Source organism: Chelonoidis abingdonii, chromosome 15, assembly GCF_003597395.2.
Source record: "Chelonoidis abingdonii isolate Lonesome George chromosome 15, CheloAbing_2.0, whole genome shotgun sequence".
NCBI lineage: Eukaryota > Metazoa > Chordata > Testudines > Testudinidae > Chelonoidis > Chelonoidis abingdonii.
Window position 1 is genome coordinate 46,634,084 of NC_133783.1, and position 72,089 is coordinate 46,706,172.

At 40.6% G+C, this 72,089-nt stretch overlaps 2 protein-coding genes across 4 annotated transcripts; one reads left to right on the forward strand and one right to left on the reverse strand.

The window, feature by feature from the left end:
- Nucleotides 1-8,018: 8,018 nt before the first annotated feature.
- Nucleotides 8,019-42,561, reverse strand: ACADSB (acyl-CoA dehydrogenase short/branched chain). Its single transcript, XM_032796494.2, has 11 exons — nt 42,400-42,561; nt 39,063-39,219; nt 36,514-36,614; nt 35,792-35,998; nt 33,358-33,528; nt 25,749-25,874; nt 25,241-25,333; nt 15,098-15,187; nt 13,192-13,329; nt 12,106-12,205; nt 8,019-11,370 (listed from the first exon to the last, which is right to left on the reverse strand). Exons 1-11 carry the CDS (start codon nt 42,433-42,435, stop codon nt 11,300-11,302), a joined length of 1,290 nt encoding a protein of 429 aa, XP_032652385.1. The 5' UTR covers nt 42,436-42,561; the 3' UTR covers nt 8,019-11,299.
- Nucleotides 42,562-42,633: 72 nt separating this feature from the next.
- On the forward strand, nt 42,634-57,707 carry IKZF5 (IKAROS family zinc finger 5). 3 transcript variants are annotated; one of them, XM_032796501.2, is made up of 6 exons: nt 42,642-42,957; nt 44,453-44,518; nt 47,717-47,812; nt 49,233-49,396; nt 49,690-49,872; nt 52,264-57,707. In XM_032796501.2, the coding sequence occupies exons 4-6, from the start codon at nt 49,264-49,266 to the stop codon at nt 53,205-53,207; spliced, it is 1,260 nt and encodes a 419-aa protein (XP_032652392.1). In that variant the 5' UTR covers nt 42,642-42,957; nt 44,453-44,518; nt 47,717-47,812; nt 49,233-49,263; the 3' UTR covers nt 53,208-57,707. The 3 variants fall into 3 exon arrangements, with proteins under 3 accessions (XP_074928590.1, XP_074928591.1, XP_032652392.1); XM_075072489.1 differs by lacking the exon at nt 44,453-44,518 and having other exon boundaries at nt 42,634-42,957; XM_075072490.1 differs by lacking the exon at nt 44,453-44,518 and having other exon boundaries at nt 42,640-42,705.
- The last annotated feature ends 14,382 nt before the right edge of the window (nt 57,708-72,089 follow it).

The window sequence follows — 72,089 nt, forward strand, 5'->3', positions numbered from 1 at the left end:
CAGAATATTGAGGATTGAACATGAGCAGCAAATTATTAAAGGTTTCAAAGGAGAAGGAGGAGAGAAGTATCACAAAAGTCATCTAAATTCACCTGCAAATAAATTTAAGGAAATTGTGAAATTGCCATGGATATTCTATGAAAAGAAAGGATAAATTCATCCAATAAATTGTTCATTGCAAATCATTCGCTCAACTCTGACAACTAACAGAGATTCATTTAGGAAAAGCTTATGATTTTTAAGTCAAAGATTGTGAATTGTTTTCTCAGGATGCATGAGTTATATTTCCATCCCATATGTTTTTCTGGGAAGAATGTCATCTATATGCATGTGACTGTATAGTCCGATGGCACCTCAGTTACTGGGCTGAACCTCTTTAAATCCAAGAGCTCAGCCTTAATTTCTGGATGAGGACAGAGAACATCTAAAGCTAGCCTGCAGTATGGGTATTACAGCACTTTGGTCTTCAACTATGAAAGAAAGAGCAGTCTTCAACCCATGTACAATGTACACTGTAATAATAATCTGATCTATGAGTGATGAAAGCAAGATCAATAGCAACAAGATCTGTATCTAGAAAGGAAGATTACTCTCCTTGACAAACAAAGATGGAAAAGAAAAGCTACTCCAGGATACTACCACTACATGGACATTGAGAATCAACCATAGTGCAACAGCAACCTTGACTAAACCTTCATAACAAAAGCTGGTAACTTCCCCTGAACTGAAGGTGTAGATATCAACTTCACTCTTTCCAATAATTTCCCCAATCCACCATCAACCTCTGTTTTATATGGACAGTGCTTTAGCTGGCTAGTTTTCCTCCAAGACCCAAACTCTGCCAGAAAGTTACAAATCTGAGCAACCACACTAATCTGTTGTGAAGTAATAGAGGAGCAGTGTAATACATATGCGAAACATGGATTAGGCATACTGCAACCAGATGGCATCAATATCTTCTTTAAGCTTTGACTACATGAGAAAAATTAGTACCCATTTTTCGCCACTAATGCAGTTGCACTGTTGCTGTCAAAAACAGAAGAAATTTCTTATTATGGCAGCCCCCTTTGTGGCCTCACACATACACTGTACGAGAAGAGCTGCAATACTCTTTTACTCGGGGCAAAGGAACAGTCACCCACTCTAAACCTCTGGGTCATCTCAGAGAGCACAGAATGGAGCCAATCAAGAGAAATTCCTGCCCAAGTCTGTCCATGTTCACATCTCTCCATCTCACATCTCTCTCAAAAGCAGTTGACACTTGTTTGGGCAGGTTTTATTTTGACTGATTTTATAAAAGAGAATGTTCCCTCCACTCCATTAATAAATAGGAATGGAAGGGCCTACGGTTCTGATTTGCATGAGTTAACAAAAACAAAAAAACTGATCTAAGATGCCACATTGACTTGGCATCAGTGGCCAGTATGACATTCCAAAGCAATTAATGTTAAAAGACTCTCAATTTTGTAGGGTAGAGAAGCATGGCATTCACTTTTCTACCCATAAATACTGATTTCCTGGGCAGATGGCCCTGCTCATTTGCCAACATGGATAAGGATTTTTATTGTCATATTGCAGGTTTTCCTGTTGATAAGTTTTATCTTTTTCTTGTCTCCTAGCACTAGGGAAAACCAATAATTGTTCTTTCTTCAGTGTGATCCATCAAGCCCCTTTTAGATGTTCTTGGCCTGATTGTTCAAGTGCTCAGCACATAGCAACTCCCCCTCTTTCAATAGGAAAGTGAACCTTCGTGGTTCTCACTGGGAGCTGCTGGTTCTAAGAACTTGATAATCGAATCCCCATTTAGTTACTGTACTGTACAGTGGCTTTTCCTAAAGGCTGAAGAGTCTAGGGCTAGCCAACATTGATTATAAAAAAGCCACATCTTGGTGAAATCAGGTGGTTCCACTCTAAGAACAACAGGAAGCTGCAGTGAAAAGGGCAGGGCTGTGTTGGGTTGGGTGAGGAGAAGTGAAGTGTAGTGCTGAAACCATCAGAGGCAGAAGGCCTGGCAGTAGGCTGTGGAAAAGTTACCCTGAGGACAGAGCTCAGGACCACCATAGTAATTGCTGCTGTTTTCACTTTTGGCTTGCTGTGCTTGGAAAATGAAAAAGGAATAAAAGCCTGTCCAGAAGAGCTTGTGAGACTGTTAGTTTGGTGTGAATGTAGTAAGGGAGCCCTGAGGAGGGGAGGAATTGTTAGCAGAGAACTGGAGAGGCAACCCTGGCCATGAAGGGACGCAGATGATCCCACAGGGGGTACTTAAAACTTTTTGAAAAAAAAAGTGTCATTGGCTATTTATTGATTTATTTTGCACACCTAGCTCAATATTTTCTGAAGTCACTTTGAGATTAGATACGTGTTTAGCTAGTAGAGCACTCACATGAGGGCCAGTTTCAGAGAGACCCAACAAGTCTCCTACTAATCCATGTAAAGATTTTAAATTCAAAACCTTTATGACTTTATATTTATTTTTTTATAAAAGCTTCATTTAATAATGGAAAGTTGACTGATTTCTATTAATATTTTTTAATAAAAAAGTTGAGTCATTATACTGGGTGCACATTCATACATTTTTTATAATATCTGCTATATATTAAGCAGAGCAGATCAAGTAACATGACAGGTTTCCCTACCCCTTAACCTTTTTTTTCTGAATACTGCCACTGGGTTGCACTGACCGAGTGGCAATTTGGCTGGTATTCATGACATACTTGTTACTACAGAGTTAATATACGTGGTCAGAATAGTGTTTAGCTTACAGAAATGCTGCTTCTCATGGCTAAGACTAATATAATGGCAAGATTTTAGAGCAGCCTAATATTACATCTATTATCAAATAGCGAAGTCCCAAGTCAGACATTCAGCCACATTAAGCATTTTTATACTGTATAATTTTAAAATTGGCACATTTCTATTGAAATAGATATTCCGATTCCTTTTTCCTATCTACGTTAGAATGAAACTTCATGTTAGCTTGGCACTGAGCTTCAAAATCTTGCGTGCAGTGTTGTTTAGCCATGTTGGTCCATGGATATTCGTGAGACAGGGCGGGTGAGGTGATGTCTTTTATTGGGCCAACTTCCATTGGGTAAGGAGACAAGCTTTTGAGCTACACAGAGGTCTGCTTCAGGTCTGGGAAAGGTACTCAGGGTTTGTCTAATGCCGCTGCGACGCTGTAGTGCTTAGGGCATGTCTACACATACAGCAGAGCAGCCAGGGTCAGCCTGAGGGAAAATGCTGCCCTAGGTGAACTTGTATTTTGGCGCCCATGGCCCCTGGTCCATACAGGCTCCCCACCCCTACTTTGCCCCAACCCCTGCACTCCCCCCTTTCACCCGTAATCCCTGAGTCATGTGGGGAAACTGACCTGGATGCATGGAGCAGCTGCTCACTCCACCCCACCTCCCCAGAATGCTGCTCCTCCACACACCGCTAGAGGGCTGTGAGAGGGGGAGTGAGAAGCAATGCCAGGGCTTCCTGCAATCAGGTCACTTTCCCCACTTGGTCTGCATAAGGGGAGGGTAGGAGAGCAGTAGCTCTTGATGTTCGCCTGACCGCACATACATAGCACGACATAGCATTGTGCACACAAGCACTTACGTTGGTGTAACTTATGTTCCTTGAGGGGGGAAGGGAGTGGTTTGTTCACACCCCTGAGTGACATAAATTATGCCAACATCAGCTGGAGTGTAGACATAATGAACACACTACCTGTGCTGACGGGAGGACTTCTCCCATCGGCGTAGGTATTCCACCTCCCCGAGAGGACATTGCCAATGGGAGACAGTGCTGTTTACATTGGAGAGTAGGTCAGTATAACTTCATATGGATTTTCCACATCCCTGAGCAACTTAGCTAAACTGACATAAGTTCTGTAAACCAGTCTCACAACTACATGCAAGAAGCAACAGATTGTTTAGCATAAATAGTTAATACATATTCTAAGAGGCCATTCCAGGTAAAGTGGCCAATTAGCACCTCTGTAGTCATAGGACAAAAAACAGAGGCTAATGGGTTACAGATTGTTGTAATAAGCCATAAATCCAGTGTCTCTATTCAGTCCATGGTTTTTAGTGTCAAGCAAAGTTATGAATTTAAGCTCCCAGGCTTGTTTTTTGAACTCAGTGTGCAGGCTTCCTTTCAGGATGAGGACTGAAAGGTCAGATATGGAGTGATAATTTTGTAAAAATGGTTCACCCAGGGGTGATATGGTGTTTGTGTCTTTTATTTCCATGTGAATTCATCTGTGTGTGTACTGACTGTCTGGTTTTCCTCCCATAGTTGTTACTGGAGCATTTAGTGCAGTGGATGAGGAATGACACATTGGGTGCAGTGTGTAGGACCCTTGGATCTTGAAAGGTGTGTTGGGGGGTAATGATTATCATAGCAGTGAACATATGTCTGCAGCTTTTGCATCTGCTGCTGTGGCAGGGTCTGGCGCTGCTTTGAGTTGGTGTCCTGGTCTGTGGGGAACTTGCTTCTGATAAACTTGGTGAGATTGGGGTGTTGTTTGAAGGGCAGAAGAGAGGATTTGGGAAAGTTTTCTTTCAGCATGTGGTCCCCATCAGGTATGGGTTGTAATTGTTTAGTTATATCCCATTTGAGTTCTAGTCACCTACCACCCCACACAACTAGGTGAGTGTGGTCAGAAAGGTGTGGTATTTCTCAGCGTATTTGGGTGGCCCTTTTCATGATGTGGTCTACTTCTGTGGCGGAGTGTCTGTGTTTGATGAAGGGGGTTTTAAGTATGTTATGCTGTGTATCCCTGACACTGTCTTCAGTGCATATTCTATGGTATCTGAGGGCCTGGCTGCAGATGGTGTCTTTGGAGTGGTTACTGGATCAGGGAAGGGTGGTGATCGGGGGGGGGCGGGTAGGAGTGTTCTTGTATATAGTTGTCTATAGGGTTTTCATTGTTGAAGCTGATCATGATATGCCAGGAAGCTGATGGTGGTGTGAGAGTGTTCTAGAGAAAGTTTAATGGACGGGTGGTGGTTTTTGAAGTTTTGGTGGAAATCTGAGGGAGTTTAGATAGTCTGTCCAAAGGATGAAAATATCATTGATGTATCTCAGGTACATTGGGGTGGGAGTGGAGGTGTTGTGATGCATTTGTCCAGGAATTCTTCCTCAAGGTAGCCCATCAAGAGGCTGGCATATTGGGGAGACATCCTGAGGGATGCTGGTGTATAGGGAGGAGAAATCCATTGTGGCAAAGGTGGTGTTCCGAGGGAGGCTGTTAATGCTGTAGAGTTTCTGGAGGAAGTCAACTTTGCCCTGGAAGAAGCTGGCCCCTTGTGTGGTGAACGGTTTTAGGATGATTTCTGTGTTTAGATATTCCTTCAGTAAGAATGCCATGGCCAGATATATGTCTGACTGGATTCCCTTGTTTGTGTATCTTGGGAAGCATGCAAAAGGTCCCTGGGGTGGGTTCATGGGGGATAAGGTTGTAGAGTTTCTCTTGAAATTGTTTAGGGAAGGATTTGGTATTCTTAAATTCCCGAATGTATTATGGTGTGGGGTCATCTTTGTGTTCTTTATAATAGTTGGTGTCAGAAAGTTGTCAGTTGGCCTCGTTGACATAGTCATCATGGTTGAGAACTATGATGGCACTCCCTTTGTTCGCTGTTTTGATCACTATCTGGTGGTTGGATTCCAGGGACTATATAGCTGTCCTCTCAGCAGTGGAGAGGTTGTGGTGGATGTGATGTTTGCTTTGCTTTTTTTTCCTAAAGCAATCATGTAATGATCAAGTGTGTGGTTTCATCCACTGTGCGGTGCCCATTCAGATGATGCTTTTTTCTTGACTGTTGATAGTGAGATGATAATTGTGGGTGGTGTCAATGACAGAATTCTTCTAGTTTTCCACAATATATCAGGTTCTGTAACTGGGCAGCAATTCAATTCCATGGAGGCACATGGGGACTACACATGAATATACCAACATGTGGTGTACATCACCTAGCGGAATAAATGCCCCAATAACCACCACATAGGTGAAACCAGACAATCGCTACATACTCAAACTCATACAGAAAAATAAGACAAAAACACCATATTATCCCTGAGTGAACACTTTTCACAAAACAATCACTCTATATATGACCTCTGAGGCCTCATCCTCAAAGGAAATCTTCACAACACGTTCAAAAAATGAACCTGAGAGCTTAAATTCATACCTTTGCTAAAAATCATGGTCTTAATAAAGCCACCATTGTAATAAGTTATAAATCTAATCTGTGACTCACCACTTCACCTTGACTGGTTAGTTGCTCTCTGCAATAAAAGTAAACAGGACTTAGTTATTTAAATAGGATTAAGAAGTAAGTACCCTGGTGGGCCAGGCCAGTTTGTTTACCTGCTGAGTCCACAGGTTTGGCCGATCGCGGCTCCCACTGGCCATGGTTCGCCACTCCAGGCCAATGGGAGTTGCAGGAAGTGGCACGGGCAGAGAGATGTGCTGGCCACGGTTCCCCCTCCCATTGGCCTGGAGTGGCGAACTGTGGCCAGTGGGAGCTGTGATCGGCCAAACTTGTGGATGCGGCAGGTAAACAAACTGGCTCGGCCCGTCAAGGGGCTTACCTTGGCGAGCTGTGTGCCAGAGACTGCCAATCCCTGGATTAAGACATAAACTTGTGAAAAACTAAACAGTAAATATTCATAAATTTGTATATAATGTTTGAATCAACTATTAGAGTTAGCACTACGTTTGTCTCAAGATAATCTGGAGAGTTCATGAATAGGCTTTACAATACTGGAAACAAGGTCTGTGGTTAGTCATTTACCTTTTGTAAATCTTCCACCCCAGCATGCACACACTTGCAAACTAGGCACACAATATTAATATTTCATGACATCTTAGACTAACTCAATATAGTCATGGACCTCTGCCATGCCACATCACCTTACTAAATCCAATATAAGGAATTAATCCTACAAGAGAACTACACAACTCCATCTCTGTAAAATGCTCTGCAGCTACTGTACTTAACCTGATAGATGGGGGAAATGTTACATAATACTTAAGTTATAGAACACTTGAGACTTCTCATAAGCATCTTAAAAAATACACACTTGTCCCCTTCAATTCTTACTTTTACTGACACGATGTATGTCTATGTCAGATACGAATAACTGAAGTAGACATACGATTGAAGAAACGGGATCAAAGCTGAAAACTTTTGGGTATTTGTGCTGGTTATTAAATTCAACCTTTTTTTCATGAAAAGAATACCAGATTAATATAGCAAATATGCCCTGGATTTGAGTAAATACATACAAACTGAAGAAATATTTTAACAGATAAAGTCAAAAAGCCATAGTTAGCTGCTGTAAAACCAGATATTCCATATCTGGAACATTATCATGAGGTGACAGGTTTAATAGCTATGATGTCAGTTGAAGTAGGACTTTAACCAAAGGACTGCAATATGAATATTTTATATGTGTTTTACACTGTAACTAGAAAAACTATAACAGTCAATATCCTACCACTGAACAATGAGCTCTTCCGTACGAGCAATTTTCTAGAAAATACATACATCAGAAAAATAAAAGTTAAGCTTTGCACTTCTACTGTATCTTCCAACTGAGGATATCAAAGCCACATTTTCTCAATACACAACTGATTACTACAGTACATTCTCAAGCCCCTTATTCATTTAAATTTAATATTGTTCAAATAATGGGGCTTCTACTTTAACTAGGTTATTCCACAATCTAATAGAATTTACTGGTGTAATTTTTCATCATATCAAACCAATTTTTCCTTAATTTCATTTCAATACTCTCTTACGGCACCTCTCGGACAGAATTAAGTACTATCTAGGTATTTTAAACACATCCAAATCAGGTAGCTGAATGACAGTTCTTTCTATTTGGTGATCAGACTCTACACATACTTGAAAATTGTTCAGTAATTATTTGGTCATGTTAAAGACACCATCTATATTCAAGAGCAAGTTTCTTTTAAAAATTAATTACTTCGTATTTCACACCAGATTCCTTTAAGACAGTGGTTCCATTTGAAACAAATAATTTATTTTTGTTCCTTTTTGTGAAGTTCAAAAAGTCATTTTGCAGAAGCAGTACAGAGTCTTGACATTTGAAGAAAAATATGATTGAAAACAAGAGCACAGAACACATCATATAAAATAAGTATTTGAATATTTTTCCATGTAGATACCATACCCTAAACCTGATATCTGCCTCAGAACTTTAACAAGAATGAGTAATTAGTACACAAAAATCTGACAATTTTTTCTACTTAGCCTCAATAACAAAATAATTACAGGTTTAGTAATTCTGATACCTTATTAAAAACGAGTTTGTTAGAGACTCTACAACAGATACAAAATATAGGTGATATATTTAAAGAAATACAGGCACTTTTAAAAAGACAACCTCTATATTTGTTTTTAATCTACGAAAGCACCGATGCAACATTTCTGTTACTGAAGATGTGATTTCAGTCCAGTTGTTGAGCTGGGTTGACTGAAGACACAAGGGGAGGAATTCATAGGAGCACTGAAGCCATTTTACAACAGCATAACAAAGCTAAAATGCAGCTGTAAGTTGGATCCTCAGGATAGCAGACTTCCCTGACAGGTACAAAGACAACTCTGCAACGTATCAAAAGAGCCCCCATTCAGGAGACATGAGGGCCAATCCTATGCCCAGGTTATTTTGCAGTGCTAATAGCAAAGCTAATGCAGAGGCACAACTTGGGGAAGTCCTGAGGAGTTGCCCTAACCTGGACTGGGGGCCAACTCAGTTCCCCGAAGACCCAGGCAAGAAGGCACAACCACTCAGTTGCTACACCAGAGTCTGCACTGGTGCAGCAATGGAATCTAAGTGAAGGAGATTAAATAATTTGGCCCAACACCACACAGTCTGTTTCTTGGGAGACTAGTGTTTAGGATGGTGATAACGTAATTTTTTACAGCAGCAAAGGCTGTAATGGCATCTTGCCAGAAACTCAATAGCTACAATTAATTTGCACACAAATTTGTTTAGGTCTTTATAGATAAACACTAAATAAATGTGTATTTCTCTTGAAAAGTGCTCTGTATTTACTTGTATAACTGCACACAGCACTTTACACAAACATATTTTGTGTCTCAGTGTTAATGGAAAGACTGGCACCAATTCTCTGAAATCAACTATCCGATGGCTAGCTGTATTTTCAAGATGACCGCACGGATTACAGAAGGCAGATTTGAGGCTGTTAGGCACAACGCAATATTCTGATTTTTCCAAATCACTGTAAGCAGATCTTTACCAATATGACATACTTCCAGAGAGGCCATACAAGAGTAGCCCTCTTACACAACCCTTGATATCTGTCCCGAAGCAAGCCTTAATAGAAATTCATTATTTTTCCTCACAAAATTTGGATCTAGACACTGAGGGGCTTGCCTTCACCACACTGGTAGCTTCAGGTACTCCTGTCAACATACAAATCTCTAGCTCAAATTTAGTGGTGCTTTAAACTTCAACTCGCTGGCCCATCAGGGAGTGTAGGCTGAAGCTCGAACACTGCTGATGCTCAAGCTAGTAATACAGTGGGGATGCAGCTATAGGCTACAGCTCACCACGTTAGCACAACTCATCAGTTGCTAAGCCAATCAATCTGTATAGCTCAATGTTTCACAGTGTGGATACTCTCACTCAAGCTAGACTAACTGGAGTGGGGTAACTTGAGCTAACTGTTGCAGTTAAAATAAGCCCTAAAATAATCACCCTCAGCTTCTTTTAGTTTAGCTGGAAGTATGTCTGCAAACAACTTGAAATTTGTTTCTCTTGAAAGTCACCAAGCCACTGATCAAATGAATCTCAAAACTTCTTATTCCTTTCAGCAAAGGGACAACTGTCACCCTAATTTAAGCATTTGTTGGAAAAGTCACTCCACTAAAGCAGTCACATTAAAGCTGAAGCTGCAACCACCATAAAGGGAGGAATGGTGCAGGGTTGAAGCACAAGTCTTGTGATGATGACACCCCAAATTCTAATCCCTACTGTGATTCCCTTGGTGGCCTTGGGCAAGTCACAACAGTGACCTACAAATAACTTTTGTAAAAATGGCACTCTGCTTTTTGCTTCTTTATGATGTAAAACAAGTAGACTTCTGCATGATCATAAATATCAAGAATGTTAAGTCTAGTCTTCTGTAGTACTGGTGAAGTATCTCTTAGGACTCTCAGACTATGTATATCATGAACTCTAATATTTTCATGGAAGAAGCAATGGTTCTGAATCTTTAACAAAAACATTCTTTTTTCAATATATTTTGTAGTTGGTGGAATTAAATGGGTAAAAAACCCAAAGAATTAAAAGCAGTGATTAAACATTCCTCCCCTTTTAGTTGCTAAGCTTTCAGTCACTTGGGTCTTGTGCTTAGTTTTACTGATTCTCCAGTCGCTAATGAGTCTTTTAGTGCAAGCAAGATCTGTGTCTAATGTAAAAAGCAGCAGACCAAAAAAAAAAAAAAATAATAATTATACAGGCTGAAAAAGCCTGAATTTATAAAAAAGAAAAAAGATACAAACTTTTCTCTTTTGCAGAATACCTTTAATTTCCATTGAGTTTCCCCATCTAAGAGCCATACCCCCTCACAGGGAGGTTGTGAGGATTAATGTTTGTAAAATGCTTTGAACAGGGAAACTACTATAAGTGATAAGAAAACTATAATGCTTAACAATTGGCTTATGTCATTGTCCTTTTGCAGAACTACCAAGTTTCTCTTAATCTGACATATATATGGGGTGGAAGATAGCTATTAGCCACCTTTCAAGATCCCCAATCCAGGGACTGCCTGATATAATTTAGAATAGGCTAAGACTGCTCTAAGTTACCTCCACTGTAGCGGCCCCATAGGAATCGCTCACCAGACAAAGGTAGCAAGGACGGCTGAACTTTCCAAGTCTACCCATTCTCACCACACCAAATGGCATATAGCTGGCTTTACACCAGCCAATGATACCTCTGCCCTGGGGGAATCAGTTGCCTCTTCAGGTGGCTTTGTGCCCTTTTGTGCCAGTAGAGCAGGTTGAGGATTTATCTCCTGTTTGTTTGTTTACTTTTGTCAATCTGTACAGTCTGAAACAACCCAACACGTAAATCATTGCACTGTTTTAGAAGTGTTTTAGCGATAAAATTCCATGATTAGGTTTTTTTTTTCCCTCCTTCAAAAAAAACAAAGACACACACAATTTGGAATAAATATGTAACGCTTGATTTCACCAATGAGGCGTGCTGATTCTAAATTTCAGTGTGAACAGTCACAACGTCCTTGTGGTTTTCAGTATTCTTGACCTATGCATTTTGCAATCGTACTCAGCTGGATGTTTGAAGTTCCTTCATATATTGCACCTGAAACAAACCAAAGGAAATAAAACTGAACTGAGCATATTAACAATTTAAATCCTTGTTCTAAAGATCCAATTAGAGCTCTAAGACAATATAACAAAAATTCATATTAACAACTAGAAGCAGAGCTGATATTCACATAATATTACAATTTTTTACTGTTGACATTCTTGTTGGTATATACTATCAATAGCTGACTTATTTTAGGGGATAAGAAATTTCCCTGAACAGCAATTCCCACATTTCAAGTCAAATTTTAAAGTATTTACAGTTGACATCAGCCATTAAACCAGAAGTCAGTCTAAAACTGTCAAAACTATCAAAGTGACTTAGTATGGGACTTAGAACTGTAAGTGGTGAAGTACCTTTTGAAAGTGAGACTTGTATGCCTAAGTCACTTTGACACTTCTTAACCCAATCTCTCTCCTCCCACTTGTGGTTTCAATTTTATTTTTAAGTACCTTTGATTCATTTGCACTGAAATTTGGATTCAACAGTAATATTCACACTAAAGCAGTACACACACACTTTTTTTTTTTTTTTTAAAAACACAGAATTAAATGATAGACTGCCTCATATACCTAGATATTTCTGACCCTTATCAGTGTCATATCTCAGTATTTATTTGCTGAAAGGAAAATCTCTCTGACAAATTGGTATCCAGATAATTGAAACACAACCTTGAAACAATACCAAACCCAAGTCTATATTAGATATTCGTAAAAAATTGCTGCTTACCAATTTTGCAGTCTCTGTAGTATTTTTCAATTGGATAATCTTTTGTGAATCCAACTCCACCCATCCATTCAATACATTTACTAGTTGTCAGTGCTGCAACCTAAGGAAAATTAGATTCACAATTACCATCTCAGGACACACCTTTGCCAAGAAGTCAGTCAATGTCATTTGTTCCATCTAATATCAGAAAAGCAAAGCAATAATTAAAGCAGCAATTGGAGGGAAAAGGAAAGAATGGAGATTTTAGCCACCTATCTTGTGCAAACTTTGTATGAGTGTTGTTTGTGCATCAATATAAGGTTCATTCCCACTTCACCAACCTGATGACATGAAGAAGTCAGAACAGTTATTTGCAATAATCCCTTCCCCACCAAGAAAGAGACTTTGGCCTAGTCTACGCTGTAGCTGAAGTCAACGTATCTTATTTCGACTTACCTCCCATTCTCACGGTGCAGGATCGATGGCCACGGCTCCCCCTGTTGACTCCGCTGCCACCGCTTGCCTGGTGGAGTTCCGGAGTCAACGGGAGCACGTTCAGGGATCGATATATCACGTTTACACGAGACACAATATATCGATCCCCGATAAATCGATTGCTACCCGCCGATCCGGCGGGTAGTCTGGACGTACCCCTAAATTGCTATCTTGGCAAGTGAAAAGGAAGGTGATTCTATGCCCATAGACATTTTTGGATCTTATATGCTGGACTATCATTATGACTGGGAGAGGCATTCTTGACCAGAGATTAATTCCCCCCTACCTTACCACAGCAGTAAATCCTGAGCATCTCCTTGTGGGTGATTGCTAGTATTTGAAATTTTATTGAGTGCATAAATAATACTACACTTCCATTCTTTAATTCTGCCGTTTGAGATTTTTTTTGTATTTTATTTAAGGGGGTTATACTGTTTATCCCTGAGTTGTCCTACTTTCATCCCATCTGAAAACTGCATGTTGGAAACAAGAGAAAACTATGCTCAATTTACAACAAAACCCAAGTTATTGAAAAGCATATTTAGCAAAAATATGGCTTTAAAACTAACAGCAAGTGAACTAAGCATACCAAATAAAGCACATTTTGGTTACCTCTGCAGCATAATACTTGGCCATGCTTGCCTCTTTTCTGAATGGCCTTCCTGCTTCTACGAGTCGGGCTGCATTATAGGTCAGCAACCTTGCAGCTTCCAGCTGGGTGGCCACTTGAGCTATCTGATGTTGCATTCCCTGTAATAAGCAGGCCTGACATTAGACAGAGTTTACAACACATCTAATATTCTTAAAAGTATTATCCAGCTGCCTAACTTCAATATGCAGCAAAATGTGTATTGCTTTTCAAAGATTTAAACCTACATTCTGAAATAAAATATGATTACACATGGATTAGTAAAATGTCGTCCCCTCCCACCTCTTTTTGGCATTTTCAGAAGTGGTGAGACTTTATCTGGGCCAGCAGGAGAAAGAAAAATCTGGGCCCCTTGAAAAATTGCACCTGCTTTCTTTTCCCCTTCCTCCTGGATGCTCAGCTTCATGTGGCTGAGGAGGAGAGCTCCTTGGCTGATTGGCTGGATAGAAGGTTGCACTATAAGGCTATTGGCTCCTGGGTACTCAAGAGTGGACTGATAAGCTTTTTTCCCTGCCCAGACCCCATTCTGCATCCTGATCAAAACTTCCCTTCCCTCACAATTGGAGAAGAACTGGATTTTGGGGTCTTGCTGTGGGCATCACACTAACAGACTTTTTGGGGCTGGAAATCAATACTTCTCTCACTGCCTGATTGATCTGAGCATTCGCTCCCTCCCCTCCGCTCCCTCCCCTTCCCCCCCAGCCAACCTCCCTCACAGCAACACAGGGACCCAATGGGCACATTAGGTTGTAAAATTTTTTACAACTTGGTAAGCTAAAGTCTAAATATTAAGTTGAAGTGAACTCGAGTGCCTAGTATTAAATAAGGATATTGATACAATAAGCATCACAGAAACTTGGTGGACCAATGATAATCAATGGGACACAGTAATATCAGGATACAAACTGAAGAGGAAGAAGAGCAGGTCGTGCTGGTGGGAGAGTGGCACTATATATACAAGAAAGAATAAAGTCAAATATAAGCAAACCGTACTATAGAATCTCTATAGATAGAAATTCCATGCTTGAATAATAAAGAGTATAGCAGTAGGAATATACTACAGACCACCTGATCCAGCTAATGACGGTGATTGTGAAATGCTCAGGGAGATTACACAGACTACAAAAATAGAAAACCCAATAACAATGGGAGATTTCAACTACTGCCCTATTGATTGGGTACATATTGCCTTAGGACAGGATGCAAAGATAAAATTTCTAGGCACCATTAATGACTACTTGTTGGAGAAGCTAGTCTTGATTTAGTTCTAAGTAGAGCAAAGGATCTAGTCCAAGAGGTGAATACGGCTGAACCATTCATGCATCCAACGAAGTAGGTATTCACCCACGAAAGCTCATGCTCCAAAACGTCTGTTAGTCTATAAGGTGCCACAGGACTCTCTGCTGCTTTTACAGATCCAGACTAACATGGCTACCCGTCTGATACTTGACATTCGGTAATAGTGACTCTAGTTCCATTCTCCACCTTAAGGGGATGACTTCTTCTAATGTACTTCCAATTCTGGAATAGCAGTGAATCATGCCTCTGCTGAATGAGTACTTGCACTAGACACTTAAGAACATAAGAATGACCACACTGGGTCCATTTAGTCCAGTATCCTGTCAGGTTTTAACTAACATATAAAATAGATGCACAAACAGATACACCATTAGATCTGCAGATCGTGTATGCCAAATTAAGGCTTATCTGAATCTCTTTTCAATTTGCCATTCACAGACACTGAGTAGGGGAGACATTAAATAACACAAGGGCACTATAGTTATTCAATCAAATGACTCATTCTTGACATTTTCTATTATGATTACTACTCTTAAGTAGACAGCTTTTAATATATACACTGATGAATACCTGAAAATCAAATATGTTTTTCCCGAACTGGACTCTCTCCTTTACATATGGAATAGTGTGGTCAAAACATCCCTGTGCCAATCCCAACATCTGTGAATGAACAGAGAAACAAAGATTACACTGAGTAAACAATTTGTACATTTAATGTACCCAACGGAGGTAATAATTACAGTAATTCTTTTTCTGGGCAGATGGTGTGCCTTTTTAATTTTTCGGCATTCAAGAAGATGAGCTTAGTTTTTCTCTGGAAAAAGAAATATGCTGTGTGTAGTATCAGGAATAATTAAACCAAAGATGACGTAAATACAAAATATAATAAAACAATTCTAACCATAACCTTAATCGAGGTTTTACTACTGTTAGAATTCAGGTGAGTCATGATAAAGAGTTTGCATGAAGAATAAACCTATTCCATAAACATCTGGAAGTACAATGAAGCCCTGTAAATCAAGGCAAGACATTAGCGAAAATAATGTAGTAAGCTTTTTCTGTGAAATTCAGAGAAGTCAAAGGATGGCCCAAGTAATCTTTTCTAATCTCAGTATATGATTCTGTGAAAAGCCCTAATTGCTTTAGACAGGAAAATCACTGTATACCAAACAGTGAATAAATATAAATATATATACTACCTACAGAAACTCAATTCCAATCAAATTATTTTGCTGTTAGGAAGGTGCCAGACTGACAGCATAAAAAAATTAGAGTACTTCATCTAGAGAACTGGTACAGAGGAGGTGGCAGTAGCACAAGCTTCCTTACAATGTTCTGGAGAGACCACCTTTAGAGGACAGTTTTAGGAGACCTGATGCCTATTCAACCTTTAGCAGCTCTACTGAAGCTACCAAAAGGGCAGCCAATTGTGATGTGGATGCGGGTTACTAGCAACTGGAGTAATAGTAACAATTAACTTCACATAGGCTGCCCAAGAGCCATCAGACAGCAAAACTTTGAATCATCAACAATCTAGCTAGGCTGGATGAAAATTAGTGACCTAGAAATTGGAAGTATTGCAGTACAAATCCCCTGAGCCTTTGATTCCCTGAACATGCTGTCTCAAATATCTAACATGTTAGATGAACCCATTTAAATACTTACTCCTACCTAATGACTCAAAACTGAATGTCATAGGATACAGGTACAAGTTTTTCTTTAACACCAGCTTGGACCACAAATTGAATATGAGTCAAGAATGCGATGAAGTTGCAAAAAAAGGCAAAAAAAAAAAAAAAAAGAAGCTATTTTTATGGGGTGTACTGACAGGTGTGATATACATAAGATGTGGAAGGTAATTTTTCTGCTCTACTTGGCACTGGTGAGGCTTCAGCTGGATTATTGTATCCAGTTTGGGCACCACATTTCAAGAAGGATAGGGATAAAGTCCAAAGGAGAGAAATAAAAATTATAAAAGATTTAGAAAACCTGATCTATGAGCAAAGGTTAAAAAATGGCCATTAGTCTTGAGGGGGAAAAAAAAAAAAAAAAAACAACTGAGGGGGAACCTGAGAAGTCTTCGAATATGTCAACGGCTTTTATAAACATGACGGTGATCAGTTATTCTCCATGTCCACTGAAAGCTTAATCTGTAGCAAGGGATATATGTTAGACATTAGGAAAAAAGATAGTTAAGTACTGGAATAGGTTACCAAGAGAGGTTGTGGAACCAGTCATTGGAGATTTTTAAGAACTGGTTAGACAAACACCTATCAAGGATGGTCTAGGTATACTTCTGTCATGCCTCAGCATGGAGGGAATGGACCTCTTTAGGTTCCTTCCAGCCCTACATTTCTGTGATTCCATTGCCTTCTACTAATGCTAACAGGAGTTAAACAAGCATCAAAAACAGAATATTGTAATTGGCGAAGGTGATATATATATCTAAGGCCAGCTGTGTCTGAGCATACCACACAGCTACCACATATCATGATCCCCATTTACTATTTGAGGGGGAAACTGAAATCTCCTATAAAAACACACACTTTTTAAAACAGCATTTATGCCTGTCCCAGCTTCTGACAGACTGGTCTGAGCACGGAGGATCAAGCAAAGAATTTCAGGTCTGGATAGAAGATTAATACTCATGAAGAATATTTTATTGCAAAGAAGATCATGAATAAAAGATCCCACAAGTCCTCATAGCTCTTCTTACAAAAGAGGGAATATCCAATATCCATTATCCATTAACAACAGTGAGATAACATGGGTGAAATAATATCTTTCACCGGACCAACTTCTGTTGGTGGGAGAAACAAGCTTTTGAGCTACACAGAGCTCTGCTTCTGGTATGGGAAAGGTACTCAGAGCATCACAGTTAAATAAAAGGTCGAACAGTTAGTTTAGCATAAGTAGTTAGCACATATTCTAAGGGGACATTCAAGGTGAAGTGGCCTGTTAACATCTCTGTAGTCACAGGACAAAAAGGGGAGTTAGTGAGTTATAGATTGTTGAAGTAAGCCATAAATTCAGTGTCTTTATTAAGGTCATGATTTTTAATGTCTAGCGAAGTTATTAATTTACTAATAAGAGTCAGATGCACAATTAAACCAATTAGAATCTTAGCTGGTTTAATTCTGTATCCAGCTACAAATATAGAAGTCTCCTTTCTGCTGCTCCTAATAAGAGCAAAGAAAAAGACAAAAAATGAAACAAACAAGCAGGGCTTTGGAGTGGAGCCCAGAGCTGGAGTGAGGAGCAGTTTCGGAGCAATGGAGCTGCAGGTTTTTGCCTGGAGCTGGAGAGGAACTGGAGCACAGCTCCAAAGCCCTGCAAACAAGAGGCACATACAACAAAAAATAGAGACTGAAAAGGAGACAGACAAGAGACATGAATAGATGGTAAGAAAGCAGAATTAACAGTGATGATCCTGAAACTGGAATCTCACAAAAATACAACCCCCACACAAAAAAGACAACCAAACAAAAACACTACCTTTTCCACAGAGAATTATCTGGGCTACTAGAGTATAAAGGTGGGCTACCAGAATTTGGTAGCCAACTATTTGATCAGTTTAACTATGTTACTTTACTTTTATATGGTGCCCAAAAGTGTGTTATTATACAGATCCTTAGGAAGACAGGTCCTTGACTGAAAGCCAAGTGCCTTTCCAGTAATAAAATGGGTGGGGGGAAGAGTATTTTTAGAATATGAATACAAGGGGGCGGGGAAAGACTATATACATAGGCCAGAGCTATATAGGACAGATTACAAGGGTTATGTTATTCCAGATTCCATAGATGCTTCCTCCAGAGCTACTGGAACTCAAACAACCATTTATCCTCTACTCCAGGGGTCTGCAGCCTTTCAGAAGCAGTGTGCCGAGTCTTCATTTATTCACTCTAATTTAAGGTTTCACGTGCTGGTAATACATTTTAATGTTTTTTAGAAGGTCTCTCTCTATAAGTCTATATATTATATAACTAAACTAGTGTTGTATTGTAAATCACAGGGTTTTCAAAATGTTAAGAAGCTTCATTTAAAATGAAATAAAATGTTGATCTTACGCTGCCGGCCCGCTCAGCCCGCTGCTGGTCTGGGTTCTGTTCACCTAGGCTGGCAGCGGGCTGAGCGGGCCTGCCGGCCGGGACCCAGCTGGCAAGGTCCGTCAGCCAGAACCCCAGACCAGCAATAGGCTGTGCGGGGCTGGCGCCAGGATCCAGAGGCTGGGGCAGAGGGCTGGAGTCAGGGCTGGGCTGGGTATGTGAGGGGGTGTAGTGTCAGGGCAGAGGGTGCTGTATGGGTGGGGGTGCCAGAGTCAGGGCTGGGGTTGCGGGTGGGGGGGGAAATGAAGGAGTCAAGTAGAGGGCTGGGTATGTATGGGGAGGTACAGGGCTCAGGGCAGAGGGCGTGGTGTATGTGTGGGGGGGAGGTCGGGGCTCAGGGGAGAGTGCTGGGTGACTGTCCCCTAAAAACTCTCAACCCGCTGCTCCTTGTCTCCTGACTACCCCTCCTGGGACCCCACCCCCTATCTAAGCCTACCTGTTCCTTGTCCCCAGACTGGACTCTACCTCCTACCTGTCCCAGACTGCCCAACCCTCATCCACACCCCATCCCCAGCCAGACCCCTGGGACTCCCATGCCTATCAACCACTCTCTGTCTCTGACAGGATCCCCAGAACTCCTGACCCATCCAATCCCCCCTACTCCCTGCCTGCCCACCCCTTTCCACACTCTGCCTCTTGACAGGAGCCCCGAACTCTCAACTCATCCAACCCCCCCAGCTCCTTGTCCCCTGACCACCCCCTCGAGAGACCCCCCCACCCTAACTTCCCCCCCAGGACCCTCCTTGCTCCCGGTCCCCTGACTGCCCTGACCCCTATTCACCCCCTGCCCCCTCACAAACCCCGGGACTCCCATGCCCTAACCACCACCCCAGGATCCCACTCCCCCATCCAACCCACCCTGCTCCCTGTCCCCTAACTGCCTCCAACCCTTATCCAACCCCTTCCCAGCCCTAGGCCCCTTACCATGAGGCTCCACACAGTGCTAGATACGCTGCTCCATGGAAGCACACAGCCCCACCCCTCCGGTTGAGCGGGGAGCATGTCTGCCTCCCCGCGGGAGCGCGCAGCCCCAACCCCCAGAGCGCTGCGCGTGGCGGCAGGGGTCCAGGGTAGGGGATAAGGTGGAGGAAGGGCCAGCAGCTTGCTGCACTTGGCCCCGCGTTCCAGCCCGGGAGCATGGACCCCACGGCTTGCCATGCCGGGAGAGTGGGGCCATTTGCCCACCCCGTGCGCACGACTATGCTTCTGCTCCCTGCCCCCGCTGGGGAAGTGGAGGGCAGAGGAGAGCGCACCGGGCTGGGCAGGATTTTTAGTGGCATGCTGGAGTCCCAGTAGGCTCCAGCATGCCATTAAAAATTGGCTCGCATGCCATCTTTGGCACGCGTGCCATAGGTTGCCAACCCCTGTTCTACTCACTCTTAAAATTCTGGAGGAACACAGTACAAAATAAAATAAAAATAGAGAAAGGGTAGAAGAAAATATAGTTGTTGTATATTCTTAATTAGCTTCAGTATATGCTACTAGATTCCACTGCACTGTTGTATATCTGAAGACAAACAAATTAGCACATGTAACATCACATAACTATTTTACATTAAAATTATTTGAAACTGTTTTTATAGCAACAATCAGGTTTATAAGACATTCATTACCTTCTAAACGATTACTGCTGCAAAACTAAACTCAATTCTACTGGCGTTTTAGAATTGCTGTTCTTTATTCAGGCATATTTCTCTTCATTTGAAGGTGCCAAAAACAAAGTATTAGCTAAGATATAACAAATACCTATCTTAACTTTTAATTAGGTTACAACAGTAACTTGCAGTAATTAGATTAAGACCTTGACAGTATACTTTACTGCCAGAAGAGCCTATGTTATTTATATCTATAAGAACAATAGGAGCCAGTGCTCTAGATTTTTTTTTAAGGACATACCTGATAAAATTTTATCACAGATAATCTTTAAAAATGATGGAAAAGCCAACCCTATTTAGTATCATGCTACATTACCATGTGGAAAGCATCCATTTAGGCATGACCTATTACTCCTGGTCTGTCTGCTAGCAGTTGGAAAAGGAATAAGGAAGAATGACAGCCTCCAAAATGATAGCGACAGATGTATCACCTCTACTTGCATAACAAAAATAATATGTTTTTGCATTAGTTAGATTTCCCTTTAAAAACATAGGTTGAATGATAAAAAACAGCCACAAAAACAAATCAACTTTTGTAGGGCTGGACTCTGTTCCCAATTAAATCAGTTAGAATTTCAGGATCTGAACCAGGCTCATAACAAAACGACACATACTTTAAATAATCCAGAAATTCTATTGACATTTTGGTCTAAGTGCCCTAACGTACATTTTTTAAGTACATCGCCACAAACTTAGCAGACTTCCATTAGAACATACCAATTTTTTTCTGGGACTTTTTCACGATTAAGATAAAAAGCTAATATCAAATGTCATTTGCTAAGTATGCAATCAATACCGTAAGCGCTAAATATTACTCTTTATTCTTACACTATTAATATCATATGCAGTATTTGTCAAATAGCTGAATTTGTTTTTTGAAAAATTAACTCACATGATGGTAGATATGCACTGTTGTTGTAGCCATGTCGGTCCCAGGATATTAGAGAGACAAGGTGGGTGAGGCAATATATTTTATTGACCAACTTCTGTTGGTGAGAGAGAGTTACGTCAACGCCAGGCAGCTGATGTCAATCTAACTATGCAAGTGTTCACACTAAAAGTTTGCTCCCACCATTGTAACTGCCCTGCTATGCCAGCTTAATAACTCCACTTCCATGAGAGGCAGAGAGTTAATGTTAATGTAGTTAGCTCAACACAGTGTCAGTGTAGATGCTGCATTGCTTACAGTGACTGCGATTGGCTTTCAGAAGCTGTTCCATGATGTACCCACTGACACGAGCTTTCCTGGTGAGAACGTGCACTGTCGACACAAGGCGCACAGTGCGGACACACCAAAGCGATTTAATTACTGCGGCAGCTGTATGCCGATATAACTTAGATCAACATAATTCTGTAGTGTACACATGCCCAGAGAGACAAGTTTTTGAGCTACACAGAACTCTTCTGGTCTGGGAATGGTACTCAATGTCATAGCTAAAGACAATATGGAACAGATAGTTAAATAGTTAGCACATATTCTAATAGGCCATTCAAGGTAACGTGGCCAATTAATGCCCTTGTAGTCATAGGACAAAAAGGAGGGGCTAGCGGGTTACAGATTGTTGTAATAAGCGATAAATCCAGTGTCTTCATTAAGACTGCAATTTTTAGCGTCTAGCAAAGTTATTAATTTAAGTTCTTAGGCTTGTCTTTTGAATGTGTTGTGCAGGTTTCCTTTAAGGATAAGGACTGAACAGCCAGATATAGAGTGATTGTTTTGTGAAAAGTTTTTGCCCACAGATGATATGGTGTTTTTGCTTCTTATTTTCTTGTGTGAGTTCATTCGAGAGCATAGTGATTGTCTGGTTTCAAAGTTGATATTGGGTCATTGAGTGCACTGAATGACGTACACCGCATATTGGGATAGGCATGTATAGGACCAATGGATCTAGAAAGGTACGTTAATCATTATAGCAGTGGAGATATGTCTGCAGGTTTTGCATCTGTTGTTCTGGCAGGGTCTGGCGCTGCTTTGATTTGGTGTGTCCTGATCTGTAGGGAGCTTGTCTCTGATGATACATGTGAAGAGGTTGTCGGGAGGTGGGGTGGGGGTGGTGTTGTTTTGAAGGTTGGAAGAAGGGGTTCAGGAAAGACTTCTTTCAGGATGAAATGGTACCTCAGAATATAGAATCATAGGACTGGAAGGAACCTCGAGAGGTCATCTCATGGCAGCACCAAGTATTATCTAGACCATTCCTCACAGATGTTTGTCTAATCTGCTCTTAAAAATCTCCAGTGATGGAGATTCCACAACCTCCCTAGGCAATTTATTCCAGTGCTTAACCACCTGACCCTTAGGAAGTTTTTCCTAACGTCCAACCTAAAGCTCCCTTGCTGAAATGTCCTATCCTCAGAGGTTAAGAAGAACAATTCTCTTCCCTCCTCCTTGTAACAACCTTTTATGTACTTGAAAACTGCTTGGTATCCTGTCAAAGAAAGCTATCAGGTTGGTTTGACAGGATTTGTTCTTGACAAATCCATGCTGTTCCTTATCACCTTATTGTCTTCTACATGTTTGCAAATTGAGTGCTTAATTATTTGCTCCATTATCTTTCCCGGTACAGAAGTTAAGGTGACTGGTCTGTAATTCCCCAGGTTGTCCTTATTTACCTTTTTATAGCTGGGAAAATATAGTGCCATTTTCCAGTCTTCTGGAATCTCTCTCGTCTTCCATGACTTTTCAAAGAAAATTGCTAATGGCTCAGATATCTCCTCAATCAGCTCCTTGCGTATTCCAGGATGCACTTCATCATGCCCTGGTGACTTGAAGACATCTAATTTGTCTAAGTAACTTGTTCTTTCCTTTTTTAGCCTCTGATCCTACCTCATTTTCACTGACATTCACTATGTTAGATGTCCAATCACCACCAACCTTCTTGGTGAAAACCAAAACAAAGAAGTCATGAAACACCTCTGCCATTACCACATTTTCTGTTATTATTTTCTCTCCCCCCGCCGCCCCTCGTTGAGTAACGGGCTGACTCTGTTCTTGGTCTTCCTCTTGCTTCTAATGTATTTGTAGAATATTCTCTTGTTACCCTTTATGTCTCTAGCTATTTTGATCTCTTTTTGTGCCTTGGCCTTTCTAATTGTGTCCCTAAATACTTATTTGTTTATATTCATCCTTTGCAATTTGGCCTAATTTCCACTTTTTGTAGGACTTTTTAAGCCAGGGTGGTCTCTTGCCATACTTCCTATCTTTCCTATGCAGTGGGATAGTTTGCTCTTGTGCCCCTTAATAATGTCTCTTTGAAAAACTGCCAATTGTCTTCAATTGTTTTTCCTCTTAGACTTGCTTCCCATGGGATCTTATCTACCAACTCCTTGAGTTAGCTAAAGTCTGCCTCTTGAAATCTATTGTTTTTATTTTGCTGTTCTCCCTCCTACCATTCCTTAGAATCATGAACTCCATCATTTCATGATCACTTTCACCCAAGTTGCCTTCCACTTTCAAATTCTCAACCAGTTCCTCCCTATTTGTCAAAAATCAAATCTAGAGCAGTCCTTCTTCCTGGAACAGCATCCCGTGGTCAAGGAAGCTGAGGCCCTCCTGATGACACCATCTTCGCAGCCAGGTGTTCACCACTAGGACGCATCTGTCTCTGCCTGGGCCTCTACCCTTGACCAGAAGGATCGAAGAGACCACCACCTGCGTTCCCAACTCCTTCACCTTTACTCCCAGAGCCCTGTAGTCACTTCTGATCTGCTGAGGGTGATACTTCACAGTATCATTAGTGCCCACATGGATGAATAGCATGGGGTAGTAGTCAGAGGGCTGCATGATCCTCGACAATCCCTCCATAACGTCTCGGATACGAGCCCCTGGCAGGTAGCATACCTCCTGGAACACCATGTCAGGGCAACAGATGAGTGCCTCAGAAGAGGGTCCCCAATCACTACTACCCTATGTTTCCTCCTGGGAGCGGTGGTTGCAATCCTCCCAGCCTTGGGGGTACATGGCTGGTCCTCCTCCCTCTTTGGGGGTAATTCCTCATCACTCATTGCCAGGACAGCATACCGGTTTTCCATCACCGCAGTGGGTGGATTGGGAGCAGGGGTGGAGCACAGCCTGCTGCCAGAAGCAACCAGCAGCCACTATCCTCCCTGTGACAGAGCCATATCCTCTCCCCTGGTGGTGTGACAGCAGTCCTCTGTAGCTGGATTGCTTCCTCAGCCTTGATGTCTCCATATGAATACTTTCAAGGAATTCCTCAGGGGCATGGGTGCTCCTCAGCCTAACCACCTCCTCCTGTAGCTTGCCCACCTGCTTCCTGAGAGATTCCACCAGCAGGCATCTTTCACACTTGATGCGCTAACTACTTATGGTCAATTATCTGTTTGATCTTGTATTTAGCTGTGACACACTCTGAGTACCTTTCCCAGACCTGAAGATGATCTCTATGTAGCTTGAAAGCTTGTCTCTCTCACCAACAGAAGTTGGTCCTATAAAAGATATTATCTTACCCACTTTGTCTCTCTAATGATGAAGATGACATTTTAGATATATTTGAAAATTAATAAATTAATCATTGGAGATTAACTACTGTTTGATGTTCTCAAAATAGACTATTACAATGAAAACAGTATTGCTTTTAATAATGCAAAATTCTATGTATAATCAGTATAATGTATAGTCCTATACCAGTGGTTTGAGCATTGGCCTGCTAAACCCAGGGTTGTGAGTTCAATCCTTGAGAGGGCCCATTTGAGGATTGGTCCTGCTTTGAGCAGGGGGTTGGACTAGATGATCTCCTGAGGTCCCTTCCAACCTTAATAATCTATGATTTCATCTTATATAAAAGAAGAGTGACATCTAGTGGCAACACAGATTCTCTTCATAAGGTATTTTTTTAATTTTCTATTACGAGACTCTTTCTTATAATATCTTAAAGGTTTCAATCCAAATTCAAACTACAGAATTATCACATTAAATATTAAACAATGTTACTCACCTGTGCAGCAATTCCTATTCTGCCCACATTTAGTATTCCAATTGCATACTTATAGCCTTCTCCAAGCTGTCCCAGGATATTAGTCTTAGGAACCTAAAGAATAAAACCACTCAATTATTCTTCTTTTCTGTTCTGTAACTGCTAGTACCGCTCATAGCTGAATCAGTGTACATGTTTTATTTAACATGTCTCATAACTAAAAGCAGCAATATAAAAAGGGTACCTGATTCCCAACACACACAGGACTATAAGGACAACAGACAAAATTATTCAGACCATTAATGAAAACTTGTATCATTGAGATGCCAAGTGAGTAATCCAGGTCCCTTAAGTCCTGATTTTCAGGTATGCTGGGCAGCCACAGCTACCCCCAAAAATTCAGCATCTGTGAAAATCAAGTCCTTAACAAGTCTTCTTTCCTAATCCTGTATCATACTCAAGAAGTATGCAAGTTACACTTAACAAGGTTACTAAATTTCTGCCGAAACCTCTAGGACACTTACTGTACCTTAACATTTTCAAACGTTACTGGGCACGTAGAAGTCGCTCTGATTCCCAGTTTATCTTCCTTTTTCCCTACATGTAGGCCTTCTGTGCCACGATCTACTATGAAGCATGTTATTCCCTTGTATCCCTAAGCAGTGGATAAAAAACAAAGAACTGACTTTCAAAATAAAACCAAATGGGCTTTGAATATTTGATTTCTATATTACAATGTAAACCTGTTAAATACTATATTAATATACAAAATGTAGAACCATCATCTATTTTATTTTCCCCAGCTATATCTTTTGGAATTGCAATAATTTAACAAAGGTCAAGTCATCCCTTTCTGTAGAAAAAATAACAGAGAAAAGCACATTTAGAACAGTCTGAGTGGCTCTCTTAGCCATATCAACCATATGGTGAGGACGAAAGCTTCAAATAAAGGGGGAAGGATAGGGTCTGTAATACCTATATAGAATGCAAAGCAGTTGCAAATTCTGGCCCAATCCTGCAGGGCTCATGCAACTGAAGTTCCTCCTCTGTGCTCCTTTGAGCTCACTTTACCCGACAGCAAATCCCATTTTTGCGCTGTGCTCCCACTGGCTCTCCTACTGAAGCCATTAACTCTACTCTGTGAGGTGGAAGAATTAGCATTGCTCTCTGAAGCATCACACCATCTTATTATGTAAATCTGTGGCCTTTCCCATGAAATCATGCTATTCAGAGTGGCTGTTTCCTGTGCTTCACCCCATTTCCAGAAACCAGAACCCAATTTCAACAGAGCCCCAAAGGCTTAACCCTTTGAAGTACCATCAATTTCCATTGATATCAGAGGGACCAGGGCAGTTTAGCACCTTCACAAGCGTTAACAGTATGGCATTCATGTGGTGAGGCTGCAGACAGTTATTATGTATATAACAGATGGGGATGTACATGGCGTTAGGTACCATTCTCTTGCCCATTTCCACATACAATTTTCTCCTTTGATGCTGTAAAATAGAGTCTTACTCCTGGGGAAATTCTGTGCCATTGCGTATATGCAGAATTCATGTCCAGTGCAAAAAAATTTTTTCTGCGCAGAAAATACATTCTGCCCAAGAAGTCCTGCAGTTCCACCTTTTGCCCAGCAGAAACAACTGTGATGCCAGAACATACAGCAGCGGCTTACCAGCAGTAACACCCTGCAGCCTGCTGCGTTCATCACAGCACCCTGCCTGCGGAGCCAGGTTTGGAGGCATGGGCAGAGGACAGACAGAGTGGGGCACACAGGGAGCCTGCTCTGGGGTCATGGACTGGGGTTTAGAAGGGCTAGTGGGGGGGGGGGAGACTAGGGCGGGGGCTCAGGAGCTAGTGGGGTGACAGCATTGAGCTGGGGCTGAATGGGAAGAGGTGCAGGGCTACAAGGGCATGGGGGTAAAGTGCCTGACTGAATGGGAGAGGCTAGGGGTAAGTCAGGGCCTGCAGGGTGGAGGCTCCCCAACTCCCCATTCCTCCCCCGAAAAACTGTTCCATACTTCTGCCACCCACATCCAACAATCCTCCAGGTTCACTCCCAAGCTCCTTCCCTCTCCCTCAGCTCCTCCATTAGCCTTAACTCCCCCAAGACTTTACACTACTTCTGAGGGATGCAGGAAATACGTTTCTGTATTATAGTTTAAATTAATTACTCAAAGTTCTGTATTAATTTGCCTAGTAAGGAATCTATCTGTCAAAAAAAAAATTCTAAATTTTTTTTGTCTATATTATTACAGATATATTTGCTGACAGTTATTTTGAAATAAATTACCAAAATAATTGAAAGTGGTGTGATTATATTGTGTTATTTTGACACATATAATATGCAGAATTTTAAAATATCATGTACAGAATGTTTAATTTTTTGGTGCACAGTTCCCCCAAGACTAAATAGTGGGGAGCATCTAGTCGAATAGTAACTTGAAGTCTAAGTTAATAAATATATTCTTCCATAATGGTTTAATGTTTACTTGTTTATGTTAATTTAAAAATGTAAATAATTTAAAGGTTTCTTTCACAGAAACATGATTAAAAATAGCTGTTGTCTACTGTCACATAATGCTTATTTAATATTAATCACAATGATCAAAAATTAATATTCACCAAGACTGTAAAAGAAAAAAAATATGTAACGAGGTTCTTGAGTCTTTTCAGTGTTCATTTGTAAATGGCATTCCTGCAACATCATTGAAAGATACTTCCCAGTTTCTATAGTTATTTTCTATTTCATACTATGTAACACTGCTTAATTTGTTCCATTCTCCAATCCCTGGGTTTCGTTTACATGTTTTTCATACTGATAAAATCCACTACAAAAAGTCTGAAGTATTGAATTTGATAATTTATCAATTTATTATTATTGATGGCTCTTACTAGGACATCTGGTATTTTATGCCATTTCTAAATCTGGTTAAACATGTATTTCCTACCACAGAAGTTACCTTAAATACTTGAACCCAACATAATCAGAGTTACCTAGAAAACAAAAAAAGTTAATATGCCTTTTTTAGTATTATACCTAAAGCATCGAGGTGAGTCACAAGACTTATTATACGTGAAGATGGTAGTAGTGCCAATAATTAAGGTTTTCAGACACATCCCATTAGAAGACCTTCTTTTCAATTGCTTATAACAGCTTTGCCAAACTTTAACTGTTCAGGCTAAAATTTTCCATGCCGGCTGTTAAGCTCAGGGGGGAGGAGAAAGCAGTGGAATTTCAGAAAACATGTTTCAGTGATTTTCAAGATTAGGAAAAATATATTTCCCCCCTTCATTGAGAATCTCTGAAGCCTCCAGGCTCTGGTGCAGGGATTTCAAATTTAGCATGGCAGTAGCTTTTCTTGTCCCCATGAAAATCTGCCTAAATTATAAGCTTTTGAAAGATCTCAGTTCACACATGATCAGTATAGATGTGTTAGTTTGGCACCTAAATTCTCTAAAGATTCCACCCCCACTGAGGATGCTTCATTCCCAGATTGTACTTGCTCCTCCCATCTGCCAGATGCTGCTGTGACAGTGGACACAGAGAAGGAGAGCAGGAAAAACATCTCTTTTGTGCTCTCAGTGCTTGCCCTGCTGCGGCCCAGGCAGTGTGGAGATGAAGAAATCAGCCTGGCTGGAATGCAGTAGAATGAGAAATCAGGCTCGAAGTGGAGGTGAAGGGGAAGGCTGGGAGTGAAAAATAATGGGACTGTTTAGCAAAGAGACCGGGATCAGTGGGAAACAGACTGAGACTGCACTAAGAGCCTGGGAAGACTGGAGCAGAGAGGCATTGTGGGGACTGAGACGGTAAAGAGCCTAGGAGAGAGTGATGGGAGAGACTGGAAGGTGGAGGGAAGACTCGGACTTAGACAAGGAGACCAGAGGGAAAAGATTTAGATTTCATTTCTTTCTTTATCCCACACACATCCTCAGGTACATAGAGCATCCACCCAGTTTCCACCATTTATTTAGATCTTGTGCTGCTCTGTTCAGGCTTCTGAGTCATGTTCATGGATTTAGCTTCTTTATTGCTCTGCATCATGTTTCTCTAGGTCACCCTTTTTTCCCTCTTCCCAGGTGGTGTCCACGTTATCGTTTGACGTGGAAGTCATGGTGGTGGTATCATTAATAGAGTGTCCTAAATATGTCCATCACTGTCTTCTTACCATGTACTTACCAAGTACTTTATATCTCTTTTGACTGTAAAGGGTTAACAAGTTCAGTAAGCCTGGCTGTCACCTGACCAGAGGACCAATCAGGGGACAGGATACTTTCAAATCTTGAGGAAGTTTTTGTGTGTGCTGTTAGTTTTTGGTTGTTCTCTCTGGGTGCTGAGAGGGACCAGACGTGCAACCAGGTTTCTCTCCAATCTCCCTGATACAGCCTCTTATAAGTTCAGAATAGTAAGTACTAGATAGATAAGGCAAGTTAGGTTTATGTTTGTTTTCTTTATTTGCAAATGTGTATTTGGCTGGGAGGAGTTCAAATGTGTATTTGGCTGGAAGGATTTTAATTTGTACTTGTATACTTAGGCTGGGAGGGTATTCCCAGTGTCTATAGCTGAAAGACCCTGTATCTATTCCATTTTAATTTACAAAGATAATTTTTACTGTGTTTCTTTCTTTAATTAAAAGTTTCTTGTTTAAGAACCTGATTGTTTTTTTATTCTGGTGAGAGCCCAGAGGACTGGGTCTGGATTCACACCAGGGAATTGGTGGGAGAAAGGAGGGAAGGGGGAGAGAAAGATTAATTTCTCTCTGTGTTAGGATTACTTTCTCTCTCAGGAAGAGTCTGGGAGGGGGAAAGAGAAAGAGGGGGAAGGTGAATTTTCCTCTCTGTTTAAAGATTCAAGGAGTATCATAGTACAAGAATCACAGTAATCTTCCAGGGTAACCCAGGGAGGGGAAGCCTGGGAGAGGCAACGGTGGGGGAAAGGGTTTACTTTCCTTGTGGTAAGATCCAGAGAGTCTGGGTTTTGGGGGGGACCAGAGTGTACCAGGCACTGGAATTCCTGGTTGGTGGCAGCGCTACAGGGTCTAAGCTGGTAATTAAGCTTAGAAGAATTCATGCTGGTACCCCATCTTTTGGACACTAAGGTTCAGAGTGGGGAATTACACCACGACAATCTTCCACAGGCATTTACTTTGGAATGAGCTGATCTTACAATTTCTGTTACAGATTTCCATGACTCTGGTCCATAGAGGAGGACAGACATGATACCAGTGTTAAAAATTCATATTTTTGTATGAGTGCCAATCATACTACTATTTCAAATCTTTTCAAGTTCGTGCAGCTGTTTGCTGTTTTTGATATTTGTTGCTTGACATGTAGCATGGTGTCACTATCACTGCACATCTGACTCCTTAAACAAGTAAAATTACTTCTTCCTAGTGTTTCTAAGTCTAGTCTAATGGTTGCTTTTGCACCCCCATAGCCATATATGTTGTCCTCCCCTTGTTTATCAACAAACCAATGTTGTTTTGCTGTGTCGGCCAAAAGCTAGATTTTTTTTTCTATTAAATGAGGTGTCAAACTAAGCAGGACAATGCCATCTGCAAAAACAAGCTCACTCAACTGTGCTTTATCCACTTGATTGGCTAGGCAAAAAGACTGGAATTGGGTTAGGAGCCTGGGGAGCGGCATGGAGACTGGGATTGATTAGGCAAGGAAACAGACTGGGACAAGCAGCCTGCAGAAAGGCAGAGACTGGTATATGGAGTTGGAAGCGGGGAGAGACAGGACTATCAGAGAGACAGTCTATCTGGAGGGGTCAAAGGCAGAATGCATCAAGTCTTGTGGATACAGAAAGAGGGACAGAAGAGTCTGATCACTTAGAGCATACACCCAAGATAACTTAGAAATGAACCTGAAATTCCTCTGCTGTCAGCGACTATTTGTGAAACACAATGGCAAAGTGCTTCTCTCATCCGCCTCTAATGGCTAGTCCCCATAAAGGATGACAAGCTATGACTGCTATCAGTTACCAGTTAGCTCAAGCAGGTCTATGCAGAGGATCTGAAGGTTCTAACCCTGTGGACGACACACACAGAGGTCAGTATAATTCCATATGAGGGAATTTCTATTTTTCAGTTTGCAACCTTGATGTATTTTGTGTGTATAATTTCCTAGTTTTTTTTTTTTAACAAGCAATCAAAAGTTAGGATAAACCCAAATTAAGATTGCCCGTTAATATTATTTTTTCTACAGCACACACCTAACTTTTTCAGTATGCAGAATGGACTTGACATGGGATAAATCAGGACTGTGCAGTGAAAGAGAGTGGTCTGTAGGATACCTGCTTCATTTGTTGCAGAAGCTGGAAGGTGTGTAGTGAATGCAGGGAGTTGCAAGAAGAGAAAGTGTGGTCTCACAGTTAAGGCAGCTGACCGCTATCCTAGAGAACTGGTTTCTAACCCTGCTTCTATCACAGAGTTTCTATATGATGCAAGGAAAATCACAACCTAAACTTTTCACAAATGTCCACTAAATTGTGTGTTCCTCATTTTATGAATGTCAAAATAACACCTCCAGAGATGAGCACTCACAGCTGCTACTGATATTAATGGAAACTGTGTTTTGAACATTTAAAGGGCTATATAAAATACCAAGTATTCTGAAAAAAATCAGGTCCTATGTGACTCAAATTGGGGCACCCAAAATTAGTGGACACTTTTGACCTTAATCACTCTGGGCTTCAGTTCCCCCATCTATAAAATGGGGGTAACATTACTACCTCACAGCACAGTGGAATTGGGAAAATAAATTAGTTAACATTAGTGAAGCACTCAGTTGCTACAGTATCACAGAAAAGTCCAAGAGGAAATTAATTTTGTATTCAGATCAGAGTTTTAAAAGTATGCAGTAAATAAGGCATGTGGTAATATACATGGATTGCATGAGCAACCTTAATCCTGGAATTTGCTAAATTTTGGCTACTTCACTTTGCAACCTTAATATTCTCTTAGCATAATTTCTGGTTGCAATATTTATAAGCTTTGTGTAAAATACAGGCTACATGATATTTCAGTGTATAATTCTTTATTGGACTATTCTCACATAGCACATATGTAATTCCCATTTACAGGAATGGCAGGAGGATGAGCAGATTCCACGTTTAGCTGAAATTATATTTAGTGTTCGTGCGAGACTTATCCCACTCATTAACTATTGCACTTCAGTTTATAGTTTAAAATTGTCCGTTTGTTTCCCTGAATTAATAACTTGCCTCTAAATTTCAGTGTTCACAAGGGAGATTAAAAATAGACTTAGATGAACTTCAGTGTATCTAATATTATGGAACTTTTTCTTAATTTAAGTTGTCTAAGAAAGAAAAAGAAAAAGAAAGATCGATAGATCGATCTGGACTGGAAATGACATGATTTTCAACTAAAAAGTCAGCTCTTCACTGATGGAACTGAAAAACCCTTTTGATCAGTTGAAACTTAAACTTAAATAATAATGTTTTATAAATATTTTCAAGTTAGGCTTTTTTTTTTTTTAAACGGGACACCAAGAAACAATTCTAATAAATAAACAAAACACCATTGCTAATTATTAAGTTCTGCAGCTGCTCAGTTTTCACCTTTCAATTGCACCATCATTTTTAGTTAACTGGTGGAAAAGTTTTTACATTTTTAACTATGCAGTTTAGGACTTTTTGTCTTTACCTTACTTATACCTAAACTAATAAATGAAAAAACATGGCATGTCTCTTTTCAAATGTGCTTTGGCACATGGGCGTGTTTTAATATTGTACTAACTTTTCCTTTCCATTGCATATAGGCCTAGTTCTACTGCACTTTTAATCACAGTATCCTGCCAATATCAAAACATTAAAAGATACAACAGAAGTGTCATTAAGATTCAGAATGTCTATTCTTTGATGACACAAGATATGTCAATATTTGCTGGGTCCCTCACTTGGGCACTTGTTTTCCCAGGTGTGTGAAGAAATTTGTTAAAATACTCATCAGGTTCTCCATTTTTGACATATAGATGATTCAGGGAAAACATGACTAATTTTTAAAAATTAGTTTTTAGTGGGAGCAAGATGCAAAGAATTTACACCACATTACATCAGTATCATATTATCAACAGCCACAGGAAATAGCCATAACTGTTCCTTAGCAACTTACCAAAGAAGGATTTGCATTTGCCATCACGAAAAATACTCCTGCCTGTTCTGCAAAGCTTATCCACATCTTTGAGCCATTGATAACATAATAGTCTTCCTTCTTATCAGCACGAGTCTTCAAAGAAAATGCATCACTGCCAGATCCAACCTCTGAAAGGCAGAAACTGCCCGTCTATCAATTGAAGGGAAAACTACATGAAAGGTTTTATTTAAAATATATGCGCTGCATGCAACATTAATATAAGACTTGAAAGGAAAATAAGTATAAAGTTGTTAAATATTTCAACCATTCTTAACCTATATATTGTGGGTAGTATCAGTTAGGTTTATAAGTGTGAAGACAGCATTGTCTGGAAGTTAGCGCTAGGGAGAACTAAGTCATGACTTCTTCAACATCTTCCCTGCTCTCCCAAACTTAATCATGGTGTAACCATTCTGTGCCTCAGTTAGCCAACCAGTAGTCTGGGCCTAATACTTCATATACTTCCTTCCTACCTCATAAGGTTTTGTGAGGATTAATATTGGTACAGTACTGATCCTTGGATAAAAGCATGTCCTCTGGAATGGTGGCCGAAGCATGAAGGGGCACATGAATGTTTAGCCTATCTGGCACGTAAATACCTTGCAACACTGGCTACAAAAGTGCCATGCGAACGCCTGCTCTCACTTTCAGGTGACATTGTAACTAAGAAGCAGTCAGCAGTATCTCCCGGATATGTAAACAAATTTGTCTGTCTTAGCAAGTGGCTGAACAAGAAGTAGGACTGAGTAGACTTGTAGGCTCTAAAGTTTTACAGTGTTTTGTTTTTGAGTGCAGCTATATAGCAACAACAAAATCTACATTTGTAAGTTACACTTTCACAATAAAGAGAATGCACTACAGCTCTTGTATGAAGTGAATTGAAAAATACTATTTCTTTGGTTTATCATTTTTACTTTGCAAATATTTGTAATAAAAATACTATAAAGTGAGCACTGTACACTTTGTACTCTGTGCTGTAACAGAAATCAATATATCTGAAAATGTAGAAAAACACCCAAAAATATTTAATGAATTTCAATTGGTATTCTATTGTTTAACAGTGCTATTAACCATGATTAATTTTTTAATCGCTGTTAACTTTTTTTAGTTAATCGGTGAGTTAACTGCGATTAATCAACAGCCCTAGCACTAAGTAACTGTATTTCAGGGTATGACCTACCAAGCTGTTTTAGTGGTTCTGCAGGAATGCCGTGTTCTGCCAAAAATAAAAAAAGCCCAGTGTGGGGCAACTGTTCTGGGACATCAGTTAAGGAGACAGCACAGATTACAGACTGATACCAGTTTCTGTAACTCATGCTGAGTAGTTCTTTACAATTTGTCCTGCTGAAATCTACAGGTAACAGAGTAAGATACTAAATGCAAGTGCAGATTATAGAATCTAGGTCCTAAGCACTAAAACATTTATGAAATACTGTAAAAGACTTACATATACCTGAAAAAGTCTAATATTCTAAATAGTTTTTTTCTAACAAACAAGTGGAAAAATCTCAAATTTCTGCCTGATGTCTTGATATTAGAATACTGTCAAACTGACCTCGATGTGTTGCCACAACCCAATTTTACATGAGCTGTGCTTAGATTTAATTTTGGTACTCCTGACTTGCAGCAACAACATGGGTATGCACAACAACTCACTACATTCGCAAAGACACTTATCTGGGCTCCTACTATTCTATAGCACTACAGTATTGCTTTCTGCATATTACAGTGTATTACAGGGATACATATCTCATAAGTCCACTGCTTTTAAGTTCTTCTCCACAGCAAGTCAAGATTCTTATCAAACTCTGTTTAGGAGTCCTAATAAAAAATATATTTAGAAGTATTCATGAGGATTCCATATAAAACAACCTTTTTTGCTCTGCTGATGCTAGTGTATACATAATAATCATTCCTTTCCCCCAGCCAATACACCAGTGGCAAACACTGTGCCTCTTTTTTTTTTTTTTAAACTTCTTTATTGTTAAGTTCACATTAAGGAAGAGTACAAATTGCTGAAAGACAGATGGCAGCCTAATGAATATAGTGAAAAGCTCCTGGAAAAGTTTGGTGTAGGAGAAACTACTGAACATGCAATCCTCTATTTTTTTTACATATCTGTAACCCAAATTGAAGCCCATGGGAGTAGTGTTCATAGGCACTGCAGAATCAGCCCCAAATTACTGAAAAACGTGCAACAGACTTTTCATTTTTCCCTTTCACCCCCCAGATGAAGGGGATATATCTGTGGACATGGAATGACAGATTTCAGTTCTCAAATAGCATTCCAGTGTTTGCATATGAAGATATTGCCTTAGAATGCAATGCATAATTTAAATTCCCTAAAGGGACACTAACATTATGAAATCATATAAAATTTTATGTAATTTAGTAAAGGACATACTTAACTCACCAAATCTTTAGCCAGTCTGGGCAAATAAGTTCTCTTTTGTTCTTCTGTTCCATATGTAATAAACAATTTATTAGTAATAGTATTCTGGAGTTCACACAGAAGAGCTACAGCTGGGTCAACTTTGGCTAATTCCTCTACCACCAGTACGGTAGAAAAAAATGAAGATCCAGTTCCTCCATACTCTGGTCCAAGCTCAATGCTCAATAGCTAAAAGGAAGAGAATGTAAATACAACTGTTCTGGAGAGATTATAACAGACAGTAATTTAGGCTGACAAGATTTTTGAATATTTTCACTACTGGAAAAAAAATTACTTTCAGGTAATAAGCAATTAAAATACTTTTGTGCAAATCAGAGAATGTAAAATCTCTTCAGATGCCTCTGCAATGCCTATAATAAATTAACAAGCTGATAATCACTGCATAGGGGTCAAGATAAGGTTATTGACTCATACAAAAAAACAAATTACAGAGCTATCAACACACATGCGATTTATCACCATGACCACTCTGATCTTGTTTTGTTAAAATTTAAATGTCAGAATGAAACACAACATTTAAACTTTTCTAACTGTAATTTCTCACTAAACATCAATTTAGGGTTGAAAATAGAAGACTAACATCCATTCAAACTACTTAATCTAAAAGAAAAAAAAGGTGCACAACTGGCAGTAACATTTAATAATAATGTAATCCTTGAATTAAAATAATAAAATATGCAGACCCCTTGTTCAAAGAGTCCTTGCAGTACAGAGGCATCCATTTCCGCATTTGCATCCATTGTTTTTACCAAAGGTGCAATTCGGTCTTGAGCAAATTTTTTCACTATAATGAAGAAAAAGAAAGGACGTAAGTATTCTAGACAATTTTTTAAATAATAACTGAGTTGGCGATTTAGTATTTGTAGCAAGGTATACGTAACCCAATGCAGGGAGATCCCAAAGATATGCAACACCCTAACCCAGTGGTGTCCCAGGAAGGAAGATCAAGTGTTCCAGAGAGCAATATGGGTGTTTTGTGTTAATTCCCACCAAGAGGTTTAATAGTTTTAGCTAGATGCAAGTCCCTGTGCTGATGTAAGTGGGCACTACCTATTTATTGCTCAGACCTTTTTTAAATTTCTGAGAGTTCTCATGCGAGAGCACTTTGCTGACCAGAAGTCAGGTCAGAAACCCCTGGAGACGTAAGAGCTCTCCTGTTTAGTTTGTCTGCTATTCATATTAGGGTTTGTTTTGTTTGTTTGTTTTTAAAAAGAGTTTACAGACTTAAAAATGATTTCAGTGAATGTGGCCAGATACTTTGCTGGTGTGTATTATTTTGGTTGAACAATAATCCTGTAAATGATAAACTGGAAGAAGTTTTTTTGCTTAATCTGGTTCTTCTATTGACTCTTTCTAGCTGATCAGGCCGTGGCCCAGTTACAACTACTCTGAACCAATTCCTAGTGGATAGTTATCCATATCACAACTTGGGGGCAACTTTTGCTCTGCCCACAAGCCCCCATCAATCACTGCCCTTATTTCTGTCCCCCTTTGAAAACAAGCCCCAATGACTCCATAATGATCCCTGCACTGCTCTGCCTAGTCCTCAATCTGTGAGGCCACTGCTTAGCCCTGCCATTCCATAGAAAGAGGGGCTGTCAAGGGAAAATCAGGTTGTTCTGGACAGAGAGATTGGGGAATGAGATGATCATGGACAGTTAAGGGACTAACATGCATTCAGTGCCCTCTGGGGCCAAGGAAACTATTTCCAAGGAGCCAGTGGCAGTGGAGAGGAAAAACTGGGATTTGGAACAAGAGGGTAATGAGAAATCATTTTAGAATCACCCCAAAAAACAAACCAAACAAACAAATACCAAGCCCCACTGCCCAAAAACTTAATGTAAAGTTCAGATTGCCCAGTGGTGCCTTGTGACTTTCCAGGATGTTGAGTTCACTATGCTCAGTCCTCCGAAAATTATGAAATATAGAGTCAAGGTACAAATAATCTCTGCAATGCAACTTGAACGCTGCCCTCTGCGTGATGCCCCAACACACTAAACACAACACATAATAGTTATCTTGTTCCTTGATAATCATAACAAGCCATGAAGTTTAAGAATGAATTTGGTGACTCAGACTCTTACCCAGGGTGGGCAAACTTTTTGGCCTGAGGGCCGCATCGGGTTTCAGAAATTGTAGGGAGGGCCAGTTAGAGGATGGGTCATGACCCAGCCCGCCTGCCCCTGGGATTCCTGCCCCATCCAACAACCCTTGTTCCCTGACAGCCCCCGGAACCCCATCCAACCCCCACACTCATTCCTGACTCTCCCCCCACCCCCCGGGGACCCCCTCCCCCTTCCAACCATCCCTTCTCCCTGTCCCCTAATTACCCAGGAACCCCGGCCCCTGACTGCCCCCCCCATCCAACCCCCGCTCCTTTCTGCCACCTGGGATCCCTGCCCCCATTCAACCCCCATACCCTGCCCCCTATCCACACCCCCGCCCCCTGACCACTCCCCTGCTCTCTATCCAATCTCTCCCCCCCCGCTCCCTGCCCCACTTACCGCATTGCCTGGAGCACTGGTGGCTGGCAGCACAACAGCTGCGCTGCCCAGCTGGAGCCAGCAACACAGTCACCACCGCTCAGCACAGAGCAGTGGCGGCGGAGCGAGCTGAGGCTGTACGAGAGGGGGAACAGTAGGGGAGGAGACAGGGGTAGCCTCCCAGGGCAGGAGCTCAAGGGCTGGGCCGGAGAGTCCTGCAGGCCGTAGTTTGCCCACCTCTGCTCTTACAGGATCCTTTGTAAGGGCTTGATGTAAGATATCAAATCTGAAGAGCATCACTTTCCTTACAATATTCAAAAGCATGGTCAGGTGTTAGAGCCTGAACCCCACATAACTTCCAGAGTCGTACCTTGGTCTCATCTCTATTGATCTTTATTCCTGCAGTGTGCCGTGTATGCATACTAGTACTCTACCCTTACAGATGTCTACACTACAACTGGGAGGTGTGATTTCCAACGTGGGTAGACAGACTCACATTAGCTTTGCTTGAACTAGCATGCTAAAAATAGCAGAGCAGAAACTGCGGCAAAGGCCAGACACCTGAGTCACTTATGACCTAAACAGAATCTGAAATCAAGTTTTCATATAAACTTGGATCAACACACTGGTCGCAAAATTTAGCTATGAGTAAGGAACAAAAAGCAATATTTTACAAATATTTAACACTGAATTTTTCATGACATCTAGGCATAAATGGTTCTATTTTAAGAGTTTGAACAGCAAGTTACCCATTTCTTTCATCATTATTTCTTCTTCTGTAAGTGTGTCAAGGGGAGCACACACTACCCCCTCATTGGATGGGTTTGCCATAGCTTCTGATTTGGATGATTTAAAGACACTAGGAGTCTTCCAAGAAGCCAAGTAGATTGGCATGTTTCTTCTTAGCTGTTGACAAATAATAAAGAAAGTTATAAAAACTAATTTTGATGCACAGAAAACATTGTTCAAGTATTTTTAAACAGGAATATACATTTGCACCCACTGTTTTTATTTTCTCTTCAATAACTGAAAAGGAAATACAATTACATACAATTCATTATTTTCAATGCTACTAATTTCAAGTTTATGAGCAGCTGGAGCAAAGAGGCTTGATCAATTTAATTTCCTTTCAATCTGTGTCTAACAAGCCTAAAAAATACTTTCTTCCCCTGTCAGTTTTCTATACCTCAGTAAATATATTGTTATTTTGACAATGATTCAAAAATATTAATGTTTTTAAAACGAGAATAGTTTTGAGAATTGCAGCTACCAGATAGAATCTGTTTTCAGTACTGCTAATATTAGAAGCTTCCTGGAATGTTCACATTAATAGCTGTACATTTTTATAGATTTTATCTCCATTCAAAACATAATTGTATTAAATTCTAATAAGTTTCTTTACATTAATAGTCCTATTCACTATTTTCAGTGTGTCTTCGCCTTGAGACCAATCAACTAGTAATGCTAGCAACTACATGGACTGTTGTACAAATACTCTATTTTTATTAAAGCTTGAATGTATTTTTATTTTTGTTCTTGTTTCTAAGTGTTCTGCAGTCCCAGCATCCAAATCATTCAGCTACGATGCATATTATATTATTAAACATGTGGCTAAAATAATTTTAGAACTTATGGCACAACTGTGATATCATAGAGAAACTTGTCAAAATAAACTGTAAACATTTATAACTTTAAGAGTATGCATTTCAGAGAAGATGCAATGATATAAAAACATGTTTCTATTTAATTATTTTAAATCCCAGAGTTGGTGTAATGAAAATGACAATCAGCAGCAGACTGCCAACTGGTAATAAGCCTTAACTGACTGATTATTTTTAAACGTCAAAAAGCGATACAGCACAAAGAGCTGAAATTAGGAAATTCACAGTTAAGGTTCTGCAAACATTCTTATCTTTCAGAGTGGTAGCCATGTTAGTCTGTATCAGCAAAAACACCAAGGAGTCCTTGTGGCACCTTAGACACTAAGGGCTGGTCTACACTACGGGGGAAAATCGATCTCAAATACGCAACTTCAGCTACGTGAATAACATAGCTGAAGTCGAAGTATCTAAGATCGAATTACTCACAGTCCTCACGGCGAGGGATCGATGTCCGCGGCTTCCCATGTCGACTCCACAACTCCGTTTGGGTTGGTGGAGTTCCGGAATCGATATAAGCGAGTTCGGGGATCAATATATCGCGTCTAGATGAGATGAGATATATCGATCCCTGAGCAATCGATTGCTACGGCGGGTAGTGAAGACGTAGCCTAATAAATGTATTTGGGTATAAGCTTTTGTGGGCTAAAACACACTTCACCAGATGTATGGAGTGGAAAATACAGTAGGCAGGTATAAATACACAGTACATGAAAAGATGGGAGGCGCCTTACCAAGCGGGGGTCAGTGCTAACAAGCCAATTCAATTAAGGTGGAAGTGGGCTATTCTCAACAGTAGAATACCAAGGGAGGAAAAATCACTTTTGTAATGGTAATGAGGCCAATATAATCAGGGTGGCCCATTTCAAACAACTGACAAGAAGGTGTGAGTATCAGTAGGGGGCAGTGGTGATCTAGCTGCTGGAGGGTAGGGGAAGTACACTGAGTTCTTTTTTATACAATGGAGTAGTGCATTTGAAATAATGTCTGTGGAATGTAAGTGGCAAAATTTGACATTAACAGCCAGCTAAATGTTAACAGATAGCTGAAGCAAAGAATGGGTTGCGCATACAGCTTCTATCATGGCTCGGAGGTAGTTTGTAGGTTTACATTTATAGTATGGTAGTCTAAGGATTACAGTCCATATAGAAAGTGTGCATAAGATATGGTATTTTGACAACATCATAGATGGATGCAAATAAATTGTTGGTGGGTAAGCAGAGGACAGGAGATAATTACAGCATAAATTAGTTAAGGCTATTTGGAGAAATATGAATTCTTTAGCATTCAAAGATTTTTTTTAAAAAATAACCGCAACATTCTAATAATGTTTCTTTTGGAAACAACAGCTTTTAGTTTCAAATGTTGATGGAGTTATTAAACTCTGAAGAATGTTTGAGAATGCCCATAACATATAAATATGTTTTTACTTATTAACGTTCCTGTGGAACACTAGATTAACGATAGCATGCTATGTGTGTTCCAGGCTCGCTTTATCAGCAGGATTGAAAGTTAAACTCTTTAATCATTACTGAACCTAGAGTGACCAGGTGTCCAGTTTTTGACCAGAACACCGGGTTGAAAAGGGACCCACCCTGGAGGCTCTGGTTAGCACCGCCAACTGGCCATTAAAAGTCCAGTTGGCAGTGCTACAGAGCCAAGGCAGGCTAGTCCTTAAATGTCCTAGGGCACTGCACTGCACCCCGGAAGCGGCCAGTCGGTCCGTTCTTACGTGGTGGGGCCATGGGGCTCCGCGCACTGCCCCCACCCCAAACACCGACTCTGGCTGGGTCCCAGCAAATGGAAGTGGAAGCAGGTGGTGCCTGCCGGCGAGAGCAGCACACATCACAGAGCCTGCTGCCTCAGCCTAGGAGCTGGACCTGCTAGCCGCTTCCGGGGCACAACACAGTGCCCCAGGGTTACGCAGGGCTTTGGAGCGGAGCCTGGAGCAGTGGAGCTGCAGGATTTTGCCTGGAGCTGGAGCACAGCTCCAAAGTCTTACCAGGACAGGCAGGCAACCTGCCTTAGCCCCGCTGATCAGGAGTCACCTGAGATAAACCCAACCCCCTTCCCCAGTCCTGAACCCCCCTCTTTCACACCAAACCCATCATCCCCAACCCCAGTCCAGAGCCCACACCCCTCCTGCACCCCAGAGCCCCCTCCCACACCTTGAACCCCTCATCCCAGCCCCATCAGAGCCCTCACCCCCCTCCTGCACCCCAAACCCCTCATCCCTGGCCCCAGCCCAGAGCCATCACCCCTCCCACAGCCCAACACCCGAAAGTTGACAACCCTACTCCGGGCGCGGACAAGCTCGGGGCAGAGGGACGTGGCCCCCGCACCCCGAAGCGCCTCCTTAGTGAAGGGGGTTCCCAGCCCCCGAGAGCGGGGCAGAGGCAGCCCCAACCCCTTCAGGTTCACGACTCACCATCGCGCAGCTCCGCCACAGCGTCGCTGCCGCCATGTTCGCTGCTGCTGCTGCTGCTGCTGCTGCTGCGGCGGCTGCCGACTCCCCTTCTCCCGCGGCGAACCCTGCAGACCCCTCCGCGGCTCGAGCTCGCGGCAGCCACGGCCAAAGCGCGCGGACTGCGCCTGCGCGGAGGTTGGCGGCCCGGGGAGCGCGCTAGTCTCGCGAGGTGGGAGGAAAGCGGCGGGCGGGGCTACTACTACGGGAGACACTCACAACAAACATGGCGGCTGCGGTGGGTGTTGGGAGCGGTGGGGTAACGGGGAGGTGAGTGATGCTCCCGCCCCGTAGCTCAGGAGCCGGGCTATGGGGGTGGGTGAGAGCCGCCCAGTGCCCTCATCCCCCAGGGGCCGCCGTCGCCTGTGACTAGTCCCTTGTCTTGTCCACCCAGGCCCGAGGCCCTGTCGTCGGGGAGCAGGAGGCTGCAGTGGGGCTGGGGCCGAGGGCGGAAGCAGTGACACCTCCCCGCCCTGCAGAGGTGGACCCTGGGGGGCAGTGGGTCTTCTCTTCTCCCTCCAGGTGAGTGGGGGACTTCCCTTGCCCTCTGTCTGCCTCCCAGGCGAGTGGGGGGATGTCTGCCTGGCCCCAGGCGGATGAGGGTGCCACTCGCTCCCAGACTTAAGGAGGGATGCCCATGAGGGTTTCTCCCTTCTCTAGAAGTGGGGTGGCCGTTTCTTTCTCTTGCACCGCTCCACACGGGAGACAGATGGCAAGGGCGGATGGCCGACAGATGCACCTGGCGCAGTTCCAAACGTGGTGGTCTAATTTTTAACAAGACTTAAACAGACACAAACCAGGGGTATTGCCTATGGGAAGGGTGTGAGAGAACAGTCTTGGGAAAGTGCTTTCTCTGGCATGGAGTTCATAGCACACTCTTGGGAATGGATATACATCTGCTATAAATCCTCTTTTCTTTAAATCGGGGTAGTTTGCTTAACAGAATTCTGCAGTGGTAGTGTTGTTTTCCTCCCATGTTTGGCTCCTACCAGGCAATTGGTGTCGGAAGCAGTGCTCTGAATGGGGGGTGGAGAGTCTGGTTCTTGGCCTTTGTATGAAGACTCATTTGTGTCATAGACTTTGAAGAGTGCCAGATGGGAGCTCTTTCAAAAGTTGTTAGTAACTTTTTATGATGAATTAACTCGCTGGTCATGAAACTGTTTAAAACCTTGAGCATTATGGAGTTAATTTAAACATGATGGTCAGACCACTAAATAATGTCTTCTGTCTTTCCCCAGTTCCACTTTTCAGTATTCATTCATCTGTGAGAGTTTATCAGACTGAAATATTACTGTGTAAATTACCACATGAATCAATTTTCCCCTTGAAGTAAAGAGTATCATTACAGACTCTTTGGTGAAAATATAGTTATTGATTCCTGTTGAGCCATCCCAAAACTCAATTTTCTAATATTCATTGGTAAATGGTTTAGTCTAGTGGTACGCAAGCTTTTCCAGTCACAGCCTCACCTTACCATTCACAGAATTTGTCATCTCCCTCCTCCAATACTTGTAATCTGAAACTATTTTTCATGCCAGAAGGTGGAGGGGAAAAACAGAGATGACTGTTCATTCATTTTGTTTAGTGTTATAGCATCTGACTCACATGAGAGGTCCCAGGTGCTCAATTGTTATTTTATATGTTGCTGGTTTATGTCTTAATATCAATTATTAATCATTAAATGAGTTTTAAAATTAGAGAATCAAAATTAATTTTAAAGGCATCGTAGGCCTACTGTAGTTCTGAAACCTAAATTGTTGAAAATAAGCCAGCCTGTGCTTTTGTTTTTTTTTAAAAAGGGTGAAAGGCTGAAGTTTCTTCACACACACACACCCATCTCTTCCCCTCACCCTTCTGAACCTCTGGCACCCCCAGTTTGTGCACCTTTGATTTAATCCCTGTATTTGACATGCTTTAAAGTTATAACTTGGTGAGATGGCCTCTGGAATCTAAAACCTCCCGCTCCCACCCTCCTTTTTTTTTAAATGCATGAGCTGGTATCTTTGTCTTACTGCAGGAGCCATCACCAAATGGAACACACGTTAACTTAAACCTAGAGGAAGCTGATGACATCTGAAAGAGGGTAGGCAAAACTGATGTGTAAAGGTGTGCTCAGAGTTAACTTACTGTGATTAGAAGAGAGAATAGTGGACCATATTCAGCGCTGCCATAAAAGGGCACCACTCCTTGGAAGCCAATAGAATGGCACTGTTACATTAATTTAGATGGAATAAATGATCTAAAGGTGGTGACATAACCTGGTCATTGTCTAATATTAAACAGTTGTGCAAGGCCTGGAGCTTGGTAGATCTCAGCCTGCTTAGCACCATGGCAAGCACATCATTAAAGATCTTTTTAACCTTTTAATAAAAGATACAGAAAAGAATGAAAAATAATTAACCTTTGAAATGCAAAGTATTAAATAAGGCTTTCATTGTAATAGTATTTTTTTGTTCCCTTTCCCTTGAGGAGAGTGTTTTTAAAATCTAGTGTCTTAGATAGTATCAAAAGATGGTAATAACTGTCCTTTTGGGGAAAAGAGAAGTAGTTAGTTGAGATGGGCTGGGTGGCGATGTCATCTGGGCTCCTCTCTCTGGCCCGTTCTGGTCAGGACACCTCTCAGGATCAGGATGATGAAGGCTGAGGGTCCCAGGAAACGGGTTTGGCAACCATGATATTGACACTTGCTCCAGTTGCTTCTATCTCTTCTCTCCATATGTCCTTTTTGTTTTCATACTTTCCCCACAAAACCTCTCCCTTAAGGACCCAAAAAGGGAATAGCCCATCCCCTCACTATTTTGTCCATCAATAGGGCCTAATATTCGACATACCAATCTTGGCTTATTAACGTCTGGCTCCACAGCTCCCGTTTTTAGCAAGTGTAATTTTAACAGTCCTTGAGTCATATCAACTTGGCCTTTTTATTTAGACTAATTCAGTTATTCTGTCTTCCATTTGGACTTTTATCCATCAACCGTTGTTGCTACAGATTACTGTAACATTTTATTAATTTATACATACTTGTTACCATTGAGCTCACATTTTGGGTAAATTTGGGTAAATTTGTAGGCCCAGTTGTCACAACAGCACCTACTTACTCCAGGGCTGAATTTCAGCTGCTGTATCAGATTCCAAAAATAGCAAATAAAGCCTATTTAAGAAACCTCAACTGGTTAACCCCATTCCAAGAATTATTTAGACACAATTGATAGCAATAATCAATGATGATAAACAAGGAAATAAATAACCCATTGGGAATGTTGGCTTGTGTGAGCAAGGGAGAAAGGAAAATGGAGAAATCATGTTTAATGAATGAAAAAAGAAAGGAAACCCCTTTGACTTATTTGCAAACCAGGGGAACCTGGGGATGTTCGTTGACTATCAATTTGGTTTTGTTGTGGTTTTACCTTCAGGTGGTTTGAGAGTGACAGTTAATAATAATAATAATAATAATTTGGAGATATACCAATCTCCTAGACCTGGAAGGGACCTTGAAAGGTCATCGAGTCCACCCCCCTGCCTTCACTAGCAGGACCAATTTTTACCCCAGATCCCTAAGTGGCCCCCTCAAGGATTGAACTCACAACCCTGGGTTTATCAGGCCAATGAAAGTATAATTGTTACACAGTTTGGAGTACTAGGAATGTCTTGATTTTGTTTCTCACTGTAGACTTGTGGGACTTTACATATTTTATTAAAATTATCTCTATATGTATGGGGGATATACTACCAGAGTGGTTTTCTGCCTATGTATTTCAGCAGTCGGGGGTGGACCCTTCTACTGAGTCCTGAACTGGGGGGTTTTGTTCAAACACTTCTGTTCTCTAGGAAGCACTTCCAGAACGGATTTTCAATTTGTATTTTAATAGAAATTTTCTTAGTACAGTTGCCCTCAAGGACCACAGTTTGCATATCACTCTATTGGTATAGGAGACACTCCGTATTCTAGGAGCTTAGCGTGTTGAGACTGAAAAGTTTCCAGCTGTTACTAGATGAGTAGCAAGTGACTTAACTGGTGTATCAAACTGGGATCAACAGTACAGTACCATGTTGCACTAATACTGTATTATTTAATACAAAGCATTATTGTGAAAGAAAGGTTCATATAAACATCTCTCTAAAGATAGTCTGCAGAAAACCAGTATTCCCATAATTAGTGGTATGTGCTGAATTAGGCCTCTTAGGTGACTTTAACAAGTTATTTAACCTGGTGTTAGTGAAGCACATTGAAAATGCAAAGCACTATGTAAGTGACTAAGGCCAGGTCTACACTACGAGATTAAATCAATTTTAGATACGCAATTTCAGCTACGAGAATAGCGTAGCTGAAATCGAATATCTAAAATCGATTTACTCACCCGTCTTCACCGCGCGGGATCGATCCGTGCGGCTCGCCGTGTCGAATCCGGAAGTCCGGTCGTCTAGCTGGAGTTCCGGAATCGATCTAAGCACGCTCTGGGATCGAGATATCACGTCCAGACCAGACGTGATATTTCGATCCCCGAGCAATCGATTTTAACGCGCCGTTCTGGCACGTAGTCTAGACGTGGTCTAGTAGTGATCTGGAGTTTGGTACTGGACACTTGCAGATCATCTAATGAAACTCTGGTCATTCTGTAAAATGAAAGGATTTGCCAATTGAAAATGTAGATGTTAATGATTTCTGTGATAATTTGCAGCAATTGAAATGTCTGATTGACACTGTCCCCTTTTCAGACTGAATCTTATCTTCCATCTTAAACTCATTGCAAGTCAAAGTTCTAGGAAAGTCTGGTCATCTACAGTGGTGATATTGGAAAAGAGTGACAAATGGTGATTTTTTTTATTATTGAAAGATAATGCAGTCTAACAAAACCCCATGTCTTATATAAAATATTAAACTCAAATTCTGTGGCTGGGAGCACAGAATTATGCAGCACTGCCCCTGCAAGACTTCTTCCCATAACTACTAATCAACACTATTACAGAGTGTGTTTTCCAGTTGCCTGTCCTACAGAAAAGTGGTTCCCCAGTTCTGTGGATCACTACAAGTTGTCTGCAGAATGAAATATTTGAGAGCTCCATACAGCTTGATGGATGAGGAGTGGCTGGGGTCCATGAAAGGATCTCCTCCTGGAAATGTAGTTCATGTAATGAAATAATTGAACTAGTGCTATGAATTTTATTTGTTGCAGGGGAGCCTCTCTTCTGAAGGTTAAGCAAGAAGCCAAAAAAGATTTGATTAAGAAATCAGAAAACATAAGTTTGACAGACTAATTTTTTTATTTATCTTTTGTTCCAGGGAAAGTGGGGTAGCTGTGCTCCCTTGCTTTCTGTCTGACCTACTGGGCGTACAGGTTGGAGTATGTTTGCTACTTAGCAGGAAACTGAAATTCAGGTACAATTCATGTAGACCTTTAAAAAACAAAAACACAGGGAAAAACTAAAGAACTTAGCTAAAAATAGCTGGAGAAATCTGCTGTGTTCTTGTGTCTGGCTGCAGCTCTGATTTTCCTGTCGTGATATGCATCATTCAGCTCTGTTTCCTACTGGAATAATCAATAAAATGGTAGCCTCATTGCCGAGCTGCTCACTTCATGACAGCGAAGATTTTTCCAGTCTTTTCAAGTATTTTTAAATATAGACTTTTAATTTTTAAATATACGTTAAATGAACTTTAGTCATCTAACGCAGTAAAATAATCAGTTCTCTTTAGTCTCACAAAACCACTAATGTAGGTAGGTTTTTTATGTCCAATTTACAGATGAGTAGATTGGTAGAGTCACTTACTTCAATTCATATTTTTGGTAAGAAGCATGAGCTTTACAATTGGACGTGAACTGGGGTTCTTTACCAAAAAAAAAAAAAAGTAAAATGTATCCCAGTTATTTGAAACTTTGAGAAAGTGATGGTACTGTAATCATCAGTACCACTTTGAAATCTCAGTGATTTTAAGATTAAATGTTGTTTTGTAATTAACTCTTTTTAAAGAGTGAGTTCCTGCTATAATTTATACAATTTTATAACACTAACAGAAAATATGCATCAAAAATGCATTGCATTGAACACCGAATTTGACGCTTGAAAACTTGGAATTTCTCATCCTGTAAATCTGTTCTCCTCAGTTGCTGATTTGAAACTTGAATAAATGAAAATATAACTTTCCTTACCAGATGGGAATTAACATTCTTGACAATCTTGAATGTACTGTGATGCATAGGTATGGTTCATTATTTCATGAACCATAACTGTGCCTGTGCCTAACTTTAAGTTTGTGAGCCATATTATTTCTGAACATAAAATTCTAAGTTACAGAACAATTACAGTATAAAATTGTCTGTTCTTTACAATAAACTTCCTTCCATGCTAAGATTTCAAATCTCAGCATTTAAGAAATAAATCTGGAATTTCAGAAAATGTTCTCGTTGAATCTAAACCTTTCTACAGATTATTTAATAAATATTTCAGAACTGAATGGTAAGGTTAGATTGAATTTTATTCTCATGTCCGCATAGTCAACTAAACTTTGACTTTTATTAATCCTTCAATTAAATTTTAAGAAGTATTTATAATACTGTTGCTGAGAACCATCTTCCCAACTGTGACTATCTGAAATCTTTAAATAGCATTGAGCTGCTGTAAAGATTTCAACAATATTCTTATGATTGTCTGTTCATATGTATTTTACTTTTGACCATATGCATTTTATTTAACAAGACTATAGAGGTGTAATCCTTGATTTACAGTGGTTTCTGTAAATGTGAATTCTCTTGTTTCAGATTCAGTGAAATGTGCTCTGACTCTGATTTTTTTTCTAGGCACACATTTTTGTAAACTCAAAGTGTGAATATGGGTGAAAAGAAACCAGAGCCTCTGGACTTCGTAAAAGATTTTCAAGAATATCTTACTCAACAGACACACCATGTAAATATGATATCTGGATCTGTTAGTGGGGACAATGAAGCAGATGCCCTTCAGGGAGGTAGGCTCTCTTCAGCGCTGTCAATTCTAGTTTTTTGGGGGGATGACTGTGCTGATGTTTGCATTTGAACATGCTTATTATGAAGGCTACTATACTAGTCGGTAAGCTGTAGAACCTTTTGGGGGAAAGTCTTCTAAAAAACATCTTTTTCATCAAAACTTATTTCTCATTAGTTTATTTGTGTGTGGGGGCTAGGGGATTAAGGAGCTAACAAGTTTGGACTAGTGTCACTGTAACAAAGCAACAACCTAGTGATTCTCAGTCAGAATCTCTACTGCATTTACTGTTTATAGCTGGGGCAGATGGTGATCAGAATGGACTAGATCATCCTTCTGTTGAAGTTTCACTGGATGAAAACTCAGGAATGTTAGTGGATGGGTTTGAAAGGACATTTGATGGAAAGCTGAAGTGTCGATATTGCAACTATGCCAGCAAAGGAACAGCACGGCTTATAGAGCATATCAGAATTCACACAGGTATGAAGGATTCTACAGGTACTTTGCTGTGGGGCAGTGTTTCAGTGCCTTTGTATTCTATGCTCAGTGTATATGGAACTAACTCACTCATAGGCTTTGCAGATGTGTGCATGTATCTTAAAGCAGTGTCATAGCGATGACTGCTTACAATTGAGGAAAGTTAAGTCTGTGGGGTTTTTTAAAGATTTTTTTTTTAAGTTTTTTAAAAGGTGAGGTATTGTATTTTCATAATACTTGTTTAGGCCCTGATCTTATAACACTTATGTATATGCTTAGCTTTACTATCATGAGTTGTTGCATTGATTTCAATGGAACTAGGCCTGGTGGTAAAGTTTTAGCACATGCGTAAATGTTAGCAGGATTTTGAATCTTAGAGAATAGCTCTTTCTATTGTGAGGGTCTCAATCACAAACATTATAAACCAAGAAACTGAGTAAATATTATTATGCTTACACTAGCACCTGATATTGTATTTTATTACTAGAAGATAATGTTGAAATATCTGCCTGCAGGCCAATTACACGAGAAAAGCACGGTGGCTAAAATTATAATGAAGGCATTTTTGAACACTAAAGATCAATTAGTAAACTGAAAAAATCCATTCTCCAAAAAGTACAAGTTATAACAGAGCCCCACCGTGCTTTCATTTCATAGTGGAACCTCCCCTAACTCTTATTTTAAAGCTGTTAAATTACCTTTCAGGGGTGGCGTTCCAGTACTCAGTGTCCTATCCTGTCTTTATATGATTGTTTGCTTAATCTTGGTATAAATTATATGCTTATTACAGAGATACTAGGTCCCAGTTGGTGGACACGTGCCAACCTCTGAAAGGATAGTACACAAGTACCTTGCATCAAGGGCTGCCACTGCTTTTTGTTTTGCTTCTCTTCTGAAGCTGGTGGTATAGGCAAGTCTGGCTAGAAGAAAGAATCACAACTGAGTGTCTCAAGCTATGATACTAAGCAATAAGGTGCCTGTCATTGGAAAGTTTCCTAGTTTTTCTGTATCAGGATCTACCAGTCCTGCTTGAGCAAATACTGGTTTGAGCTCTGGCAGAAAACCAACTAAATAGCCCCTGAGAGAAACATGAACATAAAAATTCTGATCTGGGAGGGTTTGACAGCTCAGCAGCAGATGCATGCATCCTACAATCTTGTATCAATGCGAGATTAATGGTAGATGCCTGCAGACATGTAACTCCTTTTGGAAGTCAGTTCGGGAACCTGCTATGTGACAGTGGAAACTTCTTTAGAGAGAAGGTTAAGGCTGTTCTCCCCAGTGCCAAGGAGAGAGGTCACACCTGTTACACCGTGAAGTCTGTTATACCCTTTTGTAGAAGAATTAATGGAACCACATCTGCCTGGAAGCTGGTCTATAATTCTAGTTATGAAGTTAACGATATCAGTACCATCAGCAAGGCATTAAGCCTCTTTACCAGCATAAATCTGGAGTTTTAATTCCCAAAACACAAAGCACTAATGTTTTGGGCTTTTAAAACATTCTGGATCAAATGAAAGGTTTCCTCTAAACAATTCTGAAGAATCTCTCTATCTTAAAGGAAGATCATAGGTACCGACTGTACTGTTATGAATGTGTTTCCTGTAATCGTGTTTGAAAATTGTTGTTCAAACACTTTAAATGCATTAGTGAGGATAGAGCCTAAATGATATCTGGTATTCTACCACAGCTCAGGTGGCATCATTAAAAAGCCAAAACCTGTATTCAGGAGGCTGAAGATAGAACCTCCCCAGACAGTGTAACCAGTGTAGTTTCACTCTATGATGCTGGGAGCTGGATGTTAGGGGTGTCTCAAGAATTGCATCTCCATGACACAGCACTTAGTTCTACAGGGGCATAGTTTACTTTTTTTTTTTTTAATTAACCAGAGGGTCCTAAAAACTTGTCCTTATTTTCTTACATTTGAAAGCCATCTGGGTGTCTGCAAAAAGGCAGACTGATAACACTGCAAACCTCTGAAGCTTAGTTATTCATGAAACAAATAAAGCTATGGCAGGTAACTGAGCATGCTTTGCCGTGCTGTCTTGCCTATGTACCTCAAACCCATTTTGGACAAAGCACCTCTGGAAGTGTGAGAATATTATTCAGACTACATACCATTCATATCTTGGCACCATTCCAACAAGGGTCTCAGTGCCAATTATAGTAATAGTGGTGGCTTTTCTAATGGTCACACTTGCCTGCTGAAAACACTTATGACACCTTGCAACTTTCCATTAGCAATGAGTTGGACTGGATTTGCACTGTTGATTAAAAAGTGAAATGCTCTATTCAATTAGTAGCCCGCACAACCATTCACTCTCTCTTTCACATTCTGTTAGGCCGCTTTGTGCATATATTCATAAATTGTTACACTATAATTTTCTCTTTCAGGTGAAAAGCCACACAGATGCCATCTATGTCCATTTGCATCAGCTTATGAACGTCATCTGGAAGCGCACATGCGATCACATACTGGTGAAAAACCGTATAAATGCGAATTGTGTTCCTTCCGCTGCAGTGACAGAAGTAACCTGTCTCATCATCGTAGACGCAAGCATAAAATGGTACCTATAAAAGGTACTAGGTCTTCCCTAAGCAGCAAGAAAATGTGGGGGGTTTTGCAGAAGAAGACCAGCAATCTGGGATACAGCAGAAGATCATTAATTAATCTGAGTCCACCTTCCATGGTGGTTCAGAAACCAGACTACCTTAATGATTTCACCCATGAAATCCCAAATATTCAGACTGAAGCATATGAAAGCATGACAAAAACAACACAGACCGGTGGCCTGCCAAGAGATCCACAAGACCTTAAGATAGACAATCCATTAAATCAGCTATCAACATTAGCAGGACAGTTGTCTAGCTTGCCATCTGAAAACCAAAACCCAGCATCTCCTGATGTTGTACCATGCCAAGATGAAAAGCCTTTTATAATTCAGCAGCCTGCTGCACCAGCAGTAGTTTCATCTGTGTCAACAAATATTCCTCAAAGTTCATCTCCTACTAGCCCAGATCCTCGGCCCCCACACAGTCAAAGGAACTACAGTCCAGTGGCAGGTCCAAGCAGTGATCGCAGCGTCCATACTAGTACTCCTAGCATAAGTAACAGTCAGCCAAGTACTCCAGCTCCAACCCTTCCAGTTCAGGATCCTCAGCTTCTGCATCACTGCCAGCACTGTGACATGTATTTTGCAGACAATATCCTTTATACTATTCACATGGGATGTCATGGGTTTGAAAATCCATTTCAGTGCAACATATGTGGGTGCAAATGTAAAAATAAGTATGACTTTGCTTGCCATTTTGCAAGAGGTCAACATAACCAACATTGACAGAAAACATACTTTCATTTAGTTTTTTTTAACATATGTTTCATACTTGCTGAAGGAGACCTTGCTCATCCCCCAACAAGAAGTCCAATAAACAACTTGACAATGGAGGCAAAATTCTTTCCATGTTGTCATATAATATGCCAGGGATGTTTGAGTCATGGAGGTGGTAGTTTTTATGTTCCTGTTTAAAATAAAGTTATGAGGATTGGCGTGCAGTAACATCTTTTATGTTTCTTACATTTAAGTTATTTGCACTTAAGATCCAGAAAAACATTCTACAAATGCCAGTCCAGATTGTGTCCTTAAACATAGGTTGCAATTCATCAGACTAGATATTAAACAAGATAAGAGGTCTTGGTACCTAAAATATAGTAAAAGTTGTTAATACAGTGAAATGTGAGGTTCATATGAAAACCATATTTCTGCTTATAAACTAACTGCTTACCAAACTGGATAAAATCTTTGCTGTGAGTTAAAGAATAAACTTTCATCCATACAAACAATTTGAATTTAAAATTTGTCAGTTTCATCTGATCAAGATATCAAATTTTTAGTGAATTCTGAAGTCTTTTTATGCTAGGCCTTTAATCTTTTTCTTTAAAAAAAACTAGGCCATTTTTAAAGATATGAAAAAAAACTAGAAGGTACCTTTAAAAAAATGTGCGCGCGCACACACACACACACACACACACAAAATGAATGAGGCTTTGGTAAAAGATGTTAAATGAGAAATAGAAAATAGAAAGCTTTGCATGAGGACCGTTCATTTTAAAAACTGTCAAGACATTCCCACTTAAAGGTTATTAAATACATAAATTGAAAACTAGAGGCCATATTTTAATTATTTTTAAAAAGAAAATCAGTGTATTTTAACTGTCTTGCTAGGTTGCCTATATGTTTGAAAGTTACACATTCTAGTCTATATAAACTGCAGCTAATGTGGAATTCTCTTTGTTCCTGGTCTACCAGAGCCTGGGTTTTTTTAACCTTCTGGACCTGTTCGAAAGGTCATCTTTTTTTTTTCCTCCACTGTTTGTGGAGAAAGATAGACAGAGGAATATTGGTGGCTACAATGTGGAGCTGTGGTTAATACTGTGACTGGCAAATACTGTCTGAAGATGTGCATGCTGGCCATTGTATGGGTTAACTTTTTTATATTTTAAATCCTGATCATTGTAAAAGCACCTAGGCTAATGGATGGGCACTTTAATAAAAACCTGAATAAAACATCCTACCAATGTTCCATGAAAGCGCTAGGTATTACAACACCTGAATTTGTCATCTTTCAGAAAAGTGAATAACTTAACTTTCTCTGTATTTTGCAATTCACCTTGACTTTATTTCATTTTGTACTTGTTGCAAGATGAGGTTTTTTTTTTTTTTAAACTACACAAGCAAATATGGACATACAAGATAAGAGTGAATGTTTTGTGGGCAATAGGTACAAGATTTACTTCCTTAACATTTTGGGGGATTCATCTGAACGTCAGATATAGGGGTCTATCCAAAAACTTCTGTTGTCCTGGAGCAAGATCCAAAAATCTATTGAAGTCAACTGAAAGACTCGTGGTTACTTCAGTGGCCTTTGGATCAGGCTCTTGGAGAAAGAAGAGTTGTGGTATTGGGAGTTTCTTTCACTCACTCCATTATTTAATCAGAAATTTGGAACTTGAGTGCATGGCTCTACAAAGACTATTTTTCATAATTACCTACACAATTCATTGGCTATTGTATGTAACTTGTGGTGACTGATTGAGTGTAGTATTTATGATTGCAGAAGTTAGAGATAGAAAAAGTCTATTAGGCCATATAATTTACCCCCTGCCACTAGTTAATATCAGAGATGAAACTTCGTGGCTATGGGCTTGATCCAAATCCATTGACTTCAGTGGGCTTTTATATAAGGCCTTTAATAACTTTCTGCATAAATAAACTCAAGAATACTTGGAGAATGTATTTGTTTAGCTACTATACATTTTAATGTAATAAAAATTAACTAGTCTTGTTAGAATTCCTTTTTTTTAAACTTACACTTCACAAACAGAACAATTCTACACTCACACCATACTTGTGCATAAACTGAGACCTAGATGTCTGAAATCATACACTTGAATATTTTCATTTTGAGGATTGCACTACAGTTCATTCAGCATTTAATCTAGTTGATTGTTGCTCTTGTACAGGTTGTGTAAACTGAGTTTTGTACAAACAATGTGTAGAAGAAATACATTCTGAATAGGTCATTTTATTGGTCAGATATCTGCATACTTTATGGTTCAATCTCACATCAATTGAAGCATGAGTATTGTATTTAAACCAAAATGCAATTGGTACTGTTAAAGACTTATAGAAAAGCTAGTAGTTGTTTGACTAGCCACAAAGGAAAACATTTGATACTATGCTATACCAAATAACCTAAACTAGTTGTCTTTCTTGAGGCTTTCGGAACTTTGGGGAAGCCACTGAATCTATGTTTAGTTTTTAACCAGATATTCTCAGTTGGAATTGTAGTAGCATTTATCATACATTAGGCTGAATATTGGGTAGTAGAAGTTGCACATCCCAGCTGCCTGCAGATTGAAAATATACAAACAATTGGTGTGTGAGCCCACTCCCTTTGAAGTCAGTGACAAAACTATCACTCCAAATCCTACAGAATTTTTAGAGGTTTTTTTTATCCTTCCCTTCATTATTCTTGTTCTGATGCTTAGGCCTAGAGTTTGCAGTGGTAGTCCCTGTAACCATTCAGTACTTCAATCAACACGTATGTAGAAAACATGTCTTGGAATTCTAGCAAAATGGTTCCCAACCTGGTCCATGGGCCATAATGAGGGAGAGCCAGGACATCCATAGAAGTAGCTAGAAATACGAGGAAGTCTGCCTAGCCCAATTGCAAAGAGGGCCTTCATTGGAAGATGGCCCATATGACAATAAATAGTGGGGGATTGATAAAAAGTAGTACGAAGTTTTGAAAACGTGTGGACCCTGCATAGCATATTTTGATGTTATTGGATAATGGTAAATTGTTTATTCTTCAGCAGTGTACCCAAGGAAATTAAAAAGAAGAGAATTCAAGCTTTAACTCTTAAAAATGTGTAACAGTTATAGCCAGATACTGCTTATCTCATACAAGTAGCCCCACTGACTGCAATGGAAATACTCAGCAGGATTTGGCATTCAAGCCCTGCTCCTACAACTGGGTCTGTGGGGTAAACCCGATTAACTTCACTGGTGCTCCAGGCAGACACAATTTCAGGATTGGGACCTTAGGTTGCTTAAAAATAAAAAGCATATTACTGTGTTTTCTGTTGTGCCAAATAGTTATTTGATTACACTTCCTTCTAACTACTAAGTATGTTTGGAAGGTGCATTTTCAGTTTTATTATTAAAATTGTAGTTTTTCATAATTTTGTACTAAAATTGTATATATTGTAATATTTACTAGAATTTAAAATAAAGAGCACAATTAATATTGCAAAGCTGTTTATGGTTGTGATCCTGCAAACCTTTATTCTCACAAGTAGGCCTTGTTCTTACAAAGTCAATAGGAAATACTTGTCAGTAAGGATTTGTAGGATCAGGCCCTAGATTAGTAAAATTGTTTCATAATGAGTTCTAAATGTGCTAATCTGCACTAATTTTAAAAACAAATCCTTCTAACGTTTTATAAGGAGATGTTTAGCTTTTAATTTGTATTAACAAGGACAGTTCAGGATATGAGTTGAAACTTTTCCACAGCTTAAGTTCTATATTTGGAAACCATTAGCTTTGTATTACTTTGTGTTTATTGGTATAGAATATTTTATAGATCTGTTGGACAATTTTTAACAAGCACTATTTATCGTACTCTTAATACAGACGTCTGATTCTGAGGATTTTCTGTTCAGCAATCAGTCAAATATTGGATTGAATATGTTGGCAGGAGAGTAATGATCTCAGTTAATATTTAAAATAAACTGTGAAGCAACTAATGGAATAATTTGATTTTTGCAAATGCAGTGTTTGGCCTCAGATGACTTTTGCATAATATTTTATTTGTATTTTAACATACAGCTCTCCGTTCTGGAAAAGACATATTCTGACATTGTTTCATAGCAGAATTTGAGCTACGTTGGACATGCTTTTGTTATGGATTTTTTTTTCCTTGACAAAGGGAATGTCACTGGCAAGCTTCCCATCAGTTTAAGTTTCTGTGAAAATACATAGCCAACAGATGTTCTGTTGCAGAAAAAACAATTCCCTGCTGAGGCATTTTTCACCGAGGAATCTTAGCATATGTGCTTCTAGTTCCAGCTTTGTTAATAATGTGTATTTCAATGTAAAGAGCATATTTTGTATGCAAAAGATGAGACTTGAGTTAGTTGTAAAACAAGTTTTGTCATGTAGTGATGCTGTTTTTGGAAAACAAAGTTTTAATTCTGAAATAACTTGAATATATCTAGTGTAGTTCATGTTGTGGAGCTTTGTTTTGTAAGATATGAATAAAACACTTTCTAATGATTAATTTATTAATCCTTTTTGAAAACTGTAGGTCTTAACTGCTACTCATATGAGTAGTCTTTACTCATGCAAGCAATTCCCTCAACTTAAGTGAGGACTAGTTGCCAGAGTGTGCAGGATTAGGCCCTACAAAGCTCATTGAACTTAATAGAAAGACTCCACTGGGCCTTGGATCCCATCCAAACTGGAAGCTTTGTGTTTACTATAGCTACTATCAAATAAGTACTGAATTAATTAATTAATACCAAAGTCTACCCTAAGAAATTACATGAATACACCCAGCTAAACATTGTTTTAGGATTGGAAAGAGGAGATTTAATGAAGCTGAGTGATTCTTGCAACTCAAGTTGCAAGAGCGTGTAAGGCAGAGCGGGACTGTCATAGCCAATCTCCAGCTGCAGTATTCAGCAGAACTAATTCAATACCAGAAAAATGTTGGCAAACTAGTGAAAACTGAAGTAAAACACAAATGATTAAAGGATGGAAGAAGTGATAGACTGACATAACAAATGTAAAAGAACAGAGGTTTGGCGTAGCCATATTACTAAATGGAATGAAAGGAGAAACAGCTATATACAAGTATCTGACGAGGGCAAAGACGTACTTAGGCATAATAAGGAACAGTACTGGGTGAACACACATGATGCAGCCCCAGCAAAGGAAGTGGAGGAGTACTTGTTACTTAGACCATTTAAAAAAAACTGCGTAAAACAGAAAAATGTCCTGTATCGTCAGGGTTAAGGTAATTCTTTCCATTCGTGTCCATCGCTAATGTTAATGAGCTACTCATTCATTTCTTGAACAAAAACTATTATAGCATGATGAGTGAATTAGACCAGGATTGGCAACAGGAAAGGAGGGAAGAATCCCCTCTCATTGTTAAGAATGAACGGTGCTTGCTGACTCCTGTAATAAGTTCCAGAGGGAGCAGTGTTCAATCTAAGTCAGAATTCCTGAGGTGGTCTGGGCGTAAAGAACAAAAAGAGGAAGCTTCCAGGTGGGGCACAATTCTGTTTCCTAACCACCCACTGTAAAAGTACATTGCCCTTGTGACATGCATGGTAAACGACTTTTCAAGGAGTTAACGCACTCGGAACTCGTTTCTATTATTCTTTAACTCAAAAGATCACCTGCTTCAGTATGTGGCAAGTGGGTGGGGAAAAATGAGTTTGATAAGATAGGCCAATGTTTGGATGACTTGCCTATGGTAAGATGATGCTAGTCAATTTAAGGGTCCAAATATTAGAGTCCTGACCAGTTCACTTACATTTTTAATTATAAAGTCTTATTAAAACAAAATAAATGCAATGTTAATGCAAATATAAACAAGTCAGGAAATGCAAAAAAGTTAATGCCACTGAGAAGCTTAATTTGGGCCAGGTCTACACTATAAACTTACATTGATATAACTACATCACTCAGGGGTGTGAAAAATCCATACCCCTGAGAGATGCAGTTATACTGATCTAACCCTCGGTGTAGACAGCACTATGTGGGCTCCCACTGGCCAAGGAGAAGCTTTACTAAAGCGCTGCAGTGGTGCAGGTTTTTAAGTGTAGACCTGCCCTCAGAGATAGAAGGTCTCAACAGACTTGCTGCTTTTATGCCTCATTCCAACAATTTGTAACCTACTAACCCTTCTTTGTCCTCTGATACAGAAGCATTAATTTTAAGTGGTTTCTTGCAACATGTGTTAACCCCTTTATGCTTAATCTGTCCCACTTTGTATTTAGTTGTGACACTCTGGTTACTTTTTCCAAATCTGAAGAAGAGATCTGATCTACTAACAGAAGTTGGTCCAATAAAAGATATTACCTCAGCCACCTCGTCTCTCATATCCTGGGCCCAATACAACACTGCAAACGATCAACTCTCACAACACAGCATATTCAGGTTAATGTTTAACAGTCTGACTAGTAAGCAAAAATGTTACTAAACACTGCCGTAACATTTGCATTACGTGGCTTCCTTAAAATTGTATGTTGTAGTTTAATTTGTTTTGCATTTTGCTTTTTAGTTATGGAATTTAGTTTTTGATAGATTTGGGCACTTGTTTGCCCAAATCTAGTTTCTATGCAATCACTCGCTAGTTAAACATTTATTTGGCAGTAACTGTGGCTCTATAGAGTTGCATAACTTTAAAAGGAAATTTATGGTGTCTTCACTAAACTGTTGCTGCAGCTATATGGCTGTAGTGCTTCAGTGTAGACATTACCTATGCTGACAGGAAGGGTTTTCCCATTGGCATAGGTCATCCACCTCCCCAAGAGATGGTAGCTAGTTTGGTGGAAGAAGTCTTCCATTGACCTAGCACTGTCTTCACCAGGGGTTAGGTTGGCATAGCTATGTCTTGTGGGCTGTGTGTGTGAATTTTTCACACCCCTGGTAGATGTAGCTATGGCAATGTAAGTTCCCAGCGCTTAGTAACTCTGTGCATATTATCTGCCGAAATCCCCTTTTTAATGGCTCATAAGTAGGGCTATAATTTTGACATGGACATTTTGACAGCCATTTTCCCTGCTGTGACATCTTTGTCAGGGAAAGTGGAGGAGGGGGGTATAGAATCATAGGACTGGAATTGACCTTGAGAGGTCATCTAGTCCAGTTCCCTGCACTCATCTCAGGACTAAATATTATCTAGACCACCCCTGACAGGTGTTTGTCCAGCCTACTCTTAAAAATCTTCAATGATGGAGATTCCACAACCTCCCTAGGCAATTTATTCCAATGCTCAACCACTCTGACAGTTAGGAAGTTTTTCCTGATGTCCAACCTAAACCTCCTTTGCTGTAATTTAAGCCCATTGCTTCTTGTTCTATCCTCAGAGGTTAAGAAGAATAATTTTTCTCCCTCCTCCTTTTAACAATCTTTTATGTACTTGAAAACTTGTGTCCTTTGTCTTCTCTTCTCCAGACTAAACAAACCCATTTTTTTTTTCAATCTTCCCTCATAGGTCATGTTTTCTACACCTTTAATCATCTAAGTTGCTGTTCTCTTTCACCAATTTGTCCACATCTTTTTTGAAATGTGGTGCCCAGAACCGGACACAATACTCCAGCTGAGGTCTAATCAGCGTGGAGCAGAGCAGAATTACTTCTCGTGTCTTGCTTATAACATTCCTGCTAATACGTCCCAGAATGATGGTAGCTTTTTTTGCAACAGTGTTACACTGTTGACTCATATTTATCTTGCAGTCCTCTGTGACCCCCCAGATCCCTTTCCGTAGTACTCCTTCCTAAGCAGTGATTTCCCATTTTGTGTGTGTGCAACTGATTGTTCCTTTCTAAATGGAGTACTTTGCATTTGTTCTTATTGAATTTCATTCTGTTTACTTCTTACCATTTCTCCAGTTTGTCCAGATCATTTTGAATTATAATCCTATCTCCAAAATACTTGCAACCCCTTCCAGCTTGGTATTGTCTGCAAACTTTATAAGTGTAATCTCTATGCCATTATCTACGTCATTGATGAAGATATTGAACAGAACCGGACCCCACTCATTGTGCCCTTCCAGCATGACTGTGAAACACGGATAATCATAGGGGTGTGCTGTGTTTGAGAACGAGCTCACCTGGCAGTACTGTCTCTTGTCCCCTGAGGTTGGACCTGGCTCCCTGCTCTGGGCATTATGACCCAGCACATGGGGTCACAGCACCACTCAGGTTAGCCTGTATGCTCCCCTTGTGGTGGAAATGGAGGGGGCTGAGGAGCAATTTGGATTTGCATTGCAACATGGCACATAGGATTGCAACACTGCACAAATTTGTCTCCCGCTCCTCAATCTCTATCTACAGAGGGGTGGACATAGCAAACCTGAATGGTGGTGTGGCATTAGGCACAACCCTACTGGGTTTGGGAGTATTTTACTGACTTGATTAAAATTCAGTTTTTGTGACCACCTTGATGTCTGTGACAAAATTGTAGCTTTACTCAGATCTTCATATTTAAGAGATTTACATGATTATTCCTATTATCTAGATTATTCCTAAAACCTAGCCATATTTAATGATTTAGCATTTGGACTAATGCATGTGAAAAACCCTCAATTTTTTAAATTACTCACTTAGGTAACTAAAAAGCTGCTGAATGACTTTACTTCATCCTTTCTGAGGACCTTTTGTACTCAAACAGAGCATGGAATGTTTCAACTCCGAAGCAAACTATATGAGAACATTGCAGGCAGATGAAAACAGGACATTATAATGGAAGTCAGTATAGAGCCTTAATTATGGCATTTACAATGGTGCCTATCTTAATAACTGCCTAGAACTAAGCTACTCTGCCCTAGTTCTGTCTGAGTGATTTTTATATAGGAAAATAGTTGCCCAGAAATGAATCCTTCCAAAGCTTTTAAGCCTTTAATATTCAATTTATATATTCTTCTGTTAGAATTGGCGATATACTTTTACTGGGGAAAAAGCCACTTCTTTCGTAACACTTAACACCAGCAATGCTATATGTTCAAGTCTATGATGGCAATCCAATTGACTGCTTCAGGACTTATCAGGACATGATTACTTGGAACATTGTTTGATTTACAAGATGTTCCATAGTTTCAAATCTGTTTCCGCAGTCACAAATTGGATTGTGACTCATACCCTTTATGGAGGAGGTATGTGCATCTGCCCTATGATGTGCAGATATGGTTCAAAGTGGACCATAGTTTCCATGGGAGGGAAAAGCCAGTAGGTTCCTTGGTTGGGTCCTTGAGAAGTTTGTTGAGGATGTTGCCTTCCCTTCACCTTGTTCACTATTGAAAACCCCAAGTCTTCAAGCTCTTGCACTGCAAGTCCAAAAGGTTTAATAGGGTTGACTGGCAATTTAGGTCTTCATGTCTTGGGAAGATCCTTGTTCCTTTGAATATGAAGGGACTCTTGAAGAATTCTCATGCTGCAACAACAAATTTAGGGTGGATGGATGTGCGCCAGCATGGGAAGCCACAGTCATTATTGATTTTACTGCGTCCATCACTAGCCACATAGCAGTGTTAAGTTGAGAATCAGTGAGTGATGTGTGGGAGAGTTGTGTCCAGACAGGTGAGCAGTATTTTGTGATAGAGTAAACAAGGGTCAGTGAAGAGGACCATAAAGTTTTTGCATCTGCTGTCCAGGTCATTCCTGCCAGGTTCTGGATGAGGTTTACACATATCTTTATTTTGTTGTGGATATTTTTCATGTGTGAGGCTTCCGTCTAATATCACCCCAAGATATTTCAGGGTGGGATTGTGTCTTACCTGCTAACTACAGAAGTCCATGTACAGTTTCATCCTAGCTTTTTGATTGTTTGAATTAAATGCTGACAACAGTCGTGGTGGGGTTTGGTTTTAGCTACTCATGTAAGAAATATGGTTTTGAAATCCATGGTTAGGATTTGTTCTATGGTAAGTAAATCCTGTGCTAGGCAAATTTTCATTAAGATGGTCAAAGAAAGTCGCTGGTATAGATTTTAAACAGGATCAATGCTAGGCCACTTTGTAATTATATGGAACTCATACTTAAATACTGGCATCATGCTTTTATTGTGGGGTGAAAGGGATTTAGGATACAGGTGTTTTCCTCAGCACATGCCAGTAAGAATCAACATTGCCTCTTGTACATGCTAACCACTACTGAAAGATCCAGAATGGTTCTTTTAATATGCTTGTTCACTTTCTTTTACTTCTTAACAATAAAAGGAGGAATGAACTAGTAGTGAACCTCACGCTGAGACTTAACTGTACTAAACATCTATATTGTTATGCTGAGGGTTACACTGTTGGATGTAACAGCTGCTTTTCATTCAGGATAAATTTAAAAAGAAATTGAGTTCCTTTATGGAACAGACTAGGACCCACTGCCCAAAACACAGGCCACCTGCAAGGTTGGAGCAGGAATTGAGTCATGAGGTCTCAAGGGGTTGTCCTTTGGAGTCTGAATGTAAATGCAGGGAGCCGGATATTATTTGCTGCAGCTGTGTGTGAGAGAGAGAAGGCAGCCCAGAAAAGCACTTGTAGCATGAGCCTGAGAAAAAGCTGAGAGCTTCTGAGTAGAGTGCTGGCTGGAAAGTGGCTTGGCACTGTGAGGAAAGAAAATGTCTCCAGCTGATTGATTCCTACTATGTTCGGGGAAACAGGATTTCATGTATATTTGTAAATAAATGGGATTGCATCAAACAGGTGGCCCCATTGTTAATTTCTCCTCCTAACAGAAACAACCCACAAGACCCCAAATACTGGCTAACTACTCAGGTCAATAGGGTACATGGGTGTCAAGTGGGATATGTTTATCATGTACCAATGGAAGGTGATTCAGAAAGTAAGTACTAATATGGCAGAGTGTGTGTGTAAAACTAGTGACAAACTATCTTGAGCAGGGTGAGTCACAAGAGTTAAATATTCAAAAGCACATACATCTCCTAGGATTCTAAGTCCCATTGACTTTCATTGGGATTTACGCTTCTAAATAACGGGTGCTTTTGAAATTTGTATCCAGTGTCAAAAGCCTGTGCTTCCCACGCTCAAACACAAATCAATTGTTGCCTTTACTGAACATTTTTAAGAAGAAAAGCTAATGAAGTATCTTCCTGAATAAGAAAAATAGAATTACACACTATTACGGACATCTAGTCATGGCTACTAAAAGATTGTAGAATATACTACAAGTAACAATGTTTTCTAATGTCTAGTTCAGTTCTGAATGTCTAAAGCAGTGGTCCCCAACGCAGTGCCTGCGGGTGCTATGGCGCCCACTGGGGCATTTATGTGTGTCTGCCTAGTGCCCAGCAGGGGAGAGAAGCCACGGCCCCACGCCTGCCAGGGACAGAGAACTCTAGGGCTGCGGGTGCCAGTGTTCTCTGTCCTCATGGCTTCTCTCCGGCTTCTCTCTGGATTCATATATTATGTAATATTAAATACGATGTTTTTCGTAATATTTAAAGTACAAATACAAAATAAGCCTTGAAAAGTTGTTGGCGCCCGCCACACACTTCTGAAAACATGAATGGGCTACTGGCCACAGAAAGGTTGGGGACCACTGGTCTAAAGAAATGGTATTTCCAGCATTTCCATGATCAGTCCATTTCACCATTAGTGAATGTTCTCTGTTGTTCTACCTAAATTTTCCTTTCTTTAATTTCATCCCCCGTCTCCTAAACATTGTTTTTCTTCGTTGATGTTCACACTTTTTCAGTAGACTAGCTGTTGATGAGTAAGTCATAGCTGCCCATTGGTTAGCCCTTCCTCTAGCTCCCTCTTATGTACCTCTAGCTCTTTCTTTGTGTCTTGTTCCATGCTGCACCTTATGCATAGCCCAGCCACCCGGCTACTGTGCGACAAACCAGATCTTTCCTTAAAACTCACTACTTCCAAAGTTTATCACCACTCATCCTCCACCAAAAGATATCTCGTTCATTTACAAAGATGATTAGGGAAATTTATCACCAAAATAATCGTAGAAGCCATCTTTTAGCTATTGCTTCCTATAGTGAAACTGCCCCAAATCACCTTTTTTAAGACTTTCTAACTCAATGCACCTTCAAGCATTCATTACAAGTCACTGAGGGATGGCATTAAAAGTTGAAACATTTAGTATTTATTCTCCTAAAACTAGTATCAATTCTTTTGAGTCTTACACTATTTAAAAAGTATTTAATCAGACAACACAGCTATACCCCAAACGATCTATCTAAGGAATTTTGTAGTGTACTCATCACCGAGATACCATGCCATTCATTGTTCTCCTTTACCCTTTGTGGCCTATATGCCATTAGGAATCTGTAGATGGAGTAACTCTTTCTCTAATATTGAAGTCTTATGAGATCAGATGGAATTACATGATATGACCCAAGCACTTACTTTTTCATAAGTGGATGACATGAAAGGACACATCGAATTTGCTAGTGGTTGAGCCAGACAACATGAGTATCTCATGACTGCCTGAATTAGAATTTATCTAACTTGCTTTTACTGAAATCACACTCTCCTAGCAAAGACAGAATTGAAATAGTGCACTAGATTTGGAACTCCCTTCTTGTCACGAACATGCTCTTGCCCCTATTGTATGAGTATGAGATAGCTGTATCAAAGTAAACAGTGCATTATGTCAAGGCACCTCTTCAGCCTATTGCTTATTATGATTTTTATAGTCTTGGCACTAATTGCAGCAACCAGCTCCAAACCTTTTTTCCCTCCAAATATTACTGGGCTTCAGAAAAAGCACTGCTTAAGATATAAGCCCAAAATTAAGTCAATGGCTCCATAAGGAAACTGTGAGGAGGAAATGCAAGCTGACATTTTCATGTCAGTATGAAAAAGCATGTTTCATAGTAACATCAATTCTTTCTGCTAATGTGCAATGTACTTAAAGAACTAGCTGAAGCAATCTTGGAACCGTTAGCAATAATCATTGAGAACTCATAGAGGATGGTTGAGGTCATGGAAGATCGGTGAGGTCTCAAGAGGATTGCAGATGGGCAAACATAGTAGCTATATTTAAAAAGGGGAACAAAGAGGACCTGGGAAATTATAGATCAGTCAGCCGAAGGCCATGTCTAGACTATCACTTATGCTGGCAAAATGTATGTCGCTCAGGAAAGTGAAAAAACTATCTCCCCTGGGCGATACAAGTTTTGTCAGCATAAGTGGTAGTGTGCACAGGACTATGTTGGCAGGAGAAGCTCTCCCGCTAACTAAGCTAGTGCCGCTTATAAGGTGGTTTTATTATGTTGATGGGAGAGCTCTCTCCCATTGGTGTACAGCAGTGGTGGGCAACCTGCGGCCTGCACGCAGCCCTTCAGGGTAATCCACTGACGGACATTGACCATCCACCGGCCTGGCCACCCACAGCTCCCAGTGGCCGCAGTTCACCATTCCCATTAATGACTTGGAGAATGGCACGGAGAGTATGATTATAAACTTTATGGATGACACCAAGCTGGAAGGGATTGCAAGTATGTTAGATAAAAGGATTAGAATGGACAACAACCTTGATAAATTAGAGAACTGGTCTGAAATCAACAAGTTGAAATTCAATAAAGACAAGTGCAAAGTACTGCATTCAGAAAGGAAAAAATCAAATGCACAGCTACAAAATGGGAGATAACTGGCTAGATGGTGGAACTGCAGAAAAAGATCTGGGGGTTATAATGGATTACAAATTGAATATGAGTCAACAATGTGGAAACAACTGTCAATATCATGCTGGGGTGTATTAACAGGAGTGTTTTAATGCATGGGAGGTAATTGTCCTGCTCTACTCGACACTGGTGAGGCCTTAGCTGGAGTATCATGTCCAGTTCTGGGCACCAGACTTTAAGGAAGATATGGATAAATTGGAAAGTTCAGAGGAGACAAAACAAAAATGATAAAAGGTTCAGAAAACCTGACCAGTGAGGAAAGGCTTAAAGAACTGGGTATGTTTAGCTTTGAAAAAAGAAGACTGAGAGGGAACGTGATAACTAGAGTGACCAGACAGCAAGTGTAAAAAAGTCAGGACAGGGGGTGGGGAGTAATAGGAGCCTATATAAGAAAAAGACCCCAAAATCGGGACTGTCCCTATAAAATCAGGACATCTGGTCACCCTAATTATAAAGGCTTTTATAAAGAAGATGGTGATCAATTGTTCTCCATGGGTATGTCTACACTGCAATGTAAACCCATGGCTTGAGCCGGGGCTCAAATCTACAGCCCCTGCCCCCCTGGCACCTATACTGCAATTGCACTAATCCAGGACTCAGGGTCCCGGGACCCTGCAGGGCTCCAGAGTCCAAGCTCAAGTTAAGCTGGGACCCAAGGTCCAAGCCGTATTGCTCTGCAGTTTAGACACAGCCCCTTTTGACTCTGGTCCCAGGAGGCAACCAGAAGAATCCCACAAATCCACTGGATAATTTCCTTAGTTCCTTCTATCCCAACCATCTGCAATCCACTCTTGAAAACAGAAGCCATGCCCGCACCCCTTTGCAAATGGCAGCAGCTCAGGTTAGTGTTAACACATTCTCTTTTGATCACTGATCTGCAAGCATCCTATCAGAGAGCCTCCTGGTTTTGCAGTGGGAAGCAAACAGAACATAGCAGCTCGCTTTGCAAAAGGTTTCTGGTAATGTACAGGGAAGGCAGTAAAGTTTTCTCACAGTGCACCCTGGATCTAGGGCTAGAGTGACCACATTTTGGGGGGAAAAAGGGGGCACCAGAGACCCTGGGCTATGGTTATTTTAACTTTTGGTGTGCACGCTGCTGCAGTGTGGATGCCAGAGTGTTAGGTTTGAGCATGGGTTAGAAAAGTCTTAACAGGTTTAAAATACAATGTAGAGGCTCAAGCCCAGGGTTCCCTAACATGGGTCAGTCGACTTTAGTCTCATTAACCCCTGCTTACATTGTAAAGGTACCCTAAATCCCCAGAAGGTAGCACAGAAGTAATCAGCTTAACCTGCAGCAAGGAAGATTTAGGTTAGACATTAGGAAATGCTTTGTGTCTATAAAAATAACTAAGCACTGAAATAGGAGAGGTTGTGGAATCCTTGTGATTGGAGGTTTTTAAGAACAGGTTAACCAAACACCTGTCAAGGACAGTCTACATTTAGTTGGTTCTACCTCAGAGCAGGGGAGAATGGACTAGATGACCTCTCAAGGACCCTTCTAGCTCTACGTTTCTATGCAACCATAAAAAATGACATGCCAGGGACACTCCTTACACCGGATATAATTTGTTCACACAGCCTAGGAAAGATCTATTTCCCCAAATCTAACCAAACTTCCATGTTGTATCCCCTCATACTGTTATTGATGTAGAGAGATTCCAATTTCCACACCCCTCAGAGTTCTCCCCTCAGACTTTCTGCAGTCTCTTGACCTAGCACAGACTCTCAGCAGCTCTTCCTGCCTTCTTCCCCGCTACCCAAAAACAGTCTCCTTGATAACTCTCTTCCAAATGCTAAAACTTGCACTTGGTAGTAATTAAATTCATCTCACTATTAGGCTGTGGATGCTCACAGACCACTGCTTATCATGTTGACCAATATTGTCTCAGTGTTTACATATACTCCCCTCTCTGTCTAGAGCCATCTGTTGTCTCTTGTACTTGGACTTTAAACTGTATACGGCATGGATTGTCTTTTTGTTCTATTCTTGTGCAATGGCGTTCTGGTCCATGATTAGGGACCATAGATTAATAAATAATAAAATGCAGATGATATTAACTAGTTCTCATAACATCCCTGTGCAATACGTGTGGGAATATTTTTATTTCCATTTTACAGGGGAAACTGAGGCCATATAGCAAGTCAGTGGTAACAGTCGATCAACACTCAAGAGAACTCAACTCCCAACCTGGTGCTTATTCCTCTAGACCACACTACCATCACATTTCAGGACTAGTGGTACCTTCTTAAAAACAAAAATGCAATGGTAGCAAACTTTAAGCAGAGGAAGCAGCTGTTTCCTCCAAATTAGATAGATCTTTATTACAGAAGCATGATATTATACAAGAAAGGAAAATAATTATGTCAAACTCACCAGACTCCTGCTCTGAAATGCTTGTGATATCCAGTTCGCATTTGTGTGTTTGATTGCTGGCTTGATGTGCTGTTGTATATCAACAGGAGTGCTAAATACAAACAAGGAATTGGAGCATTTTTGGCTTGCATATTGTTCAACCAGATTAGTCAGAACCAAATCAAAGGCAACACCTGTGTATGGTGTCAAATAGACCAGAATTATGTGTTTTCCCTAGGGAGCTACCTCCTGTAATTTCAGTTATACCTTCAGTAGTTAGAATCAAAATGGTTCTCTTAGGGTTACAGCTGTTTGTCTCACCTAGATTTAAAGGACCAGTTACCAGAAGAGATAGCTGGGAAGCCTCTGGAGAGTTCAGCAATGACCAGCCAATCACAGAGGGGCCAGACTCGCCCCAGCCTTTTTGGCCAAATCAGGGCCTCAATCCAATGCCACAGCTGGAGTCAAAGGTCTGATTTCAGTTTATGATTACTCCAGTCTGTTCGGTTTCAATTTGTCTGTTGCCAGTTGATCTGGAAGGTGAAATTCGAGCCTCAGTGAAATCAACAGAGTTTTGTAATAAAGCTTTTAGCAAAATTTTGTAACAAACAAACTGAAATTGAATAGAGTGGAGCCAGATGAACATAGGCTGAAATTAGACACTTGACAGCACTGGTGTGTCTACACTGCAATGTAAGCCCAGGGTTAGTGGGACCTAAATCAGCTTACCTACGTAAGGGAACCCTGGGCTTAAGCATCTACATTGTTTTTTAACCCTATATGAAGACTTTGCTGACCCATGCTTGAACCTGGGGTTCTGTCATCCACCCTGCAGCATGCAGACCCTAGTCAGACTAACCATATCCTCAAATCCTTAGCACCATGCCACGCCCCAAATTATGGCCATTCTAGCCCTAGGAGCATAGTGCACTGCGGGAAAACTCTACTGCCCACCTTGCATTTGACAGGAAGTTTGAACAGCTCACCAACACAGCCTGCCAAACAGTCATTTTGGTCTGTGCATTCCCAGCTCCTGGGGCCAGCAGTGTGAAAGAAGCATCTTTTGATGAATTACTTTTGCTTGTGCTTCCACTCCTGTGTCAGGAAACTGGCAAAGCATCCACGAGGCGCTGGTGGACATGTTGGCAGCAATTTCTGTAAAGTATCTGATGGATTTCCTAATGGAGCTGCAGGAGGAGGAGGAGGCAGAAGAGAGAGGACTACTCTGCTATTGCAGACTCACAGTGGGAGATGCTGCTCAATATAATTGGCAAAGTGACCGATGCCCCCTACGCAGACTGCCACATCTGGCACAGGGCCACAAGCAGACTGGTGGGACCAGATTGTCATGCAGACCTGGGATGACCAGCAGTGAGTCCAGAACTTTTGCATAAAGCAAGCCACATTTCTGGAACTTTGTGAGCAGCTTACCCCCACCCTCTAGCATAAAGCGACACCCTTGCGATAACTGTCTGGAAGCTGGTTTCCCCCAGACTACTACAGTTCTGTTGCCAACCAGTTTGGGGCAGGAAAGTTGACTGTGCATAAATTGGTGGTGGCAATCAGGCATGTGGTTAATCTCAAGGTGACAGACATTACAGATATTCTGGAGGTAAATGCTAGCTTTGAGAGAATGGGGTTTCCTAACTGGGCCAGGCCTGCTGATGGGACTCATAGTTTGCTCTTCTCAAGAGCACGAGTGCATAAACCACCAAGGGTACTACTTCATTGTTATGCAGGCACTTGTGGACCACAATATGAACGTCAACGTGGGCGGTACTGGAAAAGTCCTTGATGCCTGAGTTTTTTGCTGCTCAGGAATCTATATTCAGCATCGATAGGCTCGGACACTATTCCCATCCAATTACATTGACATAAATGGTGTTACTGTCCCCACTGTTATTCTGGGGGACCCTGTATCCCCTCTTTTGCTTTGGCAAAGGAAGGTTTAAACTACACTCAACAGGTGTAGAATGTTGTTGAATGTGCTTCTGGCAGATAAAATCATGTTAGACATGTCTACAGACCCATTTGGATGCGAGTGTCATCAATGCGCTCTGCATTACTGTGGCTTGCTGCACTCTTCATAACCTTTGTAAAGCCAGAGGTGAGCCATTGCCCCTACATGGACTTCTGACAACAGCCTTGTTAATCGCAGTTACAGAAGTGCAAAGACAATGGTAAGTTCAAAATTTTAACGTTTTTTCTATTTTATAATAACCTCATAAGTAATTGCCATATGGGGGGGAAGTGGAGAATGGGAGTGTTTAGTGCTCCTGCTGCAAAAGGCTTTTTCTGTCATTTCAGGCCTTTCACATTTTGGAAGACAACTGTTCTTGGCAAAGGAAGATTTTATTCCAGGCTGCTGGAGGAAGCCTGCAGTGTATACAGCTAAGTATTCAAACGTACAGTAACCGAACAGCACATTTGTGAGTGGAATGGACTAGTTAGCTACACAGAGGGGCCTGGAAAATATGCCCTTCCCTACAATGTGACTATCTGGAGTTCCTGTTTAAGGAAAAGTTTGCAGCTGTGAGTTACCAGGATTGGGTCAGAATCCCTGAGGGAATTAACGTGATGCTGCATCAGCTCACACATGGCTTACCTTGTTTTGCTGCATGCAAACACGCTAACATCTATGGCTTTCCTCCACCCGCACCCAGCATAGTTCAGAGAAAAAACTGACACCCCATTCGTACTTTGGGGACATAATTCAGATTGCATGGAGTACCTCTAATTGAAATGGACTACATTTGGAGATAGAATACTGTTTCCCAAACACATGCACACTCAGTTCACTATTTACAAGTCACTCCATAGACCCAGGAGGAGTGATTACAGAGTGGCAAATTTCTTATTATTGAAAGGAAAACAAGAATGATCCTAGCAAACTGTGACTTTATAGTTAAAATAATCTT

What these genes read in the sequence shown, in the direction of transcription:
- ACADSB (XM_032796494.2), bottom strand. Translation starts at nt 42,435, where the DNA reads ATGGCGGCAGCGACGCTGTGGCGGAGCTGCGCGATG. An exon ending in AATAATGATGAAAGAAATGG is followed by an intron (nt 36,615 to 39,062) that starts GTAACTTGCTGT and finishes TCTTCATTATAG; the next exon opens with TGAAAAAATTTGCTCAAGAC. An exon ending in CCAGACTGGCTAAAGATTTG is followed by an intron (nt 33,529 to 35,791) that starts GTGAGTTAAGTA and finishes TTCAATTGATAG; the next exon opens with ACGGGCAGTTTCTGCCTTTC.
- IKZF5 (XM_075072489.1), top strand. Translation starts at nt 49,264, where the DNA reads ATGGGTGAAAAGAAACCAGAGCCTCTGGACTTCGTAAAAGATTTTCAA. An exon ending in AGCAGATGCCCTTCAGGGAG is followed by an intron (nt 49,397 to 49,689) that starts GTAGGCTCTCTT and finishes TACTGTTTATAG; the next exon opens with CTGGGGCAGATGGTGATCAG. An exon ending in GCATATCAGAATTCACACAG is followed by an intron (nt 49,873 to 52,263) that starts GTATGAAGGATT and finishes TTTCTCTTTCAG; the next exon opens with GTGAAAAGCCACACAGATGC.